Source organism: Cryptomeria japonica, chromosome 4, assembly GCF_030272615.1.
Source record: "Cryptomeria japonica chromosome 4, Sugi_1.0, whole genome shotgun sequence".
NCBI lineage: Eukaryota > Viridiplantae > Streptophyta > Pinopsida > Cupressales > Cupressaceae > Cryptomeria > Cryptomeria japonica.
The window spans coordinates 5,211,876-5,271,397 of NC_081408.1; the positions used below are offsets into that span (position 1 = coordinate 5,211,876).

At 35.8% G+C, this 59,522-nt stretch overlaps 1 protein-coding gene across 1 annotated transcript; it reads left to right on the top strand.

Annotated features, from left to right (window-relative positions):
- The first annotated feature begins 36,388 nt into the window (after nt 1–36,388).
- On the top strand, nt 36,389–38,358 carry LOC131050005 (uncharacterized). The gene is made up of 2 exons (XM_057984130.2): nt 36,389–36,710; nt 36,957–38,358. The coding sequence occupies exons 1-2, from the start codon at nt 36,471–36,473 to the stop codon at nt 38,139–38,141; spliced, it is 1,425 nt and encodes a 474-aa protein (XP_057840113.2). The 5' UTR covers nt 36,389–36,470; the 3' UTR covers nt 38,142–38,358.
- The last annotated feature ends 21,164 nt before the right edge of the window (nt 38,359–59,522 follow it).

The window sequence follows — 59,522 nt, forward strand, 5'->3', positions numbered from 1 at the left end:
GCCCAAAATGAAGCCATATTTGCATGATGTGAGCAGAATCGGGTCCCAGTCAAGCCTAGGGGCATGAAACGCTAATGTATAGATCCAAATGTGGTCAAAATTGTACAGGGGTACAATTTTAGGATGCTACAATGTCCATCTAGAAAAGGTGTAATCTCTAAGATAGAAAAATAAAAAGGAAAAAATAAACATAATTGTGATGGTGAAAAAATAGGGTTTCCACCACAAGAAGTGAGAAAACCACTAATTTTTACTTAGAGACCACTACATTAAAGAGGGGTGAACCTAACAGATCTAGCCTCAAATCAACAAGGATAGGGTGAAGAATTATTATTGGATTCACTAGGTTAGGATTTGGTACCCTCTTTTAAGTTGAATTGTGAAAATATCAAAATTAGGGTAAATATGTGGAAATTGAAGTAATTATGCATAAAGAATGAGTTACAGTTGTCAGTCAGAGCCACGAACCTAGATTTGAGCAATATGTGAGAGTTCAAATATGTTCCCAAAAGGTCGTCCTAAATTTTTGGGACCAAAATGCTTGTCGCTCTAGTCCTTTACACTTTTCGTCATCCAAAAGAGAATCTGTACATCTCTGTGAATAAAACCAATACTAAGAATTACAGCTCTGTACCTATTCCTACACACAGTGGAGAAGCAAAAATGGTTGGGAATAGGGGTTCGCCTTTGGTCAAAAACCAAGTTTCAGAATTACCCATGAAATATAAATAAAATGTAATTGAATTGTTGTGATGGAAATGATTTCCTTTTGAGGGAAATGTTGAATAATGTCTGAAACACTAATGTTATGCCTTCTTATCGATTTTTGTTTATCTCCACAAGGAATTAGGGTTTCATGTAGACTTCATAATTATAGAACATGAAGGTCAACTCCAATGCTTGAATCTTGACCTTACTTCTGCTCACTTGAATTTGAATGCTTGATTGCTTGATGGATGTGATAGGTGATCACAAAATGAGAAGGGTAGACCTCCTTTTATAAATGCTTGTCGAAAATAACAAAATTTTCTAACATGAACTGATACAGGATCTAGGTTCCCACTCAAGTCATGTTATCATTAAGAGGCCAAAAAATGGGTCATGATTGGAAAAATTGAGGACACAAGAAGTTCAAGGAGAAAGTGTGGATGATGAACATTTTTGGTTTAGTGTATGGTGTAAGAAGAATCAGGGCTCTACCTCAAGACACAAATGCCAAGGTGAGGGTCTAAATAAGGATAAAATTGTAAGGGAGTACAATTTAGGATGCTTCATTTAGGACCCACTTTAGCAGGAGTATGAGACTAAGCATACTCTCAGTAAAGTACAAAGATTTGTATTGAATAAGTTCCATTAAGTAATCAAAGAGGCAAGACAGGTTAAGCCCCCAGTGGACTTTAGGATATTACTACTTCAATATTAAGATAAAAGGGACATCATAAGAAAAAAGAGAGAGAATGATGACTGCTAGCCTAGTAAGGTTCGCTTCCTACGAATCATGTAAAAGAAAAATACCAAATTACAAAGAAAATGGCTTAGTTTGCAAGTTGAGTATTGAGACATATGATAGTGTGTGCATAAAGTGAAACATTGAGTAGAGTGTATGCCTCCATGTTAAAGCAATTGCATACACCTTACCAAGAGCAATTTCTTTAAGGTAGCATGCATCCAAACACAAGCATGTTACCAAAATGATATGCCCCCATGAAAGGACAAATCAAAGGATAATGGTCACACAAAACACATAAGGGTTCTACTAACTTTAGAGTCGGTATGCTCTTATGAAATATTCTATATATCATGAAATAATTTTGCATTTAATTAACCTCATCCCCCAAAGGAAGTAGAACCACAATGGAAGAAGAGCACATGTGTCTTTGAGTCAACATGGAAGAGACCAAAAGAGATCTCAACGCTTTTCATCATCCTCAACTAGACAACACTAGGGACAATAAATAAAATAATTAAGAAACAAATAGAGGAATGTTATGAACAAGCAAAAGAAGAGAGAGAGAGAGAGAGAGAGAGAGAGAGAGAGAGAGAGAGAGAGAGAGAGAGAGAGAGAGTGAGAGAGAGAGAGAGAGAAAGAGAGAGAGAGAGAGAGAGAGAGAGAGAGAGAGAGAAAGAGAGAGAAAGAGAGAGAGAGAAAGAGAGAGAGAGAGAGAGAGAAAGAGAGAGAGAGAGAGAGAATCTATGGCACGAATGAAGCTAATCAAGAAAATTATCCACCTCCCTATCTTGTTGAACATTATATTTGAAGGGTGGACAATATGCAAGAGGAGCAACTTCGAGCATAGTAGGTGGAGCTATCGCAAGTTCCAAACAAGGACCATGTTGTAATGATCAATCACTTTGTCTGTTACTAGGAGCTATGATTAATGCTTTTAAAAATTGTTTAGATAAATCATTGTTAACATAAACAAGCTCACATTCATCATTAGAATTATTAGCATCAAAATTGTTGTCATGAACATCATTTTCATCCATTTCTTCATTAAGATTAATAAAAATAGGATCTCTAACACGAATAGAACACAAACCATCACTTTTCTTAAGCATCTTTAATCTTGGAGATTTAGGTTGAACTTTCTCCCTAGGGTTAGGTGAAGGTTGGACAAATGGTACTAAGTCAACATTTGGTGTTATCCAAGAGGAAATGGTTCAAGAAGCAAGTTCATGAGCCATAGCATGACACCTCCCTCAGTGTTCTCTTGCACAATGGTTTCGTTTAGTTTTATTTGAGGGTTGTGAAGGTTTAGGATAAATAGACATAAGCTTATTCTTTTCCTTCAAATGAGAAGAAGTAGGAGAACATATACTAAGTTGAAAGGTAGGAAATGTTGGACACTTACCTTTAAAATATGTAGGAGGCAGGTATGCAACAATTAAAGGAGGAATGGAAGGTGTGGGAAGGAGACCAGGTCCATCATGACAAGGAGGAATAGGTCTAGGATCTCTAGGCTTACTAAAAGATAATATCATCTCGTTCTTCCACTTTAGATAATATAGAAAAATAGCATCAATACAAGGCTTAAGAGGCTCAAATTATTTAGGACAAAAGTAATCAAGTTTGATATTTTCATGCCTCATAGTGGGTTGATACATGGTCTGATTAATTGTTATGATTTTGTCATTATGAGGGAATTTAAGACATTTATGAATAGTAGAAGGGATCACTTTCATGGAAGATCCAAGGATGTCCCAACTTCACACAAAATTGATCCAATGTATGAATTATAGAAAAAAGGACATCTAAGCACTTAGTGCCAACCTCAACGTGAAGAGTTATACAACCAATAGTAGGGAAAGAGAAACCATAATACACCTTGATCACTACATCAAATTTATCATATGTTATTTGATGGAATTGTAAAGTATAAAGACATTATTCAGTGATCATATTCACCATACACACTAGATCAATGAGCACCCCTCGTGACATTTTGTCTTTGATCTTTGTAGTGATATGTAGTGGGCCATTAAATGCATCAATAGTCTCACTAGGATCAAAGGTAATGCATAGGTCCTTAGGAGGTGCAGGTTTATCAACAAGATTCACCACATTGTTAGACTCAAGGCCAAGGTTACTAGGAGAAAATCAAGATGCTTAAACTCAACCACATTAGTAGAATGAGAAGGAAAAGGATCAGTCAGGATTTAAAAATTTTGATTTGGAGGCGCTACAAATTTGTTTCCTTTGTCATTCACACTAGCTACATATATGGTATTGTTATTGATAAATTCTTGAATTCCTCTCCTTACGGGATAACACTTTTTAGTGTCATGACTAGGTTGACAATGATATTTGCAAAAGACTTTGTAATCATGATAAGGTGGGAAAGGTTTGGATGTATAAATTGTCTTGATGGGAGGAATTTGCAACATATTTTTGTTTAGAAATTGTGTCATAATTCTATGCAAAGACTTATAAATAGGAGTAAATTATTTTCTAAAGTATATGGATAAAGTAGCCACACTTGATGTCGTGACTACCACTTCAATATTAATATTGTCATTGAACATGAAGAATCCCTTGTTTGGTTTAAAATTTGCAAAAGATTGTTGAGCACTCTCATCCTTATCAACTAGAGCCATTGGAGGAGATTATTCGAATTGACTCACTTGAAGCTGATAATTATGAAGCACTACACACAAATGCACAAAGGAAATAATCTTAAAAAAGAGAAGCTTATAAAATCAAACACTTTTTCTTTAACACCTTATTCACAATGAATCAAATCAATCAAAGTAATTTTAGGACCAATATTATTGTAAAATTGTTGAATGAAAGCATTAGCTAATTTTTGAAATGATGTAATAGAATAAGGAGGAAAAGAACAATACCATTGCAAAGTTTTATCCCTAAAAGATCGAGTAAACAATTTAGCCAACAACCTTTGATCATGAGCAAAATCACTAAACAAAGTTTGAAATGTTTTCACATGAGTGAAGGGGTCACCTTTTTCATTATAAAGCTCCAATTGAGTGACTTCCATATGCTTAGGAGGGACAAACAGACAATGTCATCAGAAAATGGCCATGCTACATCAAATGTGGGCACATTAAACTTGGATTGGGTGATGGAAGCTAGCTATTGTTGTAAGGAATAAACAATTTGGTCTAAGTTATTGATGGTTTCTTCAATGAATGGATTGAAATTGGACATATTGGATTGGGATGGAGGAGTAACATTGTTGTATGTAGGTCGAGGTTGAGAGTACAAAGGTGGAACACTATGATATGTAGGTATGGGAGATGACTAGGTCACAAATGGAAGACTCACAAAAGGAGGTATGAAATAATTTTGATTAACAAAGTTTCCCCCTTGACTAACATGTATAGGATTAACATTTTGTGTGAAATTAGTCACGATGGAAGATGTGAAAGTAGGAACACTAGGCAAGAATGTAGCCATAGGAATAGAATGGTTGACTTGACTAGTAGCTTGAGTGTAACCAATGACTTTGGCATAACTTTGTATCAGCATGATATTAGTGTCAACAATATGAGCAATGCCACAAAACAAATCAACACCAAGTTTATCACTTTGAACCATTCTCTTTAATCCTTCAATAAATGAGATTGCCTCACTTTTCGAGTATTGTTGAATCATCCATTGTTGAAGATTTTCAAATTCATTGTCAATCTTCTCCAATTGATCAACGAAAACCCTAGCTAGTGATTCATCCACATCATGAGAATTATGAAAAGAATGAGGATAAATAATATCATTCATTGGATTAGAGGAATCACCAACATTCTCATGAATAAGTTATCCAAATCAGACTCCATATCCTTAGTAATTAAACCTTGAGAAGCCTTAATTTTGCAACTTCTCATGGGAATATTGTAGGTAGGACTAATGGTAGTAAAACTCATGCACAAAGGAGGGAAATTTGAATTTGAAATTTGAAAATTATGATTAAATAATGCAAAATTTTGTAAAAATGATTGATTAACCAATTAATTAAGCACTTTAGTTTGTGGATTTGGAAGATAAATGCATCTGTATCATATCATATCATTAAGATGAGTTTTGAAAATAGATTTGAAAAATTATGCAACCCACAAGTAATTTTAGAATTATAAATTAGGGTTTTTATAAATTCAACCACTAAATTTATGTAATGCAATTGAAAGTGAGATCTAAGAGGGAAATTTTAAATTTTAAATTGAATAAATAATCAAATATTGAATAATTACCCAAACTAGACAAAGTACAAGCTCAATTTTAGAATTAAAAATTAGGGTTTTTGTGATTTCAACCTCTAAATTTTTTGAATTCAATTGAAAATTAAACTTGTAAATTTAAATTTGAATTTGAAATGCATAAACACTCAGATTTGAGAACATAAATAAAATAAAAAAATTAAAGTGCAAGATGTCGAGTTCACCAAAATGTGATGGTGAAAAATTTAGGGTTTCCCCCACAAGAAGGGAGAAGTCCACTAATTTTTTCTTAGGGACCACTACATTAAAGAGAGGTTAACCCAATAGATCTAGTCTCAAATCAGCAAATATAAGACTAACAATTCCTATTTGATTCACTAGGTTAGGATTTGATACCCTCATTTAAGTTGAATTGTAAAAATGTTGAAATTAGGGTAAATGTGTTGAAATTTAAGTAATTATGCATAGTGAGTTACATGTTGGCATCCTGGTGCATTTTGTATGATCGGTGAATGACATGGTTGTCATTGTTGGCAACATCATTTCCCAAGTCCTCACAGTCTATTGGAAATAAGTTGACCAGTATACAGTGGTTAACCAACTAAATAGTGTGTAGACAAGCTAAGTAGTGAGTAGACCTAAACAAAAGAGGACAACTGACAAGCAACGAGTAGAGCGGCACAGAAGAGGTCAACCGGCAAGCAGAGAGTAGATCAGCAAATTGGTATACAAAAGGTAATTGGTAAGTAGATTTTGTTCGGTACATGGGTAGAGTCTGTAACCGACAGACTGGTAACATTCAGTGAACATCTAGATAAATTGGTAGTCTTCTCCAGTCAATCGGCGGACTTATCGGCATGAATGACTGTTTTGGCAAAGATTCCTGGAATGATTTCTGCAGAGTGATTTATGGTGCAGTAACAAAATTTTGAATAGAATATTTTGGAGGGAAAATTTGGCGATAGATCCAAAGGGTATTAAATTCAGTTAATTCATTTTGATGAGGTTGTTGTTAATGTGGAAAGCTATGTGAGAAACTGTGAACACAAGGGGAGTAGAGCATAGTGCAGAGCTGAAGGTCAGAGGACCGACAAAGTGCAGAGCCAAAGGATAGAGAACCGGTAGAGTGTAGAGCTAAATGTATAAGTAGGAAATCAGTTTTGTACAGAGAAGATACAACCGATACAGATAGAGTTTGGTTTTTCAGTGTGATCTGATCAAGCTATTGGTAGCTACTCCATCAAATCATCTTTGTGTTTCTCTCTAACCATTGCAACTAAAATCCCTTAATAGGGTGGACTTTAACAGGTCCCATTGTAAAAATCCCTTAACCAGGTGTCATCTTAATTGATGATCTTAAGACCTTTGACAAGGCTACCTTTAATAGGGTAAAGGTACTAACAGGCCTTAGATAAAATCCCTTAACTGGGTGGCACCTAATAGTGTCTTTGTAATCTCCTAACAGGGATGGCTCCTCACCGAGCATACTCTAGAAGAGTACAAATTTTGTGATTTCCTACTCACACCATGATTTTCTCCCATTTGGGTTTCCACAAGATAAATCTTGGTGTCACTGTGTATCTTTCCATGCATTCTTATTCTTCTGTAGTAGTTATTTATATTGATGAATGTTAAGTTAATGAGAACTTGAGTTAAAAGTTTTAATCGGCTAAAATTGGTAAAGTGTTGATTCACCCCTCCCCTCTCAGCACTGGTTGGGACTAACATTACAGTCATCAGACAGAGCCACAAACCCAGATCTAAGCAATATTTGAGTGTTCAGATCTATTCCTAAAAGGTCATCCTGAATTTTCAGGGCCAAAATGCCTATCGCTTTGGTCCTCCACACTTTTCACCATCCAAAAGGGAATTTGTTGGTCTCTATGAATAAAGTTGATCCTGAGAATGGCAACTTTGTACATGTTCCTATGTGCAATAGAGAAGGGGAAATGGTTGGGAATTGGGGTTTTCCTTAGGTCAAGCCCCTATTTTTTAATTAACCATGAAATAGAAATGAAATGTAATTGAATTGTTGTAATTAAAATAATTTCCTTTTGAGGAAAATGTTGAATAATGTCCAAAACACTAATGTTATACCTTTTTATGGAGTTTTGTTTGTCTCCACAAGGAATAGGGTTTCATGTAGTTTTCATAAATATAGAACATGAATGTCAACTCCAATGCTTAAATCTTGACCTTACTTCTGCTCCAATGCTTGAAAGAAGACTGATTGCTTGCTCACTTGAATTTGAATTCTTGATTGCTTGATGGATGTGATAGGTGATCTCAAAATGAGAGGGGCAGACCTCCTTTTATACATGCTTGTTGAAAAACAACTTAATTTTTTGAAATGAGCCAACACAGGATCTAGGTTCACGCTCAAATTATTTTACCGTTACTTGAGGCCCCAAAAATAGCCCTGATTGGGAGGACCAAAGCGCTATGCACTTTGGTCCCTGATGACCTACATGCTAGTGCCCTGGTCCTGATTAATCATGGACACAAAAAGTTGGGGGAGAAAGTGTGCATGATGAAAATTTTGAGTTTAGTGCATGGTGTGAGCAAAATCAAGGCTCCAATCAAGCCTTGGGACATGAACACCAAGATGAGGACCCAAATGTGGAAAAAATTTAAGGGGTTACAATTTACGATGCTACAATAATCCATCTTAGTTGTAGGGTAAATATTTTAGAGTAGTAGATATCCTCAACTTATGAAAAATCATTAGCTAAAAAGAATTCCTTGTGCATTTCAATAGAACCATTAATTTCAAACTTGTTTTATTACAAACACTTCCACTAAACCATCCTTCTTCCATAAGGAAATGAAATAAAATTGCACATGTCTTCATAAAAAACCTGAATACTCATCTACTATAGCACAATCCCATTTTTCAATATTAGAAGCCTCTAAAAGACACTATGATTAGTAGATATATCACGAATCAAAATACTAGTATTAAAATTCAATGTTCAAGTGTAGTGATAATTCATAGGATCGACAACTAAAGGATTAACTATTGTCACAATAGTTTGCACCCTTGTTGGACTATCAACTCAACAACTTTGTGAAACATGGAAACAACCATGAAGTGTGGGACCTTTCTCGATAGTGTTGAATCTTCAGAGAAGGTTGACTTTCTTTCTAATCTAGGTGTAGGTGTTAAACCAACCTAACACTTCAAATTCTACTTTTAAACCTATCCTAAGAGATTACAAAAAAAATAGGAGAGAAAATGCAGAAATGAAAGAAGATGATGCACCAAGATAAGAAATTTATTTGTCCCTACCTATGATTGCACTAAACACTAATGAAAGATCACCAAGGTATATGTAGATCTATATCCTTATCAGTCTCCTAGGGACACATATCAAGGTTATAACTTAGTGGTATATTGAAAGGAACAAGATACATTTACAAACAACATCCATAACCTTGTTTAACAAATCATACAACCTAGAGCACATAAAAGAATGCATCCAAACAAAGAGGTAATACAATTCACACAATGTGTTTGAATCAAGGAAAAGGTAGGAAGATAAACTTTATAATGTAGACACAAGGCTTTTTATAGCTACAGAAAAATAGAATTCTCTGTCAAGGAAAAGAAAAAGGAGAGCCCATAGGATATGTTACAAATTTTCCTTTATATGTTAGCCATAACTAATATGTTACAATCGGATTTTGAAACTCTAACCCAACTAGGGTTTTTGTAAGAATTTATTAAAAATAGCCAAGATCGAGAGAACATTGAATAGAACAACAAGAGAGACAATAGATTTGATGAGAAATAACTATATTCTAATCAAGAGAAAAATGAGATTAACTCGATCATTACTGGATCATTCAAAATTACAGGCTAAGAGACAAGAGAGCACACAATGATGACATGTGGCTCAATGAGATGCAAGGGTAGGTAGGAGAAATAATAAAATATTCTATAAGAGGTGGATCACCTACCAAAGGTGGAATGTAACAACAAGATCACACCATAAAAGGTGGAAATTCTCCTACATACACACTCCCAATGTATGCACATTTATGCATGTACATAAGTAAACTTAAGTAAAGTGTAATTATATCCAAGATGAATAAATAATTACTCCAATTTTTATATTGACCACCAGAAGGTAGATCAGGAAAATGATCTAATCCTAACATCTACACTTTGATCTTCTGGAAGAAATGATGGGCCAAAATGAATTCCCCTGTAGTTGAGAAGAATGAACCCATGCAGGGTGGACGGCTTTAGGATCTGATCGTATTGTTCTTCTGAAAGGGGAAGATTTGTCTACAAGTCATAAAGAAAAATAACACATTGATACTACTTATGTAGGGTAGAACAATGTGTAATGGTGTTGTCTTACATGTTGAGCCTTGAGAGAAACTCAATGAAGTAGCTAGGGCATTGAATTTGTTCCTTTGTGCAAAATTCACTGACATAGCTATCAAGGTTTAAACTCAGGGGCGAGTGCACCAAGATGGGGGACCAAAAAGATGCCAAAAAAGTTTTTGGCCCCCATCAAGCCCTTTTGCGCACTCCAAATAAGTCATGTTCCCTATTTGGCGCACGCCAAATAGGCTTGGCATGCCAAACCTAAGATTTGGGCATGCCTCACGATGGAAAGTTCATCTTGAATTTTTAAAATAAAAATTATCCTTCTCTGTTGCTTCCTCTCTCTTCAAATATAAGTATACTTTAAGTTATATTTTATGTATATATTGTCAGGATGTTTAAGAGTGGTTTCAAATCTCTAGGATTTATAATGGAGATTTTAGTTTTTAGAGAATTCACATAAATTCAAGACTTAGTTAAATTTGAGTTCAACATGCTCATATCAGCATTCTCTCTCTCTCTTTGGTCTCTCCTCTTTCCCTACATTCCCCCCTCTCTCTCTTCCTCAACCCTTACCCCTCTCTCTCTCTCTCTTAGGTATCTACCTCTCTTTCCCTCCCTCTCTTGCACTTCAGTTTTCTCTCCCTTAACACCCACCATCCTCCCTCTCTCTCTTTCTCACTCTCCCTCCATCCCTCTATTCACCTCTCTCTCCCTCTTTGTGATGGAAACAAAGGCAAATAATAGGGAGAGAGAGAGAGAGAGAGAGAGAGAGAGAGAGAGAAATTGAGAGAGATGGAAGGAGGAAGGGATTGGTTGATGGAAAGAAAGGAAAATACCACAAATAGAAAGATCCTGAGAGAGAGAGAGAGAGAGAGAGAGAGAGAGAGAGAGAGGAATGGGTTGAGGGAAAGATAGGTGAGAGAGATTAGTGTGGGAGAGATGGAGGGAGGAAGGGAGAGGTTGATGGAAAGAGGAGGATATATAAAGGAGAGAGGGAGGAAGAGATGGATAGAGAGGGAGAGATCCAAGGGAGAGAAATATTAAGTGAGAGAGGGAGGTAGGATTTAAGGCAAAGATAGAGCGAAAGTGAGAGAGATGGACAGAGGGACGTGGAGTTGATGAAAAGAGAGGGAGAGACCTAAGAGAGAGAGAGAGTTTGATGAAAAGAGAGGGAGGAAGGGAGAGGGAGAGAGTGAGAGAGAGAGAGAGGAATGGGTTGAGGGAGAGATAGGGGTGATTGAAAGTGAGGGAGAGACTTGAGAAAGAGGGAGATCAATTGAGAGAGGTGTAGGGAGGAAGGTGTTAGGACCCGGAGGCAACTGAGAGGGGGGTGAATCGGTTGTCTCTAAATTTCAACCTAAATGAAACTTAATTAAACTTGATGCATAATACCTGTAAACCAAAATTAATGTCAGTTAACAGTTTAACAATTAATAACAGTACCGATAAAGTTTAATGCATGAAACAGAAAGACAAATAACATCCAAAACATATAACATAGATATTTGTACACGGAAACCCTGTAAGGGGAAAAACCACGGTGGAAAACCTTACCCACAATCAGATGATACTACTGCAGATAGTATGTGTGTACAATATATGGTCTGCACATGCAGAAAGGCCAACTACATAGAGCTCATTGCTCAATCACAAGATGGGAGTCAAACTGACTACAATTGGATGGTTAGATCCAATGATAATGTACTGCTCAAAATGGCATCTTAATATGCTAGATTCAGTACTGATTAAGCTCTGATTGCCTTCTCCAAAACCTTCCTTGAATCTACAAATTATGTCTGCGTGTATAGCTCTGCTTATATTCGCATATACCTTATTACAATCCTTCTTACATTCCCATATCAATCTCACAAATGAGATCTTACATATATACCAAAACCTAAGACCAATTGTGTAGGTCAGCTCACTAAGAATATTACAATAAAATCAATTAGAAATGAATCAATATCTGATGCATCATGTCAGCTCAATGCATTTACAATAATAACAAATCATCTCCATAACGTGTCGCGCTGATCTGGAATAGATAATGCTTGTTGGTCTATAACCTAGACCTATTCGTCGGTAAGAATAAATATGCAAACTGATTAGACCAATAGCCAAATCACCAAAACCAAGTGTCCAAACAATGTCTTCAACATAAGCAAGTAATCTCCAAGTCATCCTTAGTGCCGGTGAACAATGTAGGCTACCAATGAACTAGATACCAGTGACTGTGCATAAGTCACTGAACATGTTGGTGAACATAACTAAAGATCTCTAGTGTTGACATCAATGATAAAACCAGTGCAATACATCCAAAATACCAACAATCTCTCCCTTTGGCATTGATGGCAACACAAGATGGAAAAACCATCTAAGTGCCAAAATAGAAACGCCAAAAACCAAAAACCAACAATCTCCCAAAGAGATCATTAACCAGAATTCAAAATACAGATACAGAGAGTAACAATCTCTCCCCAAAGGAATAATCTCTTCCCAAAGGATAAAGTGTTTTTCCATAGATATCTCTCCCCCTTTGACATCAAATGCCAAAGCAATACAAAAACTAGATAAAACAGTTCATAGAACTTATTACAGAATACCAATTGTTATTACCAACTACTCCCCCTGAGAAGTAGCTCTCTTCATCAAAGCCGAAAAAAGAGTTTTTTTGTTCAAATCTGTTAGTCTGATGCCAATATCAAACTGTCTAAGTCTCTACCGGTGACGGTATTACCCCTAGTTGTTCTCTAAGATATTCAAAAGTTTCCTTAGGTAAAGGCTTAGTAAAGATATCTGCAATCTGCTCTTTAGTATTCACATAAACCAATTTCACTTCTTTTGCTTCAACATTCTCTTTCAGAAAATTGAATTTGATAGAAACATGTTTAGTTTTAGAGTGAAATACCAGATTCTTATATATATCAATTGTTGTCATATTATCACAGTAAATGATTATAGGTTCTTTGCATTTTACCTTTATGTCCTTCAACATTTGCTTAATCCATAATACCTGGGTACAGTTAGTTGCTGTTGTAACATATTTTGATTTTGTTGTTGATAAAGATGTGTAACTTTGTTTCTTGCTCAACCATGAAATCAATTTGCTACCAAGAAAGTATGCGCCGTCGGTGGTTCTCTTTCTGTCATCTATATCTCTTGCCCAATAAGCATCGGTGTATGTACATAAATCAAAATTATCATCTTTAGGATACCATAAACCAAGATTTGTTGTGCCTGTAGATATCGGAAAATCCTTTTCACTGCTAATTCATGATTTTGTTTAGGATTACTTTGAAATCTTGAAACAATACATACTGCATTCATAATATCAGGTCTTGTTTGTGTCAAATACAGTAAACCTCCAATCATAGACTTGTATCTTGTTGGATTAACAGGTGTTGATTCATCCTTCAATGATAGCTTATCAGTTGTAGTCATAGGTGTGCTTACCAGTTTAGAGTTTTCCATACCAAATTTCTTTAGTAACTCCTTCAAGAACTTTGATTGATTTATGAATATACCTTTATCAATCTGTGAAATCTACAATCCTAAAAAGAATTTTATCTCCCTAGTCATAGACATTTCAAATTCTTCCTCCATCTTATTAGAAAAGTCTTTACACAATCCATCTTCTCCTCGAATATAATCAACAAAAAATTCAATAACCAAGATGTCATCATTAGTCACTTTGTAATATAAGTTGTTGTCGGCATTACCTTTAGTGTAACCAAGCTTCAAAAGATATTTTTCCAGTCTAGCATACCAAGCTCTAGGAGCTTGCTTTAATCCATATAAAGCTTTCCTTAACCTGCATACCATATCTTTGTCATTTGTCAAAGAAAATCCATCAGGTTGTTCAATGTAAACTTCCTCTTCAAGATCACCATTCAGAAATGCACATTTAACATCCATTTATATATTTTATAGTTCTTTGTGTTGCAAAAGCCAATAATAGTTTGACTACCTCAATTCTAGCTACCAATGAAAAGGTTTCATTATAATCAATTCCTTGTTTCTATGAATATCCCTTACACACTAATCTTGATTTGTTTCTAATCACCTTACCATCTTCATTAAGGTTATTTCTAAAAACCCATTTAGTTCCAATTACATTTTTGTTTTTAGGCCGGGGAACCAATGTCCATGTGTTATTCTTTTCAATTTGTTCCAATTCATCTTCCATAGCTTTAATCCAATGTTTATCTTCACATGCCTCAGAAATAGATACTAGTTCAATTTGAGAAATTAAGCATACCTCTTCATTTGCCAGTCTTCCTCTAGTCATAACTCCTTGATACTTATTTCCAATTATCTGACTTTTAGAGTGATTCAATCTTACATACCTGTGTGTATTCACTTGTTGTTGTTCTTCAATCACTGTGGGATTCTTAGATGATGTTGGTGTGACTGGGTCAACATTTTGTACTGGTGTACTTAATGTAGTTTCATTTGTGATTATCTCTATTGCCAGTTCAGAGTCCATAGACCTTGAATTTGCTCTAAATTGTTCATCAATATTCACATTTGCACTCTCAACGATTTTCTGCAATCTCTTGTTAAAACATATATATGCCTTGCTCTTAGATGAATAACCAAGAAATATTCTTTCATCACTTCTAGGATCAAATTTGCCAATATACTCATCTCTCCTAATGTAAAATTTGCTTCTAAATATTCTGAAATATTTAAGAGTAGGAGTATTACCAAACCAAAGTTCATGAGGGGTCTTACCGGTTTCACCTTTGATGTGAACTATGTTGAATGTGTAAACTGTTGTATTCACTACTTCTCTCCAATACACATGAGGTAGGTTTTTTTCTAATATCGTGCTTCTAGCTACATCCATAATAGTTATGTTCTTCCTTTCTACAACTCCATTCTAATGGGGTGTCTAAGGTGCTGATAATTGTCTTCTAATTCCATTCACTTCGTAGAATGTATTAAATTCCTTAGATGTGAATTCACCTCCTTGATCCAATCTTAAGCATTTGATTTTCTTACTGGTTTCATTCTCTGCCATTACCTTAAATAATTTGAATTTCCCAAAAGCTTCCAATTTCTCCCTGAGAAAAGTAACCCAACACATTCTAGAATAGTCATCAATGATTAGCATAAAATGTCTATCTCCTTGTAGACTTCTAGTTCTTTCCGGGTCACATAAATCAGTATGAATTAAATCAAGAACATTATTAGATTTCTCTGGAATACTCTTAAAAGTTGTTCTGACTTTCTTTCCAAATTGACATTCCTTACATACCAGATTGTGAGTTTTAACAATCTTAGGTAAATCCCATATTGCCTTAGTTGTATTGATCTTTACAATGCAATCAAAGCTTACATGACAAAGTCTCTTATGCCATAACCAAATTTCATCAATATGTGCAATCAAACATGTTTTCTCATTGTTATTCAAATGAAAGATATTACAACTAGTCTAATTACCAGTTACAATTTTCAAACCAATTCTGTTCAAGATTTTGCATTTACCATTCTTGAATTGTAACTGAAATCCTTTTTCAACTAATTGACCAACACTCAAAAGATTGTTCTTCAAACCTTCAACATAGTAAACATTATCAGTATTTTAATTACCATCAAAAGATATAGTCCCTTTTCCTTTGATCAAACAAGATTTATCATCTCCAAATCTTACTAGACCTCCATTGTATTCCTAAAAATTTAAGAATTTACTTTTATCACTTGTCATATGATGTGAACATCCGAAACCAATAATCCATTCATCATTTTCTTCTATTTTAGCTGCCAAGGCTTGTTCTATCGGTTGTACAGTAGGTGTCGATTGATCTTCTGTTATTGCAACAAAATCCCATCCATTGTCTGTCAATTTCTCATCAGAATCATCAGTAACTCCTTCATCAACATAGTAACATGATTTGTCTCTATTCTTCTTGAATTTGTATCTATGATATTCAGGGTTAGGCTTATAAGTTCTTTTAGCTTCTTCTCTTAATCTTGCATGTCTATCAGGACACATAGATGCCATATGACCAATTTTATTGCATTTAAAATATTTAAATGGTGCTTTACCTTCATACTTACTTCCAATTGGACCTTTAGGCATTTTTCTTGCAAATAGTGCTTCAAGCTCTTCCAGTTCTTCATTCTCCTTTTTGATTTCTTCAAGTTCTCTTGCATAAAGTGCTTTCCAATTAGTTTTCTTAGATGATGATGATGATGATGCTATAGATGATGATGCTTTAAATGCTAAATCTATCTTAATTGTAGCAACAGGACCAGATTCCTCAAGTTCAAAAGCTAAAAGTTTTCCAGCCAAAGTATCTCTAGATACTGATGCATTAGGCATTATTCTTAATTCATTAATAATAGTTACTTTCACTTTATATGTCGGTGGAAATGCTCTTAAAACTTTAGAAACAATCTCATCTTCACTTAAGGATCCTCCACAACATTGTATACCCAAAACAATTTCATTAACTCTTTCCATAAAAGTAGAAATCCTTTCATCTTCTTCCATTTTCAGATTTTCATACCTGACTCGGAAGCATTCCATTTTTGCAATTTTGACTATGGTATCTCCTTCATTCAATGTCTCCAATTTGTCCCAAATAGTTTTAGCAGTAGATCAGTCTGATAATCCCACAATTTGCTGATCTGACAATGCGCTCAAAAGTGCTTCTCTTGCTTTGCATTCATTCTCCTGATCTTTAGCCAAGGTTAGTGGATTAGGTTGACTTTGTGTAGGACCAATAGCCATTCTTTGTACATCCCATATGTCTTTTCCAATGCAATTCGGATGTGTCTCCATCTTGATCTTCCATATACCATAGTTAGTTCCATCAAGCTTCAGATTGTCCTTCCTAAAATAGTTAGTTGCCATAGAATCTCCTCAAGCTGTTAAACTTCTGCAAAAAGAGGACTTAGCTCTGATACCAATTGTTAGGACCCAGAGGCAACTGAGAGAGGGGGTGAATCAGTTGTCTCTTAATTTCAACCCAAATGTAACTTAATTAAACTTGATGCATAATATTGGTAAACCAAACTTAATGCTGGTTGACAATTTAAAGTTAATAACAGTACCGGTAAAGTTTAATGCATGAAACATAAAGACAAATAACATCCACAACACATAACACAGATATTTGTACGTGGAAATACTATAAGGGGAAAAACCACGGTGGAAAACCTTACCCACAATCAGATGATACTACTGCAAATAGAATGTGTGTACAATATGGGTTCTGCACATGTAGAAAGGCCAACTTCCTAGAGCTCACTGCTCAATCACAAGATGGGAGTCACACTGACTACAATTGTATGGTTAGATCCAATGATAATGTACTACTCAAAATAGCATCTTCATATGCTAGATTCAGTACCCGTTAAGCTTTGATTGCCTTCTCCAAAAACTTCCTTGAATCTACAAATGATGTCTATGTGTATAGCTCTGCTTATATTCGCATATACCTTATTACAATCCTTCTCACATTCCCATATCAATCTCACAACTGAGATCTTACATATATACCAAAACCTAAGACCAATTATGTAGGTCGGCGCACTAAGAATATTACAATAAAATCAATTACAAATGAATCAATATCTGATGCATCATGTCGGCTAAATGCATTTACAATAATAACAAATCATCTCCATAATGTGTTGTGCTGATCTGGAATAGATAACGCTTGCCGGTCCATAACCTAGACCTATTTGCCGGTAACAACAAATATGCAAACCCAATTAGACCAATAACCAAATCACCAAAACCAAGTGTCCAAACAATGTCTTCAACGTAACCAAGTAATCTCCAAGTCATCCTCAATGTCGGTGAACAATATAACCTGTCGGTGAACCAGATAGCAGTGACTATGATTAAGTCATTGAACATGCCAGTGAACATGACCAAAGATCTCTAGTGCTGATAAGTGTTGACAAGTGTTGACATCAATGACAAAACCATAGCAATAAATCCAAAATACCAACAGAAGGGAGGGGTTGGTGGAAAGAGAGGGATATACTAGGAAGAGATCCTGAAGAGAGATTCTAAGTGAGAGAGTGGAACAGAGAGAGATGCGGGAAGGTAGGGGTTGAAAAAAAGAGAGGGAGAGACTTGAGAGAGAGATATCCCTACCTTCCTCCCTCCTTGTCTCTCACTTGAGATCTCTCTCTCTCTCCCCCTCCTTCAACCTCTCTCTTCTTCCATCTCTCTCACTTCAACTCTTTCTCTCTCTCAAACCCTCCCTTCCTTCCTCTCTCTCAATCCTTTCCCTCTTTCCTCTCTCTCAACCCTTACCCTCCTCCTCTCTCTCTCACTTGGACTCTCTCTAGTATCTTACTCATTTTCCATCCCTTCCTCCCTCTCACTCAGGCTTTATCTCTCTCTCTCTTAGGTTAATCTTGGGATGGAGAGAGGGAGAGTGAAGAGAGAGGGTAGGGGAAGGAGAGAGGGAAAGAGATGCAGAGATACTTGAGAGAGAAAGAGAGGGTGAGAGGGAGAGATACTTGAGAGAGAAAGAAAGAGTGTTAGAGGGAAAGAGAGAGAGACTTGAGAGAGAAAGAGAAAGGGAGAGAAGGAGAGAATGTTAGAGAGAGAAACTTGAGACAGCTAGAGAGAGTAAGAGGGGGGAGGGAAAGAATGGAGGTAGAGAGGGGGGAATGGAGAGAATAGGAGAGAGACACCTGAGAGGGATGGAGAGAGAGAGAGAGAGAGAGGGGGGAGGGAGAGAATGGGAGAGAGAGACACCTGAGAGAGGGGGAGAGATAGATCTAGATAGAGGGTGAGAGGGAAAGAGGGAGAGATATCTAAGAAAAAGAGAAATAGAGGGGGGGGGAGAGAATGGGAGAAAGAGACACTTGTGAGAGAGAGAGAGGGTCAAAGGGAGGGTGAGGAGAAGGGAGAGAATAAAAGAGAGAAAGAGAGAGATAGAGAGAGACTTGAGAGGGAAATATGGAAATAGAGAGGGAAAGAGGGAGAAAGGGAAAGAGGGAAAGAGAGGGAGAGAGAAAAATAAAGGGATGGGGAGGGAGAGAGGGAAACAATGCGATAGAGACACTTGAGAGAAAGAGAGAGGGGGGGGGGATATAGAGAGACCTAAGAGGTGGATGGAAGGATTATGAGAGAGAGAGAGAGGTGCAAAGGGAGGGGGAAGGGGAGGGAGATAGGGAAAGAGAGAAAGAGAGATAGAGAGAGACTTGAGAGGGAAAGAGAGAGGGTGAGAGGGTGAGATGGAGAGAGGGAAAGAGAGGGAGAGAGAGATGGGGAGGGAAAGAGAGAGACTTGAGAGAGAAAGAGAAAGGGATAGGGAGGGAGATCGGGAAAGAATGGGATAGGACCCCTAATGATACTATGTGACCCCTCATGATACCATATGACCCCTTAGGACAATATGATGTCCTAAGGGGTCATATGGTGTTCTAACACATGCCTGGCCCCTTAGGACCCCATATGACCCCTTAGGAAACCATATGACCCCTTTTAACATCCCTGTATTACACTATATGACCCCTTAGGACAATATGATGTCCTCATGGGTCATATGGTGTCCTAAGGTGTCATATGGTTTTCTAACTATGGGTCCTTAGGACCTCAAATGACCCCTAATGACAACATATGACCCCTCAAGATACCATATGACCTCTTTTAACATCCTAGTACATGAGATGACCCCTTACAACACCATATGAACCCTTAGGACAATATGATGTCCTAATGGATTATAAGGCATCCTAAGGGCTCATATGGTGTTCTAGCACATGTTTGGGCCCTTAGGACCCCATATGACACCTAACGACACCATATGACCCCTTAGGACACCATATGACCCCTTAGGACACCATATGACCCCTATTAACATCCTAATATATGACATGGCCCTTACGAGACCATGTGACCCCTTAGGACAATATGATGTCCTATTGGGTCATATGGTGTCCTAAGGTGTCATATGGTGTTCTAACACATGTGTGGGCCCTTAGGATCCCATATGACCCCTAATGACACCATATGCCCCCTTTTAACATCCTAGTACACGACATGACCCCTTACAATACCATATGACCCCTTAGGACAATATGATGTCCTAATGGGACATATGGTGTTCTAACACATGTGTATCCTCTTAGGACACCATATGACCCTAGAGATGGAGGGAGGAGGAAGAGAGAGGGAAAGATAATGAGAAAGGGAGAAAGGGAGGGGGAGGAAAGAGGGAGAGAATGGGAGAGAGATACACATGAGAGAAGAGGAGAGTGAGATCGAGAGATAAAGGTTGAGAGGGAGAGACTTAAGAGATAAAGAATGGGAAAGAAAGAGAGATGGGTAGAGAGTTAGAGACAGAGAGAGACTTATGTGAAAAAAGAGAAAGGGAGGGGGAGAAAGAGAATGGGAGAGAGATACACTTGAGAGAGGAGAGTGAGATAGAGGAAAGAATGGGATAGAGACACCTAAGAGAGGGGAAGAGAGAGATATACGAAGTGGGGGAGATATAGAGAGACTTGAGAAGTAGATGGAGGGATTTTGAGAGGGAGGGTGGTGTAGGGAACCTAACACTCCAAGAATGAAAGCTTTGTTTTCTTTTAAGTTTGTGTGTTATATTTTTGATGTAATAATGGAAAACCATTGAGGACTTAGTAGAGCCATGGTTGAGTTATCCAATTTTTGGTTTGCGTCAATTGTGCTCAGGATGCTGACAACCTGAGAAGTGAGATGCTTAGGTAGTTCACAGGTAAAATACTCCAGATGAATGAATTGATGTATTAGGGGTCAATTGAGTTGTTTTTAGGTCTTATAGGGTGTTTGAGGACCTTCAAGAGTCTTAAAATTCATTAGAATGCAAAATTGCATCTTGGAGCAAAAAGTTGTCAAAAGTTGTTGAGCAACATTTTGCAATTTCTAGCAAAAGTTGCATTTTTGGTTATAGGCATTAGGAAGTTGGTTGAACCAACTTAAAACAAGTGGATATAAGTCAAATTTCACTTCATTGTATGGGTTGGAGGATTGGAAATACAAGAGCATGTTTTTGGTTTGTAAAGCAACCTTGTTTCCATCGGTTTTGGACAGTTTTTGTCTTGTTTTTCATTGTTTGTACGGTCTAGTACAGACTAGATGGTGTAAATCAATTGCAATTCTGAGTATTTATTGTATTTGTCTTCTTTAAGGTTGATTTTCAAGTTTTATTTTCCTAAGTTGTAGATATTTCTTCCATTCTTTGCAACTAGGAGCAAAACCCTTGCAAGTAGGGTTTAAGAGCAAGAAAATGGCTCTAACCTAGGCATTCTTAGATGCCACCTGTTGAAATCACTAAAAATGATAGGTTAGGGTTTTTACATAGATTTAGAATAGGATGTGTGGTGTTGCAGGTCCAGGAGGAGGAAAAACAATGAATCCCTAGGCTCACCGCTGGGAGTCGGTGAGTTAGGATAGCAAGAAAGGTGCGATTTATGAGCACATGGGGATTGGTGCAGGACCAAGTGACACATTATTGGAAAACCCTCTAAGTTGCCTTGAAGGTTCCCAATTTTTTTGGAGTAGGAGATTTGACTGGTGAAGATTTTTAGACCCATCTTGCCAAGTCACTGGTTAGGCCTAAAACCCTTCAAAATAGTTTAGCATTAGAAACCCCACTTGTACGGATAACTCAAATGCACTTTTCCTATATTGTCTGCAACTTCAAAAAGGGTACTCAAATCCATTATTTATTTCTAGGATTTTTGGTGACTTTTTCAAATTAAGACCCTAAAACTGCCTAGGGAGGGCTAATGCAATTAGGCCTATTTAGGTGCCGGTAAAGACATAGAAGGGTTTGGAAGCCAAGGCGATGGATTTGGTGAGCCTTAAACCTCAAAACACATTGAATACACCATTTATATGCATTGGGAAACCATAGGAAGTGTTTGTGTGTTAAGATCCTTGCAGGAGTTGTTGGAGCCCAGGAGAGGAGTGTGTGGGAAGTTGAAGTGACAACCTCAAGTGGTGGAGTTGATTGTCCAGAAACCATTGGCTATACCTAGGAGGCAAGTCAAGAAGGTTCAAACCTTGGAGCTCTGATTATCATAACCCCTGCCAAGTGCCATAGGAAGGACTTGAGTAGTTGTAGGGTTGAGTAGGACAAGTCACTCAAGAAGGTGTAACAAACAAGGCTCCAAGACTCTCTGCATCAGAGTGGAGTCAGAGCCATTCTTTGAAAGATTTGGTGTATGTCAGATTGTGAAGAATCAAAAGGAAGTTCAATACCTCCAAAGACAATGAATCTAGAAGCCATCTGACAGTTGGTGGCAGAGATGATAGAAGGATTGAAGGATGCATAAGGAAGCAGAGGAACCACAGAGGTTAAGAAGGAGAAAGGGAAGGTTAAGACAAAATGGGGTGATGAGACTGATGAAGAAGTGGAAGATGGAGAGGAACTAGCAGCAGTAGCCATGCCTCAAGACCAAAAGTTATTCTTGGATGCAGTCAAGTCCATTTCAAAAGACAACTTGGATGGATTACCCACATATGGAGGAACCTGAATGGAGAATAGTTGCTAGATTAGATAGAATCTCTCAATAATCACTTTGATTACAAGGAGGTAGCAGAAGATAAAAGAGTCAATGTGGCCAAATCAAGAATGAGAGGATCAACATTGGTTTGGTGGAATATGATGCAAGAAGAAAGGATACAAGAAGGCAAAAAGAAGATAACTTCATAGGAGCATATTAAGATCAGACTTAAGGCACAATTCCTTCCAGGAGATTATGAAGTTCAAATCCATAAGAGACTGCAAAATCAGAAACAAAGGGAGTTAGATGTCAATGCATATACTGAGGAGTTCCACAAACTTAGTTTGAGGGCTAGGAAGCATGAGAATGAAGTGGAGAAGTTAGCCAGGTACATGAATGGCCTTAGATGGAATATACAAGATGAGATAAGTATCCTCACACTAGACATTGTCTATAAGTGTTTCCAGTTGGCCCTAAGAGCAGAAGAGAAGATTAAAAGGAGGAGTGAACAAAATCAGAAACATAGGGGAGGTAAGAATTTCAGAGGTAGAAGAAATTTTGGTAGAGGGCAGCAAACACCAAGAAATGAAGAGTAGAAAGGCCAAGAAGGTAGTGGAGACTCTCAGAGAGGAGGATTTAGAGGATCCTATAGAGGAAGGAGCAATTTTAGGGGAAGGTTTGGAAACTCAAGAAGAGGAAACACAATCTTCACCGGTAGGTGTTATCATTGCAATCAAGTTGGGCATACCATGAGTAAGTGCCCTAGGAAAGCCTCAAGCTCCATAAAAGGTAGAAAACACCAAGAAATGAAGAGTAGCAAGGCCAAGAAGGTAGTGGAGACTCTCAAAGAGGAGAATTTAGGGGATCCTATAGAGGAAGGAGCAATTTTAGGGGAAGGTTTGGAAACTCAAGAAGAGGAAACACAGTATTCACTGGTAGGTGTTATCATTGCAATCAAGTTGGGCATACCATGAGTAAGTGCCCTAGGAAAGCCTCAGGCTCCATAAAAGGTAGAAAACACCAAGAAATGAAGAGTAGCAAGGCCAAGAAGGAAGTGGAGACTCTCAAAGAGGAGAATTTAGGGGATCCTATAGAGGAAGGAGCAATTTTAGGGGAAGGTTTAGAAACTCAAGAAGAGGAAACACAGTATTCACCGATAGGTGTTATCATTGCAATCAAGTTGGGCATACCATGAGTAAGTGCCCTAGGAAAGCCTCAAGCTCCACAAGCTCATACATGGGGGAAAGAAGAACTCAATTGTTGCAAGAGGAGGACACTCAGAGTGTAACTTCTTCAATCAACAAGGCAGGACTGGTTATAGGTGGAGAAAACTTGATGATGAGGAGAACAATTCTCAAGATACCCCAAGCTCAAGAGCCACCACAAAGGAAAAGTTTGTTTAGGACCACTTGTAGGTCACATGGGAAGATTTGTAAAGTGATTGTAGATTTACGTTCCAATGAGAATATTGTCTCAGTTGAAATGGTGGACAAACTCAAACTAAAAATATTGCCTCACCTCATTCCCTACAAGGTATCATGGCTCAACCGGGGTCAACATGTATTGGTTGATGAACAAGAATGGGTGGATTTTGAAATTAGTGAGTACAAGGATATATTACTATGTGACATGTTTCCTATGGATTCTTGTCATTTGCTATTGGGCCATCCATGGCAATATGATGTGAGAGCTACTCATGATGGGGAGAAGAACAACTATCTTATCACCAAGAATGGGAAGAAGTATTAAATGGATCGACTACCTGAACCAAAGGAAGAAAATCAAATAGGCTATAGTGTGATGCTTATGAGAGGAAAAGATTTTCTCAAAGTGTTAAAACAAGAAGGTCATCAAGGCCATGCTATAGTGTTGAAGCCTAGAGATGAAGCTAAGGCAGATCCAATGAGTGAAGTGCCCCAAGAGGTGCAAGGTCTATTCAAACAATATGTAAAAGTGATAGGGGATGACATACCTAATTCTTTGCCTCCAATGAGAGATGTAAATCATCAAATAGACTTAATACTAGGGGCCAATCTGCCAAACAAAGATGCCTACAAAATGACACCTAATCAAAATGAAGAGATCGCCAAACAAGTGCAAGAACTCTTAGACAAATGGTTTATCAAGAAGAGCTTGAGTCCATGTGTTGTTCCTACCATGATAGTGCCTAAAAAGGGAGGCAAATGGAGAATGTTCATGGACTCCAAAGCAATCAACAAGATTACTATAAGGTACCGGTTTCCCATGCCAAGGATTGAGAACCTATTAGAAAATCTAGGAGGTGCAAGCTATTTCACAAAGGTGGACTTCAAGTCTGGTTATCATCATATCAAAATTAGACCTAGAGATGAATGGAAGACAACCTTTAGAACCAATGCAGGTCTATATGAGTGGTTGGTGATGCCATTTGGCCTCACCAATGCACCTAGTACCTTCCAGAGGCTCATGAATGAAGTCTTAGTTGAGTTTATTGGTAGATTTGTAATTGTGTATCTTGATGACATTTTGATCTACAACAGGTTCAAGGAGGAACACCTCAAGCATTTGGAGATGATTTTGAAGAAGTTGAAGGAGGCTCAACTCAAGATTAACCTTAAAAAATGCGAGTTTTGTAAAACATGGCTAGTATACCTTGGTTTTGTTATTTCTCATTGTTGGCATTCTACACTCTAGAGAGAAATGAAGGTGTTGTCATTGATGGAAACTTACTGGCAACCCTCCGGAAACCTTTTGGATCTTCAAGCACCGGCACCACCAGATAGTTTACTGACAGCGGCAAAGATAATTACCGGCATCCCAGTCGACATGATTTTTAATATTGCATATTGTATTTAATTGTAATATCTTTTTGTAAGCCGACAAGGAGAATTGTAATAAGACTCATATATAAGTATGAGATCTTGTAGACCATTTGTAATGCGATTTTAATGCAAATGTAAGGCGGATAGATGCGAACATGGTAAAGTGTGAATATTAAGGCAGCTTTTGGAATAAGGTTTATGGTTATTACATAAGCTTAAACCAGTACTAAACCTGGCATAGCAGATGTTGTTTTGTTGCAGTACATCATATCAGATTTTCTTAATCCATTTTGTAAGTCAGTGAGACTTCCATTTTGTTATTAAGCAGTGAGCTTTAGGCAATTGGCCTTCCTGCATGTACAGGCCCCTATTGTAAGTAATATTGATTTATTGGCCAGTGAGTGAATATTGTGGGTCACAAATCCCACTGAGGTTTTTCCCACACCGGGTTTCCTTTTTAAACATCTTGTGTTATGGTGTGCTTTCTATGTTGTCTTTACTATTCTTATTTACTGCACTAATTCTGGTTTACCGGTACACTATTTTGGAATGCAATTTATTTAATAAGTTAAAAAAATATGTTAACCGGCAAGATACAGATTCACCCCCCCTCTCAGTATCTTTGGGAATCCTAACACTCATGGATGTTTAAAAATGGATCCAAGTAAGGTAGAAGCAATACTGAATTGGCCTATCCCTAGGAACATAAGTGAAGTTAGAAGCTTTCATGGAATGACATCTTTCTATAGGAAATTTGTCAGAAACTTTAGCCATATTTGTGCTCCTCTTCTCAATACCATTAAAGGAGGGAGTAAATGTCACTTTAAGTGGACAGAGGAAGCCAATAAGGGGTTTGAAATGTTGAAAACCAAGATAGCAGAGCTGACAACCCTTAGATTCTTTGACTTCAGTCAATTGTTTACAGTAGAATGTGATGCAAGCCAAAGGGCAATAGGGGCAGTTTTAAGCCAAGAAGGACATCCTATAGCTTTATTCTCAGAAAATTTAAATGAAGCTAAGTGAAGGTACTCCACATATGACTTGGAGTTGTATGTTATGGTTCAAGCATTGAAAAAATGGCATCACTACCTACTTCCCAAATAATTTTTAGTCTTCACTGACAACCATGCCCTTAGTTTCCTCAATGGACAAGAGAAGTTGAACCAGAGACACCTAAAGTGGGTTGAGTACTTACAATCCTACACATTCACTATCAAACACAAGAAAGGGACAGCCAACAAAGTAGCTGATGCACTAAGTAGGAGAATCATGACCATGAAGGAGATTCAATTGCAAAGTGTGGGTTTGAGTGAGTAAAAGACCTCTACAAGGATTATAAGGATTTTGCAGAGATATATAATGTTTGTACTAATTTTTCTAACACGTCACATGTCTCTTATTAAGAATACATGATACAAGAGGTTTTGTTGTTCAAAGGTCATCTTCTTTGCATACCTCAATGTTCTCTGAGGCAAAATATTATTCAAGAGAAGCATCAAGGAGGTCTTGGAGGTCATTTTGGCATTGATAAGACTTTGGAGCAGGTTGGTAGGTTTTATTATTGGCCCAAGTTGCAATCAGAAGTGAGAAGGTTTGTAGAGAAATGTACCATCTGCCAAAGAGAAAAAGGAACCTCAAGTAATGAAAGTCTATATCAACCCTTGGTCATACCTCAAAGGCCTTGGGAATGTTTGAGAATGGATTTTGTGTTAGGCTTGCCTAGGACACCAAGAGGATTTGATAGTGTGTATGTGGTGATAGATAGGTTTATAAAAATGGCACATTTCATACCTTACAAGAGCACCAATGATGCCACCTATATTCTAGGCCTCTTCTTCAAGGAGATAGTCAAAATTCATGGTCTTCCAATCAGCATTGTTAGTGATAGAGATGTGAAGTTTTTGAGGCAATTTTGGAGGACACTTTGGAGGAGGTTGGGCACCAAGTTATCTTTCTCATCTACCTATCATCCTCAATCAGATGGTCAAACAGAGGTAGTCAACTGGTCATTGGGTAACTTTCTAAGATGTCTTACCAAACAACATGGGAAGACTTGGGATCTAGTACTTGGATAGGCAGAATATGCATATAATGACTCAGTGAACCATAGCACAGGTAAAAGTCCTTTTGAGATAGTGTATGGATTCCATCCTAGGGGCATATTAGAGCTCAAAGATCTTAGTTCAATGGCACCTAAGAGTGCACAAGGGGATAACTTTGCAGAACGTATTAAAGAGGTGCATGATAAGGTAAGGCAATCCTTACAACAAAAATCTGAGTAGTATAAGGTTCAAGCTGATAAAACAAGGAGGAAGGTAAAATTTAAAGTAGGAGACTTAGTGTTGGCATACCTTAGGAAGGAGAGGCTTCCAAAAGGGCAGCCTATTAAGCTCATGATGAAGAAAATTGGACCTCTTAAGGTGGTGCACAAGTATGGGCAGAATGTATATGAGGTTGAAATTCCTCCTACCTTGGGAATATCTCCTATTTTTAATGTATGTGATGTCTATCCATACAAGGGAGAGTCACCAACAAATCAAATAGAAATGCCATCACCGGTTCATGAAGAATGGATAAAGGATTTGCCACCTAGTCAACCGGTTGAGTTAGAGAGTATTTTGGATACCAAGATAGTAAAAAAGACAAGGAAAGGATTCTACAAGAACTATCTTGTCAAGTGGAATGGGTTACCTAATTCAGATGCGATGTGGATGTCAGAGGCAGATATACTTCATGGAGTGGAGATTTCAGACCTTATAACTCAAGGGAGTTGAGTTCTTTGACCCAGGGGAGTGTGGTGCAGGGCACCTAACACTCCAGGAATGAAAGATTTGTTTTCTTTTAAGTTTGTGTGTTATATTTGTGATGTAATAATGTACCAACAATTGAGCACTCAATAGAGCCATGGTTGAGTTGTCCAAGTTTTGGTTTGAGTCAATTGTGCTCAGGATGCTGAATGCTTGAGAAGTGAGATGCTTAGGTAGTTCACAGGTAAAATATTCTAGATGAATGCATTCATGTATTAGGGGTCAATTGAGTTGTTTTTAGGTCTTCTAGGGCATTTGAGGACCTTCAAGAGTCTTAAAATGCATTAGAATGCAAAATTGCATCCTGGAGCAAAACGTTGTCAAAAGTTGTTGAGCAACATTTTGCAATTTCTAGTAAAAGTTGTATTTTTGGTTATAGGCATTAGGAAGTTGGTTGAACCACCTGAAAACAAGTGGATATAAGCCAAATTTCACTTCATTGTATGGGTTGGAGGACTGGAAATGCAAGAGCAAGTTTTTAAATGTAAAGCAACCTTGTTTCCACCAGTTTTGGATAGTTTTTGTCTTGTTTTTCATTGTTTGTATGGTCCAGTATGGACTAGATGGTGTAAATCCATTGCAATTTTGAGTATTCATTGTATTTGTCTTGTTTAAGGTTTATTTGCAGGTTTGATTGTCCTAAGTTGTAGAGATTTCTTTCATTCTTTGCAACTAGGAGCAAAACCCTTGCAAGTATGGTTTAAGAACAAGAAAATGGCTCTAACCTAGGCATTCTTTGATGGCACCTATTGAAATCACTAAGAATGATAGGTTAGGGTATGTACATAGATTTATAATAAGACGTGTGGTGTTGTAGGTCCAGGAGGAGGAAAAACAATGAAGCCCTAGGCTCACCACTGGGAGTAGGTGAGTTAGGACAATAAGAAAGGTGCGATTTATGAGCACATGGGGATTGGTGCTGGACCAAGTGACACATGAATGGAAATCCCTCCGAGTGCCCTTGAAGGTTCCCAAATTTTTTGAAGCAGGAAATTTTACTGGTGAAGAGTTTTAGACCCATCTTGCCAAGTCACCGGTTAGGCCTAAAACCCTTCAAAATAGTGCAGCATTGGAAACCCCACTTGTACAGATAAACAAGATGAAATTTTCTAGTATTCTCTACAACTTCCAAAAGGGTACTCAAATCCATGATTTATTTCTAGGCTTGTTTGGGACTTTTTCAAATTAAGACCCTAAAACCGCCTAGGGAGGGCTAATGCAATTAGGCCTATTTAGGTGTCGGTAGAGACCTAGAAGGGTTTAGAAGCCAAGGAAATGGATTTGGTGAGCCTTGAACCTCAAAACACATTGAAGGCACCTTGTAGATGCATTGGGAAAGCATAGGAAGTGTTTGTGTGTTAAGATCCTTGCAGGAGTGGTTGGAGTCTAGGAGAGGAGTGTGTGGGAAGTTGAGGTGGCAACCTCAAGTGGTGGAGTTGATTGTCTAGAAACCATTTTCTATACCTAGGAAGCAAGTCAAGAAGGTTCAAACCTTGGAGGTCTCATTATCATAACCCCTGCCAAGTGCCATAGGAAGGACTTGAGTAGTTGTAGGGTTGAGTAGGACAAGTCACTCAAGAAGGTGTAACAAACAAGGCTCCAAGACTCTCTGCATCAGAGGGAAGGTGAGAGATATACCTAAGAGGTGGAGGAAGGGATGGTGAGAGAGAGAGAAATATAGAGTGAGAGATAGAGAGAGCCCAAGTGAGAGGGAGGAAGGGATGGAAGGAGAGTACAAGAGACTAGAGATAGAGAGAGAGGTGAAGAGAGTGAGAGAGGGAGAGAGAGAGGAAGAGTGATAATGAGAAAGGGAGAGAGGGAGGGGAGGAGAGATGAAGAGAAAGGGAGAGAGAGACACCTAAGAGAGTAGGACAGTGAGATAGAGAGATAGAGGCTAAGATGGAGATACTTAAGAGATAAAGAATGGGAGAGAAAGAGAGATGGAGAGAGAATTAGAGGAAGAGAGAGAGAGAGAGAGAGAGAGAGAGAGAGAGAGAGAGAGAGAGAGAGAGAGAGAGAGACCTAAGGGAGGGGGGAGAGAGGGAGAGAATAGAGAGAAGGGAAAGAGTGGGAGAGAGACTTGAGAGAGATAGAGAAAGGGAAAGGAAGGGGGGGAGAGAGAGAGAGAGAGAGAGAGAGGGATGGGGAGGGAAAGAATGAGATAGAGACACCTAAGGGAGGGGGGGAGATAGGTCCGAGTGGGGGAGATATAGAGAGACTTGAGAGGTGGATGGAGGGATTGTGAGATAGAGACCTAAGAGGTGGAGGGAGGGAAAGTAAGAGAGATACCTAAGAGTTGGAGGGAGGGATGATGAGAGAGAGAGAGAGAGAAAGAGAGAGTGAGAGGAAGGAAGGGATGGAAGGATATTACACAAGGCTAGAGAGAGAGAGAGAGAGAGAAAGAGATATAATGAGAAACGGAGAGAAGGAGGGGGAGGAGAGAGGGAGAAAAGGGGAGAGAGATATAGCTGAGAGAGGAGGAGAGTGATATAGATAGATAAAGGTTGAGAGGGAGAGACTTAAGAGATAAATAATGGGAGAGGAAGAGAGATGGAGAGAGAGACATGGGAGAAAGAGAGAGAGGGGGGAAAGAGAGTTAGAAGGGGAGAGAGAGAGAGAGAGAGAGAGAGAGAGAGAGAGAGAGAGAGAGAGAGAGAGAGAGAGAGAGAGAGAGAGAGAGAGAGAGAGAGAGAGAGAGAGAGAGAGATAGGGGCAGATAGGGAGAGAGACTTAAGAGAGAAATAATGGGAGAGAAAGAGAGGGAAAGAGAGTTAGAGAGAGAGGGAGAGAGGGAGAGAGGGAACAAAACAAAGAGAGGGAAAAAGAGTTAGAGGGAAAGAGAGAGAAACAATGGGAGAGATAGACACCTGAGAGAGGAGGAGAGAGATATAGATAGATAAAGGTTGAGAGTGATAGACTTGATAGAGAAAAGGAGAGAGACTTGAGAAAAAGAAAAAGGGAGTGAGAGGGAGAGGGAGAAAGAGAGAAAGAGAGATAGAGGGAAACAAAGACTTCAAATAGTAAGAGAAAGGGAAGGGGAGGGAGAGGGAGAAAATGGGAGAGAGGGACACGTAAGAGAGGGGGGAAGAGTGAGAGATAGAGATACTTGAGAGAGGGAGAGAAAGATAGAGCCCAAGTGAAAGAGGGAAAGAGATGGATAGACAAAAGAGAGAGAGAGGGTGAGAGAGATGGGAAAGAGAGGGAGATGGGAAAGAGAGGGAAAGACCTAAAAGAAAGATAGGTAGGGGTTAAGGAAGAGAGAGGGAGAATGTAGGGAAGAGACCATAGAGATAATACTAATACGAGCATGTTGATTACTGAGATTCGACTATCTAAAATTTATATGAATACTCCAAAAACTAGAATCTACATTATAACTCCTAGAGATCTGGAACCACTCTCAAACATCCTGACAATATATACATAAAATATAACTTAAAGTATTGACTTATACTTAAATGTTATATTTTATGTATATATTCCAAGAGAGAGAACACTTTTTTTCTTTCTAAGATGAAAAATTTCTATGCCAAATAAGGCGCATGCCAAATGGATTTTAATTTTTTTTTTCATTTGGTGTGTGCCATATTTGGCACGCACCAAACATGTTGCCTTGGAAACCACCAAGCCAAAAGCTTGGATTTTCCTTGGGAATCCAACCCAAAGGCTTGGACACCCTTCTCAAGCCTGAGACGTGTTTTCTAGCAAATATTGAAAAATTTCTTACTTTTTTGTTCATTCTCTCTGCCAAGTTTGCACATGTTTCAATGAAATTAAAAAAAACACCATACAATCATCAAGCTCTCTCTTAGCTATCCAACCATATAATTCTTTTCAAATTTTGATAATGTTAAGGTCTTCATCCATAACTTCTTTTGTTATTGTGTCTGTTTTTTGTCAAAAACCAACATGTCGTATTTCAGCCATAGATTTTTACTCGTTTATCGAAATTTGAAAAAAAATTACTTTTTAGAAACTTGACTCCATTCTACACAATTTAAAAATATATATATTTTCTATTAGTTTTCACATTTTTTTAGGGGGAGCACGCTCAAATATATGCTTTTCAGTATGTGTCCACTTTGAAAATTAGTTAAAAATCATTTATTCATTAAAAAATTAGCCAAAAAATCTGGCATAAACTACATGGTGCTAGCTAATTTCTCACTAGAGCGATTTTTTAAATTCCAAAAAAAGTTGAAATTTTAGGGGGAGCACACCAAGTGTTATGTTATTTTTTTCTGAAAAAAAAAGCACCATTTTGTGTGCTCCCCCTTTTTGAAACCCTTAATCTCCACCATTTTAAAAAAAAATAGTAGTTCAGAAAGTAAACTTGGAGCACTACAACTCTTGTTCTTGTTGCATCCTCATATTTTGAGTGTAACTATCTTCATTTTCTTGTCGAAGTTCAGACTTTGCTGATTTCAAAAAAAAAGTGGCATCTTAAGACCCCTTTTTCATCCCCCATCTCTGTGCACTTGCCCTCAAGCTATCAAGTTTGAAGTTGGTCATTGATCTTGAAGATTGGCATGTGATCACATGGTAGAGATGGCTGAAATTCCATCATTAAATAACTTTAGAATGTGGGCATTGATCATTTATATCAATGAGATATTGTCATATCACAAAGTAAAATGAGACCAACTAATTAGGCCTATCAGAGCATGGGGGAAGGCACCAAATGGTCAAATGCTTGACTTATCCTCATAAGCCTGCAACTACTAAATATTAGAAGAGACAACCATTGTGGGGATGTGAGGAACTAAAACAAGACTACATCCCATCATCCCATGATTGCCAGTCGACCAAATAATTAATTGCCACAAGAGCATGGGGCAGTTTAAGGATAACTGTAACTGCTAGCAAGAAGGTAAGATAGCACCTGCAAGAGTGATAGACACCAAACTTGGAGCACAAAAAGTTTAAGTCATGGGCACATGAAGGCTTCCTCGCTTGGTTGTAGGGGTTGAAAATTTAGGAGCTAAGTTCTCGTGGGTCCATGAGGCAAAGACTTAAGACAAAATATGTTTCTGATAAAGGGGTAATGCACTAGGAAGTGGGTCTGATCAACTCAACAGTAGGGAAGCATTGAGCCATAACTAAGTTTCCAGAGACTATGATAGAAGGTCAACATAAAAAAAAGACATAAAATCAAAATAGTAGGCTAGGGTTTAGGGTTTAAGGGGGCTTTAACCTTGTAGCTAAATAACAAACCTAAAACCCTGAAGGGAAATGCGTCAATAAGGAACCAGTGGGTTCATAAAATGACAAGTTTTGGCAATTTATGTGGGATATTTGTCTGCTAAGCATGAGATCTAGTAGCTTGAATACTCCATTAGGCTATAGAGTCAAAAGACTTGCAACAAACTCAAACTTGACCTACGAAAGAGATTGTGCACTTCTTGGGAAGCAAAGAACATCTAACTAATATGTACATGATCATCAAGATGGTGATTCAAACGAAACCTTTAATTGGTTTTTCAAAATAACTTCCTTTTCTTGTCAACTTAGGATGCTTCACATGCTTATTGATAGCGAATAGATGAAAATTAGAGAGGTTCATTACAAGCTACTGCAATACTTCTTCAAGAATGGAAACAAGGTTGCTTACCCCTTTGAGTTGATTGTTCATGCAAGCCTCTTGAAGTGGGAAGGAGCTTGCTCATCTTCAACTACAACTTTATGCTTAGGTGTAAGTCTGACTGATTTTCTATTGTTGGCCTCCACCCCAATAAGATGTATGATGGGACATCCTTGTGAGATGACCAAGTTCAAAGAACTAATATTGGTTTCATCTTTAAGCCCTATTATTCTATCATTCTACTAATTCCAAGGTGATTTCTCTACTATCTCATTTGAAAACATGACATCGTACACCTCTTCCTCGTGTTGTTCATGAATCACCTTTTTGGGAGATGTTGGTTTATTGTCCAACCTTGAACAAAAGCCTTCCAAATCATCCCAAAAAGAATCCTCCTCCAACTCTTCTTTAGTTTTCTACATAATAGGACTGATTTTGACTTCATTGCAGCTCCCTTGAAGCCCTCAAAACTCTAAAACATAATCATCTTTGAGGTCTTCCTTGTGAGTTAGAGCTTCATCCACATCTTGATTCTCATGAAACAAAAACTCATCACAATGTTCAACATCATCTAGTTGTCTCAATACTTGACTTGATGGTAAAATTTGTGTGCCCTCTTCATCATTGTCAACATAACAAAGGAGATCATTAAATAGAAATGTAAAATCTTCATCTTCATTAGGTTCTTTTTGCTTCTTTCTTTGCTATGCCAACTTGTTCTTTCACATAGGCATTTATTCAACTTCCTCATCTTCCACAAAAGGTGGGAGTGCATCAAACAAATTAATCAACACTTCATCTTGAGAACCTTTTCCTTGTTCAATATCTCATTGTTCCAACTAATTGTTTTCATCACCCTACTACAACAAACCTAAATTTTCTTTTCCTTCCTCAAATGAAGGATCATCTGCTATAACTTGTTCCTTTTTTACCTCAAAAAAATCTTTATTTTGATCATTAAACCAACTTTCTTGATATACAATAGGACCTCCTAGGAACAATGAAATGGTATTAGGACAAGATGGTCCAAATGGTGGGAGAAATGGATATGTTTGTAGGTTTTCTTGAGTATAAGGTGCTTGGATGGTTGCTCATGAGGAATAATGGATTGATTTTGTGCATGAGCAAGCTTTCACAAACAAAAAGGACCTCTAAAACTTGGAATGTCCAATGTAGAAGACTTAGTTGGAGATTGAATAGGCCTACCTTTCTCAAAACTTGGAAATTTGAATCTAGGAGAGTTAGAAGACTCACTTTGTATGAAGCTTGGTATTTTGAACTTGGGAACCTCAAGCTAATTTGGAATGTAAGAAGTTGATTGAGTTTCCAGCTTTTGAACTTGAGCACATAAATGCTTCATCTTCTCTTCCATTGTAACCACCTCCCTCACAAGATCATCCTCATATTGGTTGCTTTGTGTCTCCAACTCCTATTGTTGAAGCTTAGCCAGATAAGCAAGTTGAGCTTGTCATTGGTGTCTCTTTTGCTCCGGCACAATAGCCCTTAGTTGTTCTTGGAAGCTCAACATCATGTCTCTAATGTTGACATATTTCAAGCTTTTTATGCTTTGATACTAGCTAGAAGGGGAACTATACTGATTAGGAGCGACAAATGCCTCTTGCAGTTGTCAATGAGCATAGTTAGGCGACCAACAAGGCTGAGCAATGATGAGTGGGTGGTAAGCATTAGGAAAATGCTTGCCTGCGATTGTAGAAAAGTTGTTTGGGGTAAAACTTGGAGCATTCCTAGTTTGGTCTTGATACTAAGAAGGAAAATAACTAATAGGCTTATGGAATGGAGGGGGAAAAAGGTATTTCCATCATATATTTTCATTATAAAGGTTTGTAGGTGCTAGGAGAAGTTGTAGCTTTCAATCTCATGGCAATTAGCAAGGCTCTACTACTCATGGTTGGTTCCAATCTTCTAGACTGCTTTTATAATAATCTTCTCCTTCTTCACAGAGGCTGAATTAGTTTCGACAAGTTTCCTCCTCCACAACTTACCATCTCTCTAATCAACCCACACAAACTAGTTGAAAACATCCCTAAAGAGGAATGTGTTATTACTAATTAGAAGCTTGTTAATGACAATACCCTCATTAATGTTTGTTTGAGGTTTTAATTTTAATGCCAAAGATCAATCTAATGTTGGTACAACAATAGTTGTTTAACATTTTTATTCGTCTTTATTCTAAACTCTATCTCATTAGACTATGTGAATGTGTCTTTATACCATCCTACTTTTTATTTGTCTTTATTCTAGACTTTATCCCATTAGACTTTGTGAATGTGTCTTTATTTTATGTAAAAATAAAGTAAAAAAAATATTCACAATATATATGTGGATGGAGAACTCACGGAGGGCATAAAAGTAAGAAATTGAAAGAGTTAAACATATGAGACTTTGAACATTTTAAAGCGGACCCAATGCCACATACTTTTAAAAACCAGCTGGATATGAACCAGCTGTTCTGATGACTGGTAGGTATACTTCCATTGTCAAACACATAATATCTTACGTTTAAGGTCGGTTCCAAAAAGCAAACGTAGAAGAGAATTCTAGAGAATTTTATGGACAGCGGGGCGAATAAAGCTCTATAGGAATCTAACAAAATATCAAAAAACTTGATATTTGTATCACCGACTTACAAGTTTACGTGGCATCTAAGCAACTATAGAGAGCGCGTAATCATTCCTAGTTCAGCACTATAAATCTCTATTCCCATATAGTTATTTGATCAAACTATTTTGACGGTCAAATTTGTCTATCTTGTATTGTTATAATTCTTTCATAGCTTAGAATTTGCAATTATGGCGGATTCAAATGCACCAGAGCAGCAGAGTCGTGGTCTGTTTGGAATGTTCGGGAAGAAGAAAGAAGCGGAAACTGATCAGCAGCAGCAGGAGGAAGAGGGGCATGCCAACGTAGCCGAGGTTTGTCCTCCACCTGTTTATCAAGACTGCGTGGAGGAAGACAAACCCTATGCTGAGGATGAGAAGAAGACAGAAGAGGGAAAGCTGAATCGTACTAATAGCTCTTCCTCCATCTCTGTAAGTTCTTTTTGTGTTTACTCTTAAAGTCTATTTCAAGAACTCTTGTATTCTTTTACTTCCTCCATCTCTGTAAGTTCTTTTTGTGTTTACTCTTAAAGTCTATTTCAAGAAATCTTGTATTCTTTTATTTCATTTTTATGAATGAGTGTTTAGATTATCATGTTACGGAAATTGGTGGATCTTTATGGGTTCTAGAATTATTTGGTTTGATTTATCTAATGAAATGGATGAATGTGTTTATAGCCGAGCGATGAGGAAGAAGGAGAAGGGGGCGAGAAGAGAAAGAAGAAAGGACTGAAGGAGAAGCTTGGTGGACATAGAAAAGAAGGGGAAGATGTTCGTGAAGAGGAACAAGAGAAGAAATGGTTCTCTGGACAGAAAAAAGAAGGGGAAGACATGCGTGAAGAGGAACATGAGAAGAAATGGTTCCCTAAACAGAAGAAAGAAGAGGAAGATATGCGTGAAGAGGAACAAGAGAAGAAATGGTTCCCTGGACAGAAAAAAGAAGAGGAAGACATGCGAGTAGAGGAACACGAGAAGAAATGGTTCCCTGAACAGAAGAAAGAAGAGGAAGATATGCGTGAAGAGGAGCAAGAGAAGAAATGGTTCACTGGACAGAAAAAAGAAGAGGAAGACATGCGAGTAGAGGAACACGAGAAGAAATGGTTCCCTGAACAGAAGAAAGAAGAGGAAGATATGCGCGAAGAGGAACAAGAGAAGAAATGGTTCCCTGGACAAAAAAAAGAAGAGGAAGACATGCAGGAAGGAGAACGTGAGAAGAAATGGTTCCCTGAAGGGAAGAAAAAAGATGAAGATATGCGTGAAGAGGAACAAGAGAAGAAATGGTTTCCTGAACAGAAGAAAGAAGAGGATATGCGTGAAGAGGTACCAGAAAAGAAAAAGGAAGAGGAAGAGGTGTATCAAGAGAAACAAGAGAAGGGAGGAGTTGTGGATAGAATAGAGGAGAAGTTCCCTGGACAGAAGAAAGAAGAGGAAGACATGTATGAAGAGGAACAAGAAAAGAAATGGCTCCCTGAACAGAAAAAGGAAGAGAAAGAGGTGCATCAAGAGAAACAAGAAAATGGAGGATTTATGGATCAGACAAAGGAGAAGTTCCCTGGACAAAAGAAACAAGAGGAAGACATGTATAAAGAGGAACAAGAAAATAAATTGCTCCCTGAACAGAAAAAGGAAGAGGAAGAGGTGTATCAAGAGAAACAAGAGAAGGGAGGGTTTATAGATAAGATAAAGGAGAAGTTTCCTCGACATAAGAAAGAAGGACAAGAGACGCATCAAGAGAAACAAGAAAATAAAAATTCTCTTGGACAAGGGGAAGAGGTGCGCCAGGAGACACATGGGAAGAAAGGATTGATTGATAAGATAAAGGGGAAGCTTCCTGGCCACCATGGCGAAGGAAAAGTCCAGTAGATGCAAGTACACATCGCCATATGTTATATGTATCGTGTGTGTTCTATGCTTTATTTCTTAAGATGTGTCTAAAGAGTACTATATTTTTTTCTAAATGATTTTGAGAGTCGATCCTTGTAGTCATGACAAGGCAATTGAAGAAGACTCTAGGTATGGTTTAATGTTTGTGTAATATTTTGTAATAAGCTATTTAAATGCAAAGATATCAATATTTGTATGATTGTCTCATTAAAATTGGTTAATAAAGATTTTATTTATTTTAAAAATATATGAGTTTGGTGGTGGTATGTTGTTTTCCATACCATTTGTTATGAGGGAGCTTCATCAATTTGGAATTCTCAAGCTTTAATCATTTAAAAAAGGTAGTAGATACACTAGTCAATATGGTTGTTCATAATTATCTAACCATCCCAATTAAAAGTTTCATAACTATTTACCTTTCACCAATTATGGTAAAATCTATTTCAAAATAATCAATTATAGCTTTAGACTCATTAGAATACTAGACAATTCACTACTTCAGTGCATTTATTTATTCTTTTAACATTTTATATAATATATGGTAAATTATTCTAAAGCAATTGAAATTTAATTAATTTATAAAAATCTACTTAATCAGTTGTTGAACAAAAAAGAGTTCTCAGGGTGAGAATAAGAACTTAATCAATTTATTAATTTGATCAAAAACTTTATATCAAAATTACCTATCTTACTGCAAGGAAAAAAATACACAACCATAACACTAGATTTCCATGGAAAGCCCAACAAGGGAAAAAACACAGTGAGAAAGCTTCTCGGAGCTACTGTCCAAATCTAGCCTCACAATAATATGTAACAGTGTTAGAACTTTGTTTTGAGGAGGCAACCCAAGGAAGCTACAACTCATTGAAATATGGTTTTAGTACGAATTTGTTTTAGCGTATCAACTAAAGGAAGCAACAACTTCCTAAACTACAATATTGGAGCAAAGGAATGACTATGATTGATGGCTTTACTCCACTAATCAATCAATAATTATTTATGTTATGCACCATTGACTACTTCCAACTCACTATCTTCAACATCTACACATTATCAACACACACACACTCTTCTTTCAAACAATCTTGATCTTATTTATATACACATAGTCTGCAATCTTCAAAACATTAACTAAGTTGGCTTCAAAATGAAGTATTGATGAGATACATATGGATTTCCCTAGTTAGCCACATAATATGCCCTCTGCAATTAACCAAAACATCAATTTAAAGGTTAGTTGTAAATGAAACATGTAGTGCATTACCTACAGGCTGCAAAACAAACATATCAAGTAAGATAACATGTGTGAGGAAAGACAAGACTCAACTAGTCACAAACCAATCTCAAAGAAAACACTCAAAGTGGCATGAAAGCAATGTCCTATTGGTCCATTATTCATTAGACACCCAAAGAAACAAGGCTAAACCATTTTGGAATACTAGAAGGAGATGAATATCATTATGTGGATCAAGATACATCTACTTTTACCCTTTTCACATAATTTTGCATACATCACTTTCAATGTATGATTGATACATGCCAGCACAAGAACATAACAATTTATATAGGTGAATATAGAGCATACTAGTTCAATTGTATCACTTGGGCACCATGAAAATTGAAATTTTTATATACCAAATCATTCCAACTTGTCTTTTGATATCCTTCGATCTTCCTTCAAGTAGTTCAGCACAATAGTGTTTCTAACTTTCATTGTGGAGGAAGCTGTGACATGGAACTCTAAATATAACATCTCTATATCTCAACAAACTCAACTCTTGAACCATAAGAAAATATCTTAATATGTAGAGGAGTGTGGGCTAAATAACTATCCATGCCTTAGTAGATAAACTATTAATGCCTTAGGTAATTCTTCAACAACTTATCACTATGTGCAATACACCAAATTGACAAGATATCACTATAGAAGTCTTGAAAATATATCAAGGTATTTGCACACACAACCACATCATACTAAGACATTGGAACAATACTCAATAGATAATTAAATAATCAAGGATGCACTGATGAATAATTAGGATATGAACTTCACAAGATATGGTACAATTTTGTATAATAAATACTTATCCCTTGTCTTCCACATCATAGCAATGTTGAATCTTTGTCTTCCACATCTCCACAAGGTTGAACTACACCATAAAGATAACATGTGGATACTATATCTACTCTAAACTCCCCCTTAGTCACGCAAGTGTATCTTTGGATAGCATATCAGTGTAACAAGGGTTGACATCATGAATTGACATCAATGACAACATACTAATCTATCTGTAACAATCTCTTCATTTGTCATTGATGGTGACACTTATTTACAAGATGTAGACCTTCTCTCCCCCTTTGATAGTAAGGGCAAAGGGTAAGGGGTACTCGTTTGTTTTTTTAACCAAAACAAGCTCCCCTAACTATATCAGTCCACTACTTATTCCTCCTAAAAGGTAGCCTAGGTTACCTTAAAACTAATATAGCAAAAAATTTCAACACTAGTGATATATACATAGTGCGTTGCAAAAAACCAAAATGGCACTGTTATAGCTCATACTTATTCTCCACATATTCACATGATGAAAAAATTGGCCTATCTAGAACAATCTTCCTAATTACTTAAAGGGAAAAAAAAATTTACATATTATTGTTAGCTAAGAAAAAGTGGTGTACCGGTGCACCTTTGCAGAGGACACGATGTTAATTTGACATTTAAACTGAATATACAAGTCTTCTTCATCTTCCATAGTAGTTTACACCTTCATATTTTGATCAATATTTTCTACCTCAGGTAGGATACTAGTCAGGGATGCCAACATCATACTCACTACTTCTTTCAGCTTTCCAATGTCTCCTTTCAATTGTTTCTCTTTGATCTATAAGGTGCTTTAATTGAATACGTAAATTCTTTATTTTTGCTCTTATAGCACCATCTTTTTCATTTATTCTATCATAGATATTGGATTTGAGATATTTGTGACTCAATATAGTCCACTTGATCTTTTATTCTCTTTGTTGAAACATGCCATTTTAGACAAAACTCATACAATGAAGTGGCATCCTCTAAGCACTTTTTAACATTTTTTTATATTTTTTTGTTAAGTGTTGTGTGTTTTAGCACATCCATCAAATGCATCAGCCAATATTTTATCACTTATCTTATTCATTTCATTCTACTCTACCTTATTTTGTAGATGAGATGAATGTGCCATGAAAGAATCTACTAGAAGCTTCATTTGTTGTGAGGGAAGTAGAGATAAGTCATTTTTTATCCTAGGCAATTCCTCCTTAATTATTCTTATGGCTTCATCTAGTAACTTTTCATTCTCAACATGTTGTTGAAGGATATATTTTCTTGCAGATGTGTGAAATATATCTCCCAATTGTAGCTTGTGGAGAGGAGATACATCAATTAGGTCAGTTTGTCCACCAAGCATAGGTAGCTACAACAACTATGGAGTAATCACTAGTTGATATTATATTTGTTGTAAGAAGATTTTTCTAATAGAATCATTAGGAGAGGAGAATGTTTCCTATATTTTCTTAGATATCACCTTGAATTCGCATTCATCTATCAATTCTCTTTCTCTAAGGTAGTGCCTTTTGGAGCTTGATCTTTGCCTAGTACATCTTGTTTTTTACACTCCTCTACATTTCCTAGAGCATCCAGAGGGTGCACACTAATAGATCCATCATTTATATATTTTGTGGCTTTATCCTCTTGCAATTTTTATACATTAGTATCATTTGGAGGAGGTATTTAATCATTCACCACTTGAACAGTTATATTTTCTATGGCCTTCTCTTCTTGCAAGTATGATGGTTTTTCTTCATTTACCACTTCAACCTTTTTAATTTCATAAAGAATCTTATTATTCACATCTTCTATTTCCTTTTGGATTATGTATCCATCCTCCTCCATTCTCATGAGTTGATTTACTATTTATTTTGTTTTGATCTCCTGGAATTGTCTTTGAGACATTTTCACCCTTTCTTCTTTGAAGACTAGGGATTGGGCCTTGTTAGGAGCTTGTAGCCTTAACTACTCACCCATTTCTATTGTTTTCTTGTTTTCTCTGTAAGAGCATCAATAAAACTCTAGAATTAGGTCTAATATGTCACTCAAGGGCACATTATACATGATCAAATATATAATTGTTGTATTTTCAATAGTTTTATGGTTTGTCGAACATACTTTTAGATAGAGTTCTCCTATCTCCTTTAGGATCTAATATAGTGCAATCCCATTAAGGACTACATCCAGTTGAAGAGGATCATGTGGAGGTGCTACCAAAGGAGTTTTCTTGGTTTTCTTTTCTTTCCTCTTGGATTTCTAGGTCCCTTCCTACCATTTTTCTTTCTTTTCTCCTTCTTCTTCATCTTCTTCTTCTTCTTCTTCTTCTTCCACATCCATTAGTTCCATTTTATTTATTTTAGCTTATTGTTTGGGTCTAGCATGAGCTTTTTCTAGTATTTCTTGTTTTGTCTAAGATTAAAATGTAGTTGTTAGAGTAGATCTAGATGGTTGTAGAGATATTATAGTGGTAGAAATAGATATACTTCACCTTCTATGTCCTTGAGCACTATTTGAAAGAATAGAGATGGGTTGAGGATCCAACGCATGAGCATCAAAGGATGGTTTTGGTTAAAAACCCCATAATTTGTTCTTGTTAAGATTTTCCTCAGCACTAATATCTATTCTTTTGTCCCTTATTGCATCATGTATTCCAAATATATTTGTAGTAGGGCCACTTGGTTTGTTGAGCAAAATATCAGCATAACCAATTATGTCTTATTTTTTAGATTTCGTAGGGCAATTGTGGAACCCAAATAGTCCTTGTTTCTACAACTTCTATATAACAATAGTCTTTATTTGACCTTCATATTTTTTTATCATGCTAGAGGGGATTTTATATCTTTCTTGCATTTCAACTTGTAGGGTTTTGGAAAATCCCCAATACATTTGTCTACTATTCTTTTCATTCTCGAAACCTCTTATGTCATTCCTAGTTTGGGTGGCAACCAGAAAGGACTTTTCCTAGATTTTTTCCTTAAAGATAGGAACTTCATTGAGAAAGAAGAATGTAAGATGAATGATCAAGGATCCAAACTTGAATTTGTATCCAATTTGTTTGCTTTTGTCTAGGTTTTCAAGTAGTTTCTCCCTTAGAAAATTGACATAATTCAAACCTTGAACCCCTTCTTTAACCATTTGGTATGCAATGTGGATTGTGATACCAATTGTTTAAACTTCTCTATTTATGAATTAAATTTTATAGGCAATGCACATAGAGGCATACCAAACCCCTATGCCAATAATAGCATTGACACTCAAGGTTGTTTCATCAAACTTAGCTCCATTCAGTTTTGTAAGTTCATCATTATGAATGGCTTTTATCATTGGGATAGGTTTGATGGAGCACAAACCAATAATGGCCCTAATTCTATCCTTGGTGATCCTATGTGTCTTATCCAAATAAATAAGCTCATAATAAATTAATCTCAAGGCAATTCTTATTCATTCATGGTTGTAGAAATTAGGGAAATCCTTCTACACATCTACTCCTTTTGGCACAAAATTTGCATTATCTAGTTTATACAAGTCAAGTTCATTCAAGAGTTCATGTTGGACTCCTTAAAAAATTGTATGATCAATTTTATTCAGGGTAGAATGAATGTAGGTCCTAACATCCTTTGTATAAAACATAAATGCTAGAACAAAAGATAGTGCTCTAGATCCTTATAATTTACTATGGATTTAAATAAAAAATTCTTATGCTTTGATCGAGATATTTCAACAATATTAATGACTTGTAGGGTCACCATGATGAATTATTCTATTAGTAGAAACTAGGGTTCCAATATGATTTTAAAATACCTCTGCAGACTATTGTTAGGGTTTCACCTTTTGCACTTGAAATACCTGGATGCCTTCTTCTCTTCTCAAGTCTTAGCCTCAAATATTTTCATTCAAGTGAGATCAGATCGATCAAATGAAACATAAATACTTTTGCATTTTTCTTAGCATTTTTATCATTAATGAATCTATTCTTATTAGATAGTCTATTTTCAAACAACTCTATGACCTTACAGAGATCAAAATACCCTTTGAAATTCTTTGCATCATGTGATTTTGATCCACAACTTTGAGCTAACCTTTAGATATTCCTTCACAATTATGTACTTCATATAAGTTGTCATGAATCAATATGTATAATATTATTTCATACTTTCCAAGGGTTTGAAATATTTTGTGGATGGTAACTACCCCTAAGTTTGTGCTCTTAAACTTAATTTATTATGAGGTCTTGTGCATATCTAACAAACATAGTGTGATACTTCTCCCTCAATACTCTTCCCTTATTTATTTCTCTGGAATTTTTTAGTTTCCTTCTTTTTCTTATTCAAGGTATTATCCTTCTTGTTCCTAGAGAGGTGGTTTCACAAAGAAACTCTTGCAAAACTTTTCTTTATGACCAATATTGTTGCATTTGTAGTAAATAGTATTGTAGTTTGGAAAAAAGTTATTTCTCCTCACCATAGTTCTACAATTTATAGATTATGGGAAAACTTATTTCAATCATAATAGTAACCATGAAAGGGATGTGAATTCATAGAATAATGTCTTGGAGGCTTGAAACATTTCTTACTTATACGCTTATTTCTTCTTGTTTTAGTTCTATAGTCAATCTCCTTATGACCAAATTATTGCAAGAATAAAAATAACCCTTAAATGATTGAGAGTACTTGAGATTAGTAGCTTGTCTAGAAGATTTCTTGAAGTCCATCTAATCGTTGGCTTTTGTATCACCATCATTCAACTTCTGCTTCTCACCTTTGGTATTTTTAGAGACCTTAACACAATCTCCACTCTTCTTTATCTCAGAGATGTTAAAAGCCTCTGACTTTGAGTTCTATCTTTTTTCAAATCTAAGACCACCCTTATCTTTCTAGTATTTTTGGCTATTGATTTTCTCATAAAGGATGTTGGAACTAATTCGTAAGTTTTAGGCCTTTGTCAATATTATCCTTTGCTTTCTCTGATTCCTTCCTTAAAGGGACAATCTCTTCCTCAAGCTTTAAAAATTCAATTAATTTTTCATTGAGCTTAGTATTTAGGGAATCTTAAATTCTCTTTCCTTTCTTAACTTAAACTTTTAATCTGGTGATTGTTTATTTTCACTCTATGAGTTTGATTTTAAGCTCTCTATTTTCCTTGCTTGTAGCATCTAGATCTTCTAGTGCAGATATCAGTTCTCCTTTATACTCAACTTCAGAATCATCTTATTGAAGTCAAACATGTCTTTATCATATTTCAAAGGATCCAATATCTACCTTATCTATTAGGCTTGTATAAAGGAACCTTTCTTTGATACCAAATATTGAACACACAAGAGTACTAAAAGGTGGGTTGAAACAATACTTAAATCAATTTTTTAATTTGATCAATAACCATTTAGAAAAAGTAACTATCTTATTCCAAGAAAAAAGAACACACACATAACACCAAAAATACATGGAAAACCCAAGATGGGAAAAACCATTGTGAGAAAGGTACTTGGAGCTACTGTCCAAATCCAACCTCACAATAACATCAAACAATGTTACAACTTTATTTTAGGGAAGCAACTTTATTTAGTTCCTTGTTTACTTGTGCTACAAAAATTGCCTCTATATCCACTCTTAGCTAAGATGTGGAAACCACGCCCATAAATAAATTTTTCCAAAAGAGATGGTGGAGCCTCATATGTCTCAATGTCATAAGTTGATGAATTAGAAGTAGTTGAAGAAGAATAATTTATTGAAGTTGCCACAAAATTAGTATGAAGAGGGTTTCACCATTTCTTCCTCCTTGGTTTTAAATTCTATTGAGGGGATTTATATTCTCCTACAAAGGAAGGTATAAAATCTAATGACCCACTATGGAGGTGTGATCAAGAAATAAGCCCTTGATGAGACATCTAGAGTATTTGATTGTGAAGATTATGCTCATCTTTTAAATGAAAAAAGGGTTATTTTTAGAGACATGATTTTCTATCTAGTGATAGAGAAGATTCTCTATAGAAAAAGGGTTGTTTTTAGAGAGATGAAACCTTCCAGTATTGAGATACAACTAGAGAAAGAGGAGAAACCAAATAAGGGGGTAGTTCATATTCCTTCTACCTTTGAGAAAGGAGAATTGTGAGCTCCTGTTGGGCCTAATGATGAATGAGAGATCTAGTAGCTCTGAAAGTTCAGAAGAAGAAGAACCTCTACCTCATCCTTTGAGGATATCTACTTGTGATAGGTGGCATCCTAAAAGGTATGGTTATTCACTAGAAAGGTTTGGATATTCATTGTTAGATTCCATTTGTATTTTTGCTTTTATTTCTATCGTCGATGAACCTAGGACTTTTAGAGAGGCTATAGATATGAGTGATGTAGATTCCTCAATGGAAGCCAAGAAGGATGAGATGGCATCTTGGAAGTAGAACAATACTTGTGATCTGGTACCTTTGACTAATGGATGTAAGATCATGGGATGAAAATGGGTGTTCAAGAAAAATTTGGGCCTTGATGGAAGTGTTGAGAGTCATAAAGCCTAGTTGATCATGAAGAGGTATTCCTAGGTTGAGGAAACAGATTATGTTAGCAATTTAGAGGAATTGATTATGTGTTGCATTGATGTTTGTCATTGATGTCAACACTAGCTTGTTTGGTTGTCTACCAGGTTCCAATAGAGTGGTTGGACTTTGATGATGATCAGGAGATTTGTCTCTGGTATATTCTGATTGGTGGAATTGGTTTGGTTCAGTTATTCATGTCATTCAGATGCGTGTCACATTCAGTTGGTTCGGTATTTGGTGATCCAGAAGCTATCATATGTTCTAGTAAACCTTTTGGTTACCAGTAAGGGTTCTACTAGCCGACCTTCATTGAAGATCTTTTCATGGATTTGATAAGTGGTATTGGTGCGGCTTTTAGAAGGTTTTCAGGATGTTGATTGTTATCTTGTTCGTGTTCCAGTTGATCGATGGTGTTGTATTTGGTTTATAGCGACCTACTTTGGGTCCAGACTTAATGCAATCCTATTAGGTTATATGGACAGGTTTATGTAACCTGTTGGTAGATGCTCCCGATGTATTACCGGTTGGATTTATTGTTTGGTTAATGTTGTTTCGGTCTTAGGCCGACTTGGATTATCATTAGTTTATGGGTTTATGTAATGGATTTATTGTATTATCTTTTAGGTGGCCAACCTAGTTGTTTAGGTCCCAGGTTGGTATAAATATGATGTAAGATCTTTGTAGATCATTAGTCATGCGTTATAGGATTATCTGTGTGTGAATACAGTTGTAATCATATGCAGAGGATTTGGTCGATTATTGGTGATCGAATTGGGTTTGTGTAAGAGGTTCAACACCTCCGGTATTGAACTTAAACTGGAACTGTACTCAGGCATAGGACATGTTATTCTAGCAGTTCATTCTTATTTCTGGATCGTAGTCCGATGTTTTTTGTAGTCAGTGAGACTCCTTTTAAGATGAGCAATGCGCTCTAGGTTGTTGGCCTTCCTACATGTGCAGGCTCCTTATTGTAATATTTATTCATATGATCAGTGGATAGATATTGTGGGTCTCCAATCCCACCGTGGTTTTTCCTCATTGAGGTTTTCCACATATAAATATGTGGTGTTATGGTGTTTATCTTTGTGGTCAAGCATTATTACTTATTGTTATCTTCTTTTATGTTTACCAGTTGCTAAGTTATTGTGTTGATAAGGTTTAAATTATTCATTCTGGCAGAACACTGATTCAGCCCCCCCTCTCAGTGTTCTTGGATCCCAACAGATTATGGTGATATTTTCTCTCCTATTACAAAGATAACATCCATTTGGTTCTTGTTATCACTAGCTACAATTCATGATTAGGAAATTGAGCATATGGATGTGAAGATGACATTTCTTCATGGTGATTTGGAGGAAGAGATCTATATGTCATAGCTAGACCATTTCATAGTGAATGGTAAAGAAAACCTAGTTTTCAAGTTGAAAAAGTCTTTATATGGTTTGAAATAGGCTCCTAGGATGTGGTATCAAAAGTTTGATACCTATGTGTTGAGTTTTGGATTTCAGAGTTCTATATCGGATCATTGTGCCTACTTAAAAATTAATAATGATTGCATTCTCATTATTGCATTATATGTGGATGATATGTTACTATTTGGGAATGGGTTTTTGATTTATGACTTGAAGTCTCAATTGTCAACACACTTTGAGATGAAATATTTAGGTGCAAATAGGTACATTCTAGAAATGGAGATTAGAGGAGATAGATACAAAAAAAACTTTGGTTAAGTCAGAGTATATATGTGAATTTTCAATGATGAATAGATTCAACATGACATCTTGTAGATCTATGATAGTCCATGTTGCATTGGGAACAAAATAATCTATGGAGGATTGTCCAAAATCTCCTTCTGAGGTGGTAGACATGGCTAGTAGACCATAATGAGTGTTGATCATATCCTTATGTATTTTATGGTCTGTGATAGACTAGACCTTGCCCAAGCAGTGGGAGTCCTAAGTCGATATATGGCTAATCCTGGATGGGTGCATTTAGATGAAGTTAAAAGAGTGTTCAGATACTTGAGGGGTACTTCCAAGTTTTCCTTGTACTATCATAGTTATCCTATGATACCTTGACATTTTGTAAGTATATATAGATATGTAGATTTAGATTAGGCAAGTGACATCAACAACAAAAGATCAACTACTGGTTGTGTCTCTACTATGTATGGTGGTGCTATTAGTCGAATGAGTAAGTGGCAAGTTTTAGTCGCTTTCTCTGTGATAGAAATAGAGTATATGGAAGCTACTCATGCTTCTAGGAATCTATTTAGCTTGTTCAATATTGGATTTGATACAAGATTAATTACTATTTATTGTGACAATCAAAGTTATTTTCTTAGCAAAGAGTTTGTCTTTCCATGCCAAAACAAAGCACGTTGATGTTCAGTTATATTTTGTTCAAGATATGATAGAGGATGGGAAGGTAAAATTGGAGAAGGTTGACACTTTGACAAATTTTGTAGATGCATTGATGAAACTAGTGAGCACAAAGAAGATTAGATTGTGCTCTAGTTCTATGGGCTTCTCAGCCCCCCTACAATTGATCTATGGTCTATTTGAAAGGTCTTTGACAAGTGGGAGAATGTTGGGATTAATATGTCTCAACCTTTGCAAATCATAACATTTATTTTATTATATTTATTTATTATTTCAATTTATTAATTGTCTCCAAATATCTATTCATCTAGTGGGACCCACATGCTTTTTGGCATCCTACTGGGTGATGACTATATGACACCTATGTTGTAAATGTGCAGGTAGGCATCCCACTTTGAAACTCTTGAAATGTGTCACATATGATAGCCTATGATAGATTATATGACAAAGTGGAGAAGTTGTAGGAGATACCTTTGCATGGAGAAGGTGGATGCCCAAGTTGGGGTATGGTCCTAGGATATAAGAGAATTAGCTAATAACAGTCAATTATGATGAATTCTCTTACAGTTGTAAGTGTTGTAAGTTATGATAGTTGTATTATGCATAAGAGTATATTCTATACCTCAAAATAGTAAATTTTGGGTGCCCAACATATGAGCTATGAATGAGGAGTCATTTGGAGATGTACATATTTCATTTGGATGTTTTTATGGCTAAAAAATAGGGCCAAATATTTTCACAGCCCTATGTTTTATCTTCATGTAGAAGGTACCTCTTGGGTTGTATTTTTATAGGAGAATATTAGTTATGTTGTGTTTTGTAGATGAAGTGTTATGCTACCGAAATTTATCTAAATTGTGGGTTGTTAGTTGTAGACTCCTGTTGAAGAAGCTAAGTGTTGATATTATATTGTAGCCATTAATTTACTAGAATACAAAGTATTGTACTTTTGGAGTGTGGGTTTTTCTCCCAAAAGGGTTTTCCCCTCAGTATGTCTCATGTTCATTATTGTATATCTTTATGCATATTTATTGTCTCTTTGTGAATGTGTTTCTTATTATTTAATAATTAAGATTTGTAAAGACAATTTGCACTATCTCCCCCACTAGATTAGTGTTAAGAAGCATTTTTTGCACCTTAGACTCCTTTCAATATGAAATAGTAATTACAATGTTTCTTTTAGTAACATTGCCAATGAATCTCACTTCTCCCAAAAGGACTTGCACAATAAGGTTCACTACCCCAGAGAAAGATACAAAAGACTTGCTTAAAATACACACTATCTCTAAGCAAGATACGTGAATTTACAATGAAGGATGAAATATGAACTACTATATATGAGAAGCATCTAATGTATAATGAAGCTCAACTGATTCATCACTAGGTTTTTTGCACATTGAATTTCACAATCACCTCTCACAAATGATTTATCCTTCCTTATATACCCCCCACAACTCAACAAAATATTAATTAGGTCAGCATCCATAAGACCTATCAAATGAAACTTGTGAACCAATATAGGTCAACTCCAAACACATATTTCACACACCAGGATTAGGAGGTGGATCAACCCAATGCATATTTGAAACTCAAACACATTCTTCAAAGCCAATAAGATGGATCCAAATCAAGTGTAATTGAAGGAACTTGGTCTGTTAGGCCAATTATCAACACTACTATCGAAATTGTTAACTCTTAGCCTCAACACCATTGGAGAGAAACCAAAATAAGCATGTCCAGACTAAAATTAAATTTGTGTTGATCATTTACAACCACTCAAAAATCATATCTTGAAGAGATCAATCATTGAATCTAGGCACAAAGGAGTAAATCCACTGAACTAGCAAAGCCAGGACAACCTAGACAAACTATAACACTTCATCATGATAATAATTGCATTGCAAAGCACTAAATCATATTAAAATCATATTATTTATTCCTCATACCATCTCAAACATGTTCCCAAATCTACAAAAGCATACCAATTACCGCAGTAGAATGCAGAGCATTCTAGTGATTCAATTGGGATAAATTTTATTGTTAAACTATAATCTAGAGAACAAGTTTATAAATTTTTTGTTGTGGAAACGATTATGACTCAAAATCAATGATCTAGACATCTTACATACTACCAATATTAACTCTAGAATTGAAAAACTAGAAAGTGTAATGTGGTAGAGAGTGGAAAAAATTGCCAATTGATATACTGGTGAAAATGCTTTGTTCAACACTTGGACAAATTTGCTTGACAACAAAACTGTGAGACCAAACTTTAGAAACTCCCATTATCACCTTGGACATGTATCCAACAATAAAATAAATTTTATCCCATAACCAAAACATAAAGCATTTGTAACAATGTGTTACTATATACTTATAGTGAATTTTTGGACTAATAAACTCTTGGTGAATTACAAACATTACTCTGTTCTATAGTCTACAACTCAAGTATTAATCCATTGTATATACTATGACTTGGAGAGAATTGGTGGTAGATTTAGATTATGAGAGATCCCAATTTTGAATTTACATGCTCCCTTAATACCTACAACTAGGATGCATTGATTGGATATTTTATGGGATTATTAATAGTGGGCGATGAACGTGTTTATTGTGTTAGCAAGTAAGTTGACTGTACATTTGGTTAAATCTCCAAAAATGGAGGTCATGTGTGATCCTCCTCACGCATTGAATGCTTTGGTAGAGAAGAAGCTAGTGGTGGCCATGTAGGATGTAGATTTTCTTGAGTAGAGTGTGGAGTAGAATAAATTGGGATGACTTCCTTGAAGTCTCAATAGCTGCAACTCTTGTTTGAGTTATGGAACATGAAGTGAGGGAGACAAGTTGCGAGGTAGAGGATGAAGTGTCTGCAGGGGCCAGGTGCATAAATTACATGGTTGTAAATTGCCTCCAGATGCTAGTGCCTATGAAAGTCAACCATTTCTTCAACATTCTTACTCATATTTTTTTTTATATATAGATATGATATATAATAAAGACATTTTTTTTTTCTAGTATCCTATGTGCTTGCAGACCTAGAATTCTTTTTTCATTAAATATGACATCCTTGTTGCAAATTAACTATTTGGTAGTTGGATCCTAGAACTGATAACCTTACTGGCATTCAATTTTGTTCTCTTCTCCTTGAAAATATGAGAAAAAGCCTCACAACCAAAAACCTATAGGTGATTGTAGGAATTTTTTCTTCCTAGCCATTTCTCCTCTATAATGTCAAATTTCAATTGAGACAAAGGGCCTGGATTAATCAAGTGCGTTGATGTATTAACTGCCTCTACCCAAAATTTGTTACTCAAACCTGTATTAAAGAGCATACAATATGAACTCTCTTCAAGATTGTTCGATTCAACTTATCAACTGCACCATTTTCTTTAGGAGTGAATGGAACAAATTTGATACATTGGATGCCATCAACTACTACACAAAATTTGTCAAAATCTAAAGATCAAAATTATCCACCATTATTCATTTTCAAATGTATGATTTTATTGTCAAACTAATTTTAAGCAAGTTGTGGATTTTCTAAACACTTTTGATTTCCCATCTAGCATATAAACAAGTACTTTTCTTGGAAAAGTACTTAATAAAATAATTTTCCGCTTCAATAAAGGTTACCTGTCTAGGACCAAACATGTCTATGTGCATGATCTCCAAAGGCTTTGTCTTCTTGTCATGTTCAGTCATCAAAAAACTAATTCATCTTTTTTTTCATAGATACAATGCTCACACCGCTCTAAATCAATTGATATCATAACCTATAAGTTCATCCCTTTTGAGAAAAATTTCAAATCCCTTCTTGCTCATATGTTTGAGCCTCTTGTGCCAAAGTTTTGTCTCACTATTCCCAACCTCCATTGCAGCCCACATTTCATCATTTCTCTCTAGCACATAGGAAGTTCCCAATTTGTTGCCTTTTAGAATCACTAAGGCTCCTTTGGTCACCTTCCACGTGTTTGAAGAAAAATTGATGCTACATCCTTGAGCATAAAATTCCTTTTGAGCTAAGGAACATGTCTCACATCTTGCAACAATCACTTATTTTTATTTTTTAATCTAAACATCATGTCACCTTTTCCAATGATATCACTCAGTTTATTTTCACCAAGTCTTTCTTCTTGATAATTTTTCAAAACTTCCTAGCATGAGGTTACCTGAAAAGAAGCATCAGAGTCCAGCACCCATGTTAGCTATAGTTTCACTTGCTGACAAGACTAATGAATCGCCATCCTCTCCATTATATGGTTTTAACTTTTTATCCTTTGGATGATTTCCCACTCTCTTGTATGACCAAGAATTATTCTCAGCGTCTGCCACAAAACTAGCAACCTCCATTTCTTCCTCTAGACTTAGGTCTCTTTGCAAATTTTAATCTCCTCCTATTATTATTTTTTCCTTTCTTGAGGTCTCCCTCTATTGCCAAACTTGAAAGCATTACCCTATGGGTTTCCATGATATTTCCTCCTCATGTCTTCACTAATAAGAGTGTCGACACCATTATCAAATTTTAATGTGCTTTTACTGGACATCAAATAATTGTCATCACTACTCCTTCCAAACTAATCAATAGAGAGTACAACAATACCATGGATTTGATTTCATCATCCAAATTTATGTTCACAAAAATCAATTGGTTGATTAATGTATTAAATTCATTTAGGTGATTTCACATGTTGTCTCCTCCCTTCATCTTCAAATTATACAATTTTCTTCTTGAGGAAATAACCTTGTTTGAAGCGGAAACCATCTCATACATATTGGATAACTTATCGCACGATCCTTTCACTATCTTCTCTATTACAACATTAAATAATATTAATAGATAGAGAGAGTATGATGGTTTATCTTGATTTCTTATCCCTAGTATCCCCCTCTTTATCAGTGATTGTGTTTAGCCTCTTGGCTTTGTCTTCCAAAATGATTGAGAGGTCACTTTGAATCAACAACAATTCTATCTACATCTTCCACATTCTAAAAATTGTCGTGAGAACTTTTCAATTCTCCATTTATCCACTTCTTCCATATTCCCAAAAATTCTTCACGAATTCCAATTCAGCTTCTTCACCAAACTTATGTTGTTCACCAATTTAACTACATCCACTGAAAAAGTAGAGAAAATCACTCTATTATATCTCTATTTTGATTACACATTCAACTCTCTACACAACACCAATTACCATGAATTTTACACTATCCTCTCACTACTATTTGAAGTCTCCAATAGAATGCGAATACACAACTGATGAAGGAAAAATAGAAGTCAAATAGGCCTCACTGTTGGATACCAATGGAATCTAACATATTTCTTTAAAACTTTAACATTTATTAACAGTAACATCTATATAAAAACACACAGCATTGAGCAATTCAAAATTTGTACTATTGAAATTTTTCATGTCAATGCATTTATAAATAAAGCTTTTAAAAACTTGCATTTTCACGCAATTTATTTTTGATACAACCTATGCATATAAATGAGATTTATTGAAAAACAAAAATCAACAAATTAGTTGAAAGAGTTCTTCACTTTGATTTGACAAGCAAATTGGTTTTCTGGGATAGTCTTTCCATCATTTCCTTATTAAAATTAAGTAGTGCAACTTTAGATTCTTTTTAAACTTTTATCATAGGAAAAATTTATAGATGGTTATGGGTGTATTGGCAAAGAAATATAGTAGAAAATGTTATAAAATGTTATAGCAGTTGTGTATACTTTAGGTTGGGTAAGAAATGAATATGCATGGCAGTTGGTTGAGTAAACATTCAAAGTTATTATTTTTCTTTCTTTTCTCTTCCATGACATTTTTAGGTTTATTATAGATAGTTTAATCATTTATTTTATACATTTAAGTTTTCTTTTGATTGTCTTTTTTGATTTAAATAAAAATTGTTGAATTACTCTAGTAAAGTTATATGATTATATTGTTCAATATATTGCAATTGGGTAAATATTGTAAGGAATATTATAGTGATTATGATATATTATAATCTTTAATAATATTCAAGATTATTATATATGATATAATAACATTATAATATATAATTTAATAGATTATTAATTAAATTTTGTTAGGTCAATATAGGAGAAATTTTTTACATTAGACGAAGCTAAATTAAGAGGTAGAGTATGAATCAATGATTATAGATGTTAGATAGATCAAATTTGTTCATAAAAAATAATCACAAACCTAAGTTAGATTTTAAACAAACTTGATCATAAAATACACAAAAGATCCACAATAGTAACCCTAATTTAACCCTAACTTAATGTTAACCCTACCCTAATTGTGTTGAAACCACAATGCTAATTAAGCTATAACTACCATATCTGAACCTTCACCATAACCCCAAGAATTATCCTACAATAGTAACCTTAATCGTAACCTAACTTTAACCCTAACCCTAATTTAACCTAACATTAACCCTAGCTCTAGTTGTAGCCCAGCCTGAAATCTAAATCTAATCTTATTGAAACCTAACCATTACCTAACCCTAAACTTAACTCTAACCCTAGAATTGAATCCTACCTACAACTTGAACCATAACCTTATGTTGAATCCTATTTCTAATTGAACCCTAATCCTAATTGAATTATAGCACAAACCCTAACCTTCATATAGTAATATTAAATTTTACGGTTATAATTCTATCATATGATTAAGCTATCTTAAAGTTTAACCCTAACCATAACCCTAACTATAACCCTAACATTAACCTTAACCTTAATCATGTCTTCCATATTGTGTCGCAACTACTACTAGCTTATATATATATATATATATATATATATATATATATATATATATATATAAAATACGCTAAAAAATATCTTTCTCGAAACACTTATTATTCATCAATTTTACCCCCTAAAGTCAAATAGACCCTTGAAAAAGATAAATCTCCACCTGTTATATATACGCGCTAGTTGTAAAGTTCCTTGGAATGTTCATGAAGAGGAATAGATAAGGAACTTGTTAATATCTTCATTAGTTTTGGATATGTATGAGCTTAAAATATCTGACGTCGAATGTCGGCTACAGAAGATTGGGCCTATTGGGCCTACCGTAGTGTACAGAAATTCCCATTTTGCGAAACACCCAGACAAAGAAAACATTAGTTTGAAGACATCAAAATATCCCATACCTTGATATTTTGTCTCACCGCCTTCAGATGTACGTGGCAACTAAAACATCCGGAAGCAGCACTGAAACACTATAAATCTTCATTCCCACATACCCAATTCTATCAAAAACTTTCACCTGCAAATCTGTGTATCTTTTCTCTTGCATTGATAAGTTTTCTCGAGCTTCAAATTTGCAGTAATGGTGGAATCAACTGTTCGTGGGCTTCTGGGAATGTTTGGAAAGAAGAAAACGCACAAAACACATCACACAGTGGGTCAGCATGGGCATGATCATGCAGGGAATGTTCTTCACACTTCAGCTGGATCTCACGGCCTTGTCAAGAAAGGATTGATGCAGAAGATAAAGGAGAAAATTCCTGGTTACAGAAAACGGTATTGAGTATGATCTATACACGCAGGGTTTTTCCTACTCCTGCGCGTATTTTATGTATATGCTGTGTGGATTCTGTGCTATGTTCATTAGATATGTCTTAATAGTGCTGTTTGTTTTCTTCAACAGAATGGATCTTTCTAGTTTGATCATTTAAATAATATATGTTTATTCAGTGTGTTGTATAGCACTGTTTACGAGAAGACAAGTCTTTTCTTGTGGATAACAGGTGTACGCTCATTTGAAATAGTGTAATCAGTTCATGACAGAAATGTCAATATGGTGTAAACCAGGTGTATCCATAAAATAATAGTACACTAATATGAATATTAATGTTATATTTAAATCATTGGTTATTTGGATATATGTGTATTTTATTGGATTTGATTTCTGAAATCAATATCAGCAAGTAGATTTTATTGAAAAATTAATATAATTTCAGATGAATCATTTAAACAAATCAAAACTTGAAATGTGCTCTCTAAAATCTAATCATGAATATTGTTGAGCCTCAATAGATATGTCGAATATGTTGGAGACTGTTTGGGATCCATTTTGATATATTCAACATCTCGTGTAGAATTTTACAGAATTTTGTTAGTGAGTTCTACTAAGATTAAATTCCAGAAATATTTCTTTTTCTTTAAGAACCTCTATAATAATCTCAAAGCATAAAACTAATTTGTATAAATAATTGATTTTTTTTTAGTGGGCTTTGCATTAAAGATAGTGGGTGTTAGGAGATGATATGATAGAAGAATATATCATCATCAATATCATTTATTCTCAATAAATAAACTATTTTGATAAGGTTGTTACTTTTTAAAGTTTAATTTTAAAATAATAATTCAGTAACCTCAATTTTATATTCAATCAATTAAATTATAATCTTTTGATAAGATTATTACTTTTTAAAATAGTAATTCAATAACATCAATTATATTCAGTCAATTAAACTATAATCTTGTATATAAGGTTATTATTTTTTAAAGATTAACTCTTCAAATGCAATTGAAAATTATTTAATTTTAATATAACTCATTATCAACTCCTTAATGATAGTTCTATATTGTTGTTTCCAACTTCACTTTTTTATTATGAATTTATTAAAAAAAGATGATTGCTTAAGCCAGTCAATAAATGATTTTGTATAATGAAGGATACAATCAAATCCATTCATTTAAATGTTAAGCCAATCAAAATTGTGCTGCCTTTTATAATCAACAAGATTATCCTAGATGCATTACAAGTATTTGGTCCATCATTTTCAACAAAATTTAGTATCCTATGATGTAATGGCTATTTCTATTATTAAACATCAATGGAAGAAAATAAATAGACCTTTTTTTATGAATAATAATTATATGACTTTCTATTTTAAAGATAAAAATATTATTATATGTCATTCATCAAAAAAATTATATGTTTTTGATAATGACTATGTCAAAATGTGTAGGTTTTATTGTGTCTTAATAAGTTACTTAAAGATGGAGATGTTAATATTGCATTAAATTAATTAATGTAACATATTATTTTAAGACGAGAGATAATATTTTGTAAATTTCATGTGATATTAAATTGCAAGGTCATCATTTATCTCCTTATATATGAATAGGCCTCCAATAGGTGTATAATCATGGGATATGTTTTTTATTGAGGTTGTGACTTGGAAGTATATCTCATAGATCAGATATGCCCAAATACATGTAAACATGAGGTGTCTAAGTAACAATAGCTCCTCTAAGAGGTTTATGATGTTGGAAAGGAACATAGATATTAGAGGTGAACTTTGATTATTGGAACATTTCAGGAATGTTCAAGAAAAAAGCTAGGTCACACCATGTCACATATGATTGACCTCCCCGTGTCACATATGATTTCCTCCACTAGGTCCCAATCTACAGTGAAAACATAACAAGATTTGGTGGATTTATATTTTCCCCACTCCTTAAGTTCCATTTGCACGTGGCAAGGAAGAAGTGTTTGTTTCTCTAGCTATTTAACATTTCTAGCTATTTTCCATGTTTGCAACTCTAAAGAAGGAAAGGAATGAATAGGAATTATTTTTCTAGCTATTTAACATTTCTAGCTATTTTCCACGTTTGCAACTCTAAAGAAGTAAAGGAATGAATGGGAAGCGGAACATACAGCCAATATGAATGTGGGTGAAAAGGTAGAATGATTAAGGAGATGAAATGGCGAATAGTTAAATTGCATATATGTGTGAACTAAGGGAGTGGCAAAAATTAACACTATTATTATATTTATTTTAAATATTTATGAGTATGATGCAGTGGCATGTTATAAATATTTTATTTTTATTTTTATATATTAATATAATAAATTATTTTAAAATAATCTAAATTGGTTTGATTTGTAAAATTAATTTCACCTTTCAAATCATCTATTTTGTTAATGGGTCTTTAGTTTAGTTGTGAGTTGAAAGGTTCTTAATGAGTCGGTTATGGATCAAGTCTCATGGTCCCCCATATTAGGTATATAGCTAAACGGACTTTAAAGAAAAAAATATTTATTTTAATAAAATAAAAATTAGTAATTAGTAATATAATAAATAGTATAGAGTTTATGTTTAGTTGAAACAATGATTAATTATAAGTATAAGCTTTTCACAATAGAAATTTAAATTGTATAATAGAAAGTTTGTATATATATATATGTGTGTGTGTGTGTGTGAGAGAGAGAGAGAGAGAGAGTAAGAATGACATTTAATGTCATATATATCAAAATAGAAGCGTAAGAATGGCATTTAATTTCTCACTAATAACTATTTTGAGATTGTTTGCCAAAATCAATAGATGAGATTTGATGTCAAATCCTTTA

What these genes read in the sequence shown, in the direction of transcription:
- LOC131050005 (XM_057984130.2), top strand. Translation starts at nt 36,471, where the DNA reads ATGGCGGATTCAAATGCACCAGAGCAGCAGAGTCGTGGTCTGTTTGGA. An exon ending in ATAGCTCTTCCTCCATCTCT is followed by an intron (nt 36,711 to 36,956) that starts GTAAGTTCTTTT and finishes ATGTGTTTATAG; the next exon opens with CCGAGCGATGAGGAAGAAGG.